Below are 71,769 nucleotides of genomic sequence, written 5' to 3'. Positions count from 1 at the left end.
CTCTAGCCATTCTTTTGTTTTCATCTTTCAGTTTAAGAAATTCTTTCTCAGGTAGGAAGCCAGGAGCTGGTAAGTGCATCCTTTCTGATCCCTGGGGTTGCAACCATGCCCCTGTCCTGGGATTCAGCACCCTGGCAGATTTTCCACGGCTCTGATCTGGGGCATTGTCTATACATCTAGTTCTTCACTTCCCAATTTCTCCTTATTCCTGTCCTCAAGGAGAAGGACAACAAGACATATGCCACAGAGTCTGAGTTGTAGCATTCAAAAGGGCGTCATTATTCCTGGATGCTAGTCCCACCTTGGCCACTTGCTGACCGTGTGATCTGGGACAAGCCACTCGAACACTCTGGTCTTTGCTTCTCTTACCTGACATGTGAAAATGGTAATACCTTCCCCCTTTTCATTTCAGAGTCATGTTTAGGTTGAAATGTAATGATACACATGGAAGTACATCACCTGTGAACTACACATTACACACAAGTGTAAGCTACTATTTGTAACATTAGAAAGGCTGCATGAGAAATGTGGTATGTGCAATTGAGCCAGGTTTGTGGAATTTCAACATATAGTCATCTACTCATGATTAGGATTTCCTTTACTGATTCTGCATCACGGTGGAAGGAGAAAGAAGACGAATCAATAGTGCTGAACTCATTGATCTTTGTTTGATCTCTGATCACATCTCTGCTAGTAAAGACACTGCAGGCAGAGCAAGGAACTTTAGGATTAGTGGAATTGTTTTTATTTTTAAACAAGCCTAAATGAAAGTGTCCACTGATAAGCAGTACAATTAATTGCTTTGCTATCACTTGAAACCAATCTTCTCTCCACTTCTTGCCCCAGGGGAGAGGAAAAAGAGTGGGGAAGATTTAAAACACTGGCTTATTTTCCTGTGGGTAATTTCATATCGGTAATTTACAACTGATAAAATTAATTGCTGCCCTTATTGAGGGTGTCTAGAAGGTTTGTTTAGAATCTATTGGTGACTCATATAGTCTCAAAGAAGGAAAAATGCCGGCACTGAGCCTGACCTATGACATAATTGCTCCTTGACTTGCAATAAAGGCTTTTGGAGATAGAGTTTTACAAGGGATTTATAAGGTAAAACAAAGTAATTTGAAAGTCATTGATGAGAGTGGGTTTTGTGACAACAGCTTAAGCCACCCTTTGGGTCACCCACACCCCCTATCCAACTGCCTGGTTCCAGTCCTGGCCACTCCATGCCTCTGACCCTTCTTTCTGTTAAGGTGCCTGGGAAGCAACAGAGGAGTGTACTTGGGTTCCTGCCACCCATGTGAGAGACCTGGATGGATTTCCTGGCTACTAACTTCACTCTGACCTCACCTGGAGTTGTGGGCATTTGCGAAGTGAACCAGTAGATGAAAGATACCTGTCCCGCCCTCCCTCTTTGTCACTCTGCCATTCAAATCAATCAATAAATCTTTTGTACAAAAGTAATTGATTACATTGTGATCAATGTAAATGAATATTAGGAAACAAATTATTATTAAAAAAAAATCACAAGGTGTATATAGGCATTTTTTATACATACCCTCTCCATAGTGCCCAAGGACACTAGTACCTCTGTAGTTGTTGACCATGGATCTGTCACCAGATCTTTTCCTGGTTTCTCCTGTAGCTCAGTGGGAGATTTGGGAAACCTAGCCACCCGAGGATGTGTGTGGTGAGACACACAAAGACATGTACACACATATAATGTGATCTAAATATGTGATGGTGCGTGTATCATGGTGGTTTTTTAAAAAGATAGTCTGTTTTTGGTTGCTTCCTTTCCTCTTCTCTTAACTTTTTCTTTTTGGTGGTTATTTGTCTTATCAAAATAGATTATAGCATTTTCTTCCATCTTGCATTTTTCATTCAAAATCTCACTAAAATCTTTCCCAGGCAACTGGAGTATCTCAGTCATTTCCCAATTGATGAATATTCATTTTCTCTCCCTGTCTCTCTCCCCACTCCCCACTCTCCTCCTCTGTAGCACTTGCTCTTCTTCTGTCTCTCTCCACACACACCTTCTCTGTCCCTTCTTCTCTGCGATATCCCTGCCCCGTCCCCACACACACCTTCTCTGTCCCTTCTTCTCTGAGATATCCCTGCCCCGTAAGTTACACAGTTTATTTCCAACAGCTGCCACAGTGATCCTTTCAACAAAGATGAGATTATGTCACTCCTCTGCAGTGACTCCCTGTTTTACCCCCCAGTAGAAGCCAAAGTCCTTGCAGGAGTGGCTCCCAAGGATTCCCGTGTTGCATACCAACCTTGTCTCCTCTACCCCATTTGCGCTCTGTCTTCATCCTGCCACACTCCGGTTTCCTCTCGATCATCCACACGATACTCCTTGATGGGCTCTTGCGTTGCAACCTACATTACTTGGAGCCGTCTGGAAAGCTCTTTACTGAGTTTTGCTTCACTTCCTCCAGGCGTGGACTCAGCTATCTTCCCAGTGAAGTCTACTGCTACGTACTGAATGTCTGTGTCCTTGTAACATTCATTTATTGGAACTCTTTAACTCCCAATGTCCTGGTACAAGTATTTGGAGGCAGGGCCAGTGCAGAGTAATTAGGTCATGTGGGAAGAGCCCTTGAGAGCCCTTGTGATGGGATTCATGCCCCCCCCCCTTTTTTTTTTTGACAGGCAGAGTGGACAGAGAGAGAGAGAGACCAAGAGAAATGTCTTCCTTTTGCCGTTGGTTCACCCTCCAATTGCGCCACGGCTGGCGCACTGTGGCTGGCGCACCACACTGATCGGAAGCCAGGAGCCAGGTGCTTCTCCTGGTCTCCCATGGGGTGCAGGGCTCAAGCACTTGGGCCATCCTCCACTGCACTCCCTGGCCACAGCAGAGAGCTGGCCTGGAAGAGGGGCAACCGGGATAGAATCCGACGCCCTGACCGGGACTAGAACCTGGTGTGCCGGCGCCACAAGGCAGAGGATTTGCCTGGTGAGCCGTGGCGCCAGCCAGATTCCTGCCCTTCTAAGAGACAGGAGAGAGCTTGCTTCTTCTCTGTGCTTGCCAAGGAAGCTAAGATGCAACAGCCTCCTGCTAACCAGGAAGTGGACCTTCTCACTGGGCCCTTGATCATGGACTTCTCAGCCTCCAGACGTGTGGGCAGTGACTGTTTCTGTCTGAGCCTCCTGGTCTCTGGTAATCGACTATGGCAGCAGGTGCTGGTGACCTGACCGTCTCATCACAGCACTCCCGAGTCCTCTCTGCTCTTTCCTTGGTTGGATTTTAGCCATTTGTTGTTCACATATCACAGAATGTATCTGCTAAGATTAGTTAGCTTCTGTGTCTCTCACAAGCGAGAATCTTTTTGTTGGTGCTCTCTAGCTCCTCAAGGAATGAAAAGCGTAAAATAGCTGTCGAATAAAATCTACTGGATAAATGGATGCTGTAATACACATCTGTCGGCTCCTTCATACCAAGGGATGGAATCGCAAGAGTGGAATTGTTGGCTTAAAAAGAATGTTTGCTTAATTGTTAGTGGAAGAGCCCAAGTTACCTTCCAACTACACAGTGACAACTCAAGTTTTCTCAGTCATCACAGTAAGACAGTGACTTTTCCCCTACATCACTGCCAGCAATGATGTTTTAGCTCTTTCATTTTGTCATTGTGATAAATGTGATATCTTATTGCCAGTTTATTTTTTCATTTTAAGTATTTCCCGTGTTTTTTTTTGGCCATTTAGAGGTGCTTTCTGTCAATTGCCTATTTGTATTCTTTGCCTTTTTTCACTCTTACTTGTTTTTTCTTAATAATGTGTAGGATTCATTGTTTTTCGGGTACTTATCTTTTACCTTCTGAGCATTATAAATCTATTTTCCTAAGTGTATCATATTTTTGATATGGTATTATCCTTTAGCATAAGAAGTTCATCTTTCCTTTTAGAGTTTTTAAAATGAAATTTTGATTGAAAACATCTTCTCTATCTTGAAGTTGTATGTGAAGTCATCCATTGTTTTTACAAACTTCTGTTTCAAACAATTTATCAGTATATATTCAACAAATATTTACATCTAGATGCTTAATCTTTGTGTGTGTGTGTGTGTGTGTGTGCATGTGTATGTGTGTAGGTGTACAGCAGGGAATTTAGTATTCTTATTTATATAAGTGGTGGTCAATTGGGCTAGCACTAGTTATTTAATAATCCACAATTTCCATTGTTGAACTGAATTACTCATGATATATTACATTCTTATATTAACCAGGAACTTCTTCCAGATCCTCTGTTAAGTTCCATTAGTATGTTTACCTATTATCATATTAATACTTTTAATTTTTTAATGAGCCATCATCTTCCCCTCATTCTATTTTTCCTACTTATCTTCTTTGTACCAAGCAATTATTTTCTTGCATGAATTCATGATCATTTTATCTAACACATTAGATCATTTTGAGATTAATCTCCCCTAGTACCAGCAATATGTCTGGAGTGACAGCAGGGGTGTAATGCAATGATTGCAGTAACTTAGTTGAATTCTCTGAGCCAGGTTTTCTCATCAGTAAAGTGGAGATAATGATTCTTGCCCTGTCCACTTCCCCCAGTGGATGCGTACAGCGATTCTCCAGTATGTATTATGATGAGGAATTTAAATTCCACTAGTCCAATGTGACTGTTTTGTTGTGGTGGTTGTTCTGGTGATAAAAGTAATTAGGGTGAGAAGCAGACCTTCCTCATTGTGTTATTTTATTATTTACTTGGCTGCAAGTAATAGGAGTTGAAGCCAATTTGTTCTTGTACCATTGCAGAAAACCATGTGCTCACGTCCATAACTCCTGGCGCACAGTGCCTCAAGAGAGCCAAGCGCTGCCTCTGTGGCCGTCGTTTCGGGTACTGCTGACGGCGCCTGTCTCTGATTGCTTTGGAGTTTAAGTCACTTCTTGTTTCTGTGATCTTGGGTGAACCTAAGTCTCTAAGGGAAAGTACTCTGAATTACAAAGTGCCTGACAACCTTTGGCCAGAATTAGCCTTGTTTCCTGGGCCTCATTCGTCTTGAGCTGGGGCAGGGGTCAGGAGTTCTCCATGGCTGTGGCTGCCCTCAAGGGCCGCTTCCTGCTCTGTGGAAGAGGAATTATTCTGAGTCGGGTTGACAGTGTTGGGGTGGTAGTGAGCCCATTCTATTCTAGTAATCAAGGAGTGCAAAGCCCTCTTCCCTTGCTGGAGCCCCTGCTCAAACATTTCTCTAGTTAACATGTTCACAGGGAATTATTGGATTTTCCTGTCCTGTGCTTTGGTTAATGGACCTGAGCAAGAGTGTCCAAAGTGCCCATGCCAGGTCTGTTCTGTCTTCTTAATCCTTGTCAGTTGGCAAGGGCCAAGCATGTTCACTCTGGATTTGGCTGCTTTTGCTGGGAGTAGCTGCTTGACATATGGGTTTGCAACACCATTGATTTTATTTATTTATCTTAGGGACAGACAAGGCACGTAAGTAGGGAGCAACCCAGGCACATACAATGTTGAATCCCAGGGCTCTTCAAGTTGAACCCGCCTATCCTGTCTCCTCATTCCCAGAAGCGTGTGCACTCACTGGGCTGATCTTTGTTTCCAGTCTCTGTCAGGGTGCAGAGCTAGGTGATGTGCATTCTTTTGAAGAGGAACTATTAGTTCACATTTAGCTTTACAAAGTTTTAACATCTGGTTTTAAATTTGGGTAAACAGTCCCTGACTTAGAATTTTTTGACTTTAGGACAATGAGAAAGTGATATGCAGTTAGTAGAAACCGTGCTTTGATTTTTGATCTTTCTGCAGGCTGGCAATGTAAGGTCCGACACTTTCTCACAGCGCTGGGTCATGGCGGAGATCCACAGCTCTCAGTCAGCCAGAGATCACCAGAGCACACAGCCATCACTCTCCAGGGTGCTGTGCTGCCACCCTAGGGCATGCTGCAGGCTTGGTTCAGAAAATGCACTTGCACTTACGATAGTTTCAACTTACCATGAATTTATGCAGACACGGTTAAGAAGCATCTGTATCTCTTTTCACTTATGTTGAAAAATGGCTCCTGATGACTTAGCATAATCTCCTGTCTGCTTTATTTACAAAAATATATTTGATAGTCTCAGAATAATAATGCCAATATTATGACTAAGAGTATGATTATTGAACATGTGATGGTTTTTTTAAAGGTCTTTTTGCCCTTAAAATATATCCTGCTGAGCAAGTAAAATTACTGTGTTTCAAAGCTACTTGAAATCATCTTTTCAGGAAGTTTGATACCACTTAGATATACAGATGTATTTGTTCCATTTGGGTTTTATCTTTAAATATAGTGTTGATTACAATTTGAGTCACTGTTAGTTTAGAATTATGTAAAATGTTAAAGTCAAAACTTAAAGTAGATTCAGAGAAGTCTATATTTTCCCCCATCTCTACTGCTTTGCCTCCTCTTTACAAATAAATATTAAAAATCATGATCTGTCATATTATACTCTGTTAATATAAACATGTATCCATATCGATATTATCCTCTCTTATTTACATAAGTGGTAGCACACCAGATACATTTTCTGTCTTCGCTCCTTTCGATTGATAGTCTGCTTTGGAGATCCTCTCTACAGAGGTATTTCTCCTTACTGTTTCTTTGATGGTTGTTTTGGGGCTCTACCTCTCAGAACTACTGGTTCTCTGTGTGTTTCCCATGTATTTGAGAGTCTTCAAACTGTTCATGGAAAATGCTTATTATGAACATTGTACATGGTTTTCAAGAGGGATTTTTTGGTACAGAAACATCTTTTAACTCCATTTCAATGTACGTTTTAAAATACAAAGAGGAGAGGCAGGGAGAAAGGTCTTCCATCCACTGAGTCACTCCCAAATTGGCCACAATGGCCAGAGCTGCATCGATCTGAAGCTAGGAGCCAGGAGCTTCCTACGGGTCTCCCACGCAGGTGCAGGGGCCCAAGGACTTGGGTTATCCTCTGCTGCTTTCCTAGGCCATAGCATAGAGCTGGATCAGAAGGGCAGCAGCCAGGACTTGAACCGGCGCCCATATAGGATGACGGCACTGCAGGCAGCAGCTTTACCCAGAATGCCACAGCACCAGCCCAATGCATATTTTTTAATAGTACACATTTTCTAGGAACTTTTTGAAGACTCCACATATGGATTTTAGTTTATTGCACACAAATTGATTTATCTTTTAACTATTTTTCTTAAGCTTTCTGAAGGACCTTTTATGACATCCTGGAAAAAGCAAAATCATAGAAAAATATCAGTGTTGCTAGGATTTGGGGGCAGGGGAGTAGAGAGAAAATGAGTAACTAAGGCCAGGGTTTATATGTCAGGGGATCTACTCTGAATGATGCTATAGTGGTAGACATATCACACTGCTCATTTGTGCAAGTCCGTTAGGTTTGCGTGAAGAAGATTGACTTTCTAACTGACTAGCTTGAAACCTCCCCATGGGTGGGGTGAAGGGAACACAAAACTTGAGGAAACGGATGATATCTGAGGAGAGGGAATTTGTGTCTGTTCTTGGGTTGTATTTGAGGGAGTCTGCAGTTGTCATTGAGGAACTCCAAGTGTGGGGGCACAAGCCAAGGAGAATGGAGATTTGGCATGTTTGGGAAAAGGGGGCCTAAACTGGTACCCCAAACCCAATCTCCTGTAATACTATGAGGGCAGAGACAATGGCCAAGATGAATACAAGCTGATTGATTGAGTTGCTATAGAACCCCCAAAACTGGGTCCACTTGCCTGGTGCAGAATGCTAGTCACTGATACCAGAATTGTGCAAGACAAGAGGCACTTATTGCAAAGCACAGAGACAGAGCCAGGCAGCCGTCCCTTAATCCATGAGCTCCCCAAGGGAGAAGGGGTGAAGGTTTGAGGTTGAGGCTGAGAGGTATGTGTGCAGCTCATCTCCAGGTTCCTGCTTGCTCCGCATTGCTCATGACCCTCCTCTGATGGCTCAGCCTGTGGTGTCCTTTAGTGATGGCAAAACGGGCTCCACTCACTCTGGGGCCCATGTGCTGGAGGTAGTGACGGGTGCTGGGGTTCCTGGAGAAGAAACCCCTCAAGACAAGATGTTATCTACAGGGGGCCTCATGATTCTTGTGTTCGGGGACCCTGTAGGGCTGCCTGCAACACTCCCTCAATTTAGTGCATTCATTTTAGTAAGAGGTTGATTTGTAATTATAAAATTGGAACAAGGAGACCACAAGGACTAGGACCTAAGAAGCACCTGTGTCCAAGCACTGTGTAGTGGCTCAGTTTCATGCTGCCTTCCCAGGTGCATCAGTAGGAAGCTGGAATGAGAGTAGAGTAGTCAGGCCTTCAACTGGCGCTCCAATGTGGGATGCCCCAGCACTCACCCTCCAAGTGACTTCCTTTAGCTTTAGATGAGTCATGTTATATCAACGATACTGGTCCATTAACACCTTGGGTACATTTTATGGCAAAGAACTTCCAAATTTATGGAGGATGTTACGGATCTATGACTTAAAAATATTAATTTCTGGTATAAATATTTTTGTCAAAGAACTTTCCCCTAATTAAGACAGAGATAGAGATCCAGCTATATGAGGTAAAAAAAATGTATTTATTAGAAATTTAAAACCTGCGATGGATGTTTCTTTGCTTATGGCTTCATTCTGCCTTATACTGATGGTGTTAAACTCTGACCTCTGTGTTCCTGCACAAGGCTACCTGTAAAGAACCACCTGATACTCTCACCTGTTCTAGTCAGACTCACCTCCATCATTTTTCAGTGGTTGTGGCTTCCTTGTTGAGATGGCTGTACATCTCCAGGCCCTTTTTCTTTCTAATATTACAAAAACTTGCTAATAGATACAAAACTAGTACATATCCATAGGGTGATAAGTAATCCATTGCATCTTTATCCAACACAATGATGCATTTCTATTAACCAGAATCCTTTGCAGCCTATTGTTGTGGGATAGGTGAATCCAGGTTATTACCTCCAAAGAGGGAGGAATTTGGGGATGAGATGTAGATAAAGGTTAGCAAAGCAAAGTGAAAGTACACATTCAAGATGAATGAAGGCAAGCTCTGGAGTGAGCTGTGTCCAAAGTTTAGGGTCATCCCTTTATGTGATATGAGATTATGTTTTTTGTGCTGCTCTGGGTAGATATTTCCAGGAAAGAGTTGGGATTTCCAGGAGTTTGGTTACTGGCCAGTTTCTGACCTTTTTAAGAAGTCTTGGAAATTTCATGGCATCAGGTGCATGATGGGAGCGTGAGTGTCAGCCATGGTAATTTTACCTTAATGATATTATAATAGGTTAGCAGTCATTACGGGGTCACAGTTAGCAGCCGTGTTGGATAGTTTCAGCCGGAGCTGATTGTGGGTCTTGGCTTTGCTGTGATAGTGATTTCTGCTTTCTGGCCTTGGAAGCTGTTTGAGGTTACACAGGGTATGGTGACATATTTCCTCTGGCCATTTTCCTGATCCCTTTCTCCTTACCTATAACACTTGTAGTCCTCCAGATGTTAGTTTCTATTCCTACCACTTTGTAGATTTGTCAAAGATAACCAAAGGTACAGAACCCTTTGGAATCAGATAACCCAACACTGGTAGGTTTCTCTAAATACCTAGAGTTCTATTGAAAGGACGCCCTGTAATTTTTTAGCTCACTACCAAATCTTTCACATTTCTTCCTGGTATTTTTAATGGATCCAAAGTTTTCAGGGAAAAATTCTGTACATCAAGGCCTTGGCAGAGAATATCATTATCAACTGAGCCCTGTCCTAGTGATATCAAATGAGAGAAAGTCTATCTGTCTATCTGCCCCTGCCCCTACCACACATGGGGCATAATTAAATAAAAAGATAAATTCCATTCATTTCTCTGGCAGACAGACAGCCTAGGCTTGAGTTTTGAAGTTAGTAGTATTCCAGAGTGCTGTTTCTAACACAGTGTTTTGGCTCCTGTAGACAATGTCTGCTGACTTGCATCCTCGGATCACATCTAGGGACATGGTAAGAAGCAAACCCACAGAACTGGCATGTGACTTCAGGGGTGGGGGTGGCCTGTGTGCAGATGCACACCTAGGTTCAGCTGCCACTCCTTCAGCCCTATCCCTTTCACCCCTCCAAGACTCTACATGCTGAAAGAGGACCCTGTAGGCCGGCGCCGCCGCTCACTAGGCTAATCCTCCGCCTAGCGGCGCCAGCACAGCGGGTTCTAGTCCCGGTTGGGGCGCCGGATTCTGTCCCGGTTGCCCTTCTTCCAGGCCAGCTCTCTGCTGTGGCCAGGGAGTGCAGTGGAGGATGGCCCAAGTGCTTGGGCCCTGCACCCCATGGGAGACCAGGAAAAGCACCTGGCTCCTGGCTCCTGCCATTGGATCAGCGCGGTGCGCCGGCTGCAGTGCACCGGCCACGGCGGCCATTGGAGGGTGAACCAACGGCAAAGGAAGACCTTTCTCTCTGTCTCTCTCTCTCTCACTGTCCACTCTGCCTGTCAAAAAAAAAAAAAAAAAAAAAAAAGAAAGAGGGCCCTGCTCCTGCCTCTTTATGCTTTCCACAGGAGGGGCGTGTTCTCCCGTTCTTTTCCTGGAGTTCCCAGATCAGAATCCTAGAGGACAGGGCCCCCACATCAACAGTTTTAAAGCTCCCAGGTGATCTAATTTGCAGTGGAGGCTGAACAACAATTTATTTAGGTTATAAAATTTCTCTAAGAATAGAGATTTTTTTAAGTGTCTTTGCAACTCTGAAGCATCATACACATCCCATGACAGGTCAGAAAATGTCATTAGGAATGTTAGCAAAATATTAAGAATTCCAGGAAATTTGCTGCCCAGAAAGAAGGACCTCGTTGAGAGTTTCTTATCCATTTAATGGCAGAGCCAGGAATAGATTTTTTTCCTTTTTTAAATTTTTATTTAATCAATGCATTTTTATATAGATACACCTTTAAGAATATAGTGGTTCTTTCCTCCACTCCCCTCCCCCCCCCACTCCCATCCCACCTTCCATTCCCTCTCCCATCTCCTTATTCATTATGGATCATTTTTAGTATGACTTTATACACAGAGGACCAGTCTATTCATAGACTTCAACAATTTGCCCCCACACCCACACACAATATATAGAGTACAGTTTGGGAAGAGAATTTGCAATCGATTCTCGTATTACAATTCAGTAGAGACAGAGGTCCTACCTGGGGAGTAAGTGCACAGTGACAACTGTTGTTCCTTTAACAATTAACACTTTTTTATGACATCAGTGATCACAGGAGTAGATTCTTAAGGTGGCTCCTATGACCTTCGCTCCATGATGCTTTGTCTAGGATTGTCCTGTTACATGTGACAAAGATTCTTTTCTTGACCAAACTCTAGTTAGACTTCTCTGAGCCTCAGTAGGCCTTATCCTTGGGCCTAAGAGCTCAATTTTAGCAAGAATCCTGCTAAGTCAGTTTAGCCACAATCCCCCACCCTTGTCTGACCAAAGGCCTTATCTCCCACCATTCCCCAGGTGATACCTAATCACCTGGTTTGCCTTCACCAAGAATCCTGTTAGGTCAGTTTAGCCAGAATCTCCCCTTACCACGGATGTGACCTCTTAGTAATTTTCCAGTCATAATTGTACTGAATGAGTGTTCTGAATTGCTTCATCTTTAACACCTGGCATAGAGAGATGCCCAGGTGGGCTTCACTGCATCCTACAGGTCCTTTCCGAGCAGGGGGTCCTCTCTAGTTAATGACGTAAGTCAAGAAGAGTGAATGCCTGAGAGGGATGGTGATCCTCCCTGCAAGATGGCGGAAGTCATGCGGCAGGATCAGAGCACAGCCTTGAGGAACTGAGGGTGATCCCTGGCCCACAGCCAGCAAGGAGACAGGGACCTTGGCCTTACAACTGCAAGGAATTGCATTTGGCCAACAACTGGAATGAACCACGATGCAGTTGATCCAGAGAGCCTCCAGGTAGGACTCCAGCCTGGCTGATGACTTCAGTTCAGCCTTGGGAGATCCCAGGCACAGCACTCAGCCAAGCCCTCTTGGGCTTCTTGTCTCCAGAACTGTGGGATAATTAATGGATGCTGTTCTAACTCACAAAGTTTGTGGCAATTTGTTGTGAAGCAATTGAAGTTTCACTGCATTTGGTATCTTCATGAACTGGCAAGCACTTGGCCCTTCTTAGCTCGAAGGCTAAGGAATTTGAGTTGAGCTGTTATCTCTGCTAATGACAACCCGCTGCCTTTGTTGCCTGGGTACTAGGAGCCAGGCATTTTAACATGATGCTTTGAGTTTGTCATTCCATTTTTTTTTTTCTTCTAAAGATTATTTATTTGGAAGGCAGAGTTACAGAGAGGCAGAGGCAGAGAGAGAGAGAGGTCTTCCATCTGCTGGTTCACTCCCCAGATGGCTGCAACAGCTGAAGCTGTGCTGATCCGAAGCCAGGAGCCAGGAGCTTCTTTTGGGTCTAACATGTGGGTGCAGGGGCCCAAGGACTTGGGCCATCCTCCACTGCTTTCCCAGACCATAGCAGAGAGCTTGATTGGAAGTGGAGCAGCCAGGGCTCGAACTGGCACCCATATGGGTTGCTGGCACTGCAGGTGGCAGCTTTAACCTCTATGCCACAGTACCTGGCGCCCCATTTGATTTTCAATGACTATCCATAAGCTGATAGGAAATATCCATGGGACAGATTAACAACCCTGGGCCCAGGAAGGTGAGTGCTGTTGGTTGATGAGAATGCTACAGTTCAAATCAGTTCTGTCTGACCTTGAGGGTTTGTACTGATGACATCCAATGATGTGGAGTTTGTTTGCTAGAACACCTGTAACAAAGTACCACAGGCTGGGTGGCTTGACAGCAGAAATCTGTCTCCCAGTTCTGGAGGCTGGAAGTCCAAGATCACTGGGTTGGCATGGCTGGTGCATCCCGAGGACGGTGAAGGCAGGGTGCGTTTCAGGCCTCTCCCTTAGCCTCTGGGAGTTTGTTGGCAGTCATCATTCTTCCTTGGGTAGCAGGTACATCCTCCTGATCTCTGCTTTCAGATTCACATGGCATTCGCCCACTGTGTGTCTTCCATGTGTCTACCTCTCCCACTTTGGATACAGTCATATTGGACTAGGGCCCACCCTATTGATTTCGCCTTAACTTGATCACCAGCTAAAATCCCATTACCAAATACAGTCACACACACACACACACACACACACACTCAGGAGTAAGGACTTCAGCATCTTTTAGGGAACAGACTTCAACCCTTTGTAGACTCAAGCTCTTATTTCTTACCTTCAGGACCAGAGAAACACCTATTTGCCGAATTGTAATGCCTTGCCCCATTAATCCTAGATTGGAAGACAGATAATATCCACGTCCTAGGCAGAGCCATAGGAAGAGTCCTTGTGTTTTCTCTTCCTGCCCTTTCGCTCTTCCTGTTTCTTATCACTCCCTCCTATGCCTTGGGGCTATCTCAGTGTCCTCAGATCTTAGAGGGAGGAAGTCAAATCCTACAGACCTGTTGTCTGCTGTTCCCTGCGTCCTGACTCTGATCCTGCCTGTGTGCAGCGGAGCTGCAGAGAGGTCTCTGCTCCCACTGAGAGAGTCCTGCAGGGGATCGAGGGGTAGGGATGGGGTGGGGTTGGCAGAGGCTTTAGGGCTTTGATGAGGTTTTCCAGGAGGAAAGAGGGATCCAGGCAGAGGCTAGAAGTCAGAGAGCCCCTGCTGCTCTTCCTGGACTTGCTTCTCTCCCACCTTGTAGCAGGTGAGCCTATCTGTGAAGCAAGCCCTTCCATTTGTTAACCGTGTGCTGCCAGCCACACCTTGTTCTCAGGACTTTCTGAATAAGATCTTAGATTATCTCTGCTAACAGAATTCACATCTGCAGTGTTTTCTAGTTCTCAGAGCGTTTTCTCTGTAAAATGAGGTGCAGAGGAGAAAGGGGTGGGCTAGGTATTATCGAAGGGCTCTTCAAACAGCAAGGTTCTTTTCTAAAATGAACAGAACTATTGCCATTTGACAGGTACAGAAACAAGGGCAGAGGCTTGGGGGTTGAGCCAGCATTACTAGGGTACTCTACTGCAAAGCCATGAGCAGAGAGCTGTTTTCAGGCTTGTTGGGCCAACATTCTGTCTCCTATACTTGTCGCCTATCCAGGAATTGATTAAAGCAGGGCCAGCACCGGGAACTTTATCTGCTGTCTTGGTAGTATCACCTTTACTGCTGGTACTACTGGTACTCTGCTATTGCCATCAACTCTGCCATCTATTTAGTACCCACTCACTGCCATGCCACTTCCAGGGTTGGTATTATCCATAGGAGTAATAATGAGTTTATACTATTCAACAAGGAAAAGACTTTAAGCAAGTTTAGCCTGACTGGCCCTCAGTCACCAAGGAGTGAATGAAGAGCAAGAATTTGCAATGTGGAGTCCAGGTTGAGGATAAATGGCAGCAGAAGGCACCACACTTGCAAGGTGACTTCATCTCAGCAACCCACAGAGCCTGGCAAGGCAGCTCCACTGCACGCAGCTGCCACCGCTCCATGCTGAAAGGGTGAGGCGACCTCCAGGGACACCTGTGTGGAGGGCAACCTTGACCCAGTAGCTATCTGCTTACGCCTTGAGCAGGTGGCCTGCAACACTCTGAGCCAAGAACAAGATAGGGAAAAAATGCAGCATGCTCATTCTACATGTGACATGGTGCCCTTGACTTCTAGGCTGTGGAAACAGGCAGCCTTGTGTTGGGCTGGGAGGGAAATGAAGACTGAGTATACTCTCCCAGCAGCCGTCCTGCACGTTCTCAACTCTGCCTTAGGATGCTGTGCAGGTCTCCGACATTCCCTTGCAGAACCCAAGTGCCCCTTCTGTCCTAAGGATTTCACCTTGATTCTCCTGGGTTTGGGCTACCCAAAGCCCAATATAAGTTCTATCTCACTCACTCAAGCACAATAAAAATGAATGAGCAGGAGCTGGCTCTATGGCATAATGGGTTAAGCCACTGCTTGCAGTGCCAGCATCCTATGTGGGCTTCAGTTCAAGTCCTGGCTGCTCACTTCTGATCCAGCTCATTGCTAATGTGCCTGGGAAAGCAGTAGAAGATGGCTGAAGTGCTTGAGCCCCTGCACCCACGTGTGACACCTGGAAAAATCTCCTGGCTCCTGGCTTTGGATCAGCCCAGCTCCAGCTGTTGCGGCCATTTGGGGGAGTGAACCAGTTGGATGGAAGACCTCTCACACTCTGTCTCTCTCTGTAGCTCTGCCTTTCAAATAAATAAATAAAAATCTTTAAAAGAAACTTTAAAAAATGAATGGACATTCTGTCTCTGTCACTCATTCAGACACAATAAAAATTAATGAACATGTTAAAAACAGAATATATGACAAGGTTTGCAGAATCTAGGATTTGGGAAGCAGAAGAGTTGGGGTCTGAAAAGGAGCCATCAGAATTAAAATCAGGGGGCTGGCGCCATGGGTCACTTGGTTAATCTTCTGCCTGCGGCACCGGCATCCCATATGGGCACCGGGTTCTAGTCCCGGTTGCTCCTCTTCCAGTCCAGCTCTCTGCTATGGCCTGTGAGGGCAGTGGAGGATGGCCCAAGTGCTTGGGCCCTGCACCCGCATGGGAGACCAGGAGGAAGCTCCTGGCTCCTGGTTTCGGATGGGTGCAGTACCAGCCGTGGCGGCCATTTGGGGAGTGAACCAACAGAAGGAAGACCTGTCTCTCTGTCTCTCTTTCTCACTGTAACTCTATCTGTCAAATAAATAATATAAAAATTAAAATTAAAAAAAATTAAAGTCGTTGATGGGCATTTAGGTTCGTTCCAGGTCTTAGCTATTGTGAATTGAGCTGCAATTAACATTAATGTGCAGACAGCTTTTTTGTTTGCCAATTTAAATTCCTTTGGGTAAATTCCAAGGAGTGGGATGGCTGGGTCGAACGGTAGGGTTATCTTCAGGTTTCTGAGGAATCTCCAGACTGACTTCCATAGTGGCTTGACCAGTTTGCATTCCCACCAACAGTGGGTTAGTGTCCCTTTTTCCCCACATCCTCGCCAGCATCTGTTGTTGGTAGATTTCTGAATGTGAGCCATTCTAACCGGGGTGAGGTGAAACCTCATTGTGGTTTTGATTTGCATTTCCCTGATTGCTAATGACCTTGAACATTTTTTCATGTGCCTGTTGGCCATTTGGATTTCCTCTTTTGAAAAATGTCTATTGAGGTCCTTGGCCCATCTCTTAATTGGGTTGTTGGTTTTGTTTTTGTGGAACCTACCTAAATGCCCATCAACGGTAGACTGGATAAAGAAATTATGGGATATGTACTCTTTAGAATACTATACCGCAGTAAGAAACAACGAAATCCAGTCATTTGCAACAAAATGGAGGAATCTGGAACACATCATGCTGAGTGAAATAAGCCAATCCCAAAGGGACAAATACCATATGTTCTCCCTGATCGGTGACAAGTGACTGAACACCAAAAAGGAAACCTCCTGAAGTGAAATGGACACTATGGGAAACGGTGACTTGATCAGCATAGCCCTGACTGTTAATGAACAACTTAATACATTATCCCTCTTAGTAGTTTTTTTTGTCTGTTCTACTTAATATGACTGGTTTAATTCTGTAATTAATACACAGTTATTCTTAAGTGTTGAAATTTAACTGAAATGTGATCCCTGTTAAACATAAGAGTGGGAATAAGAGAGGGAAGAGATGTATAATTTGGGACATGCTCAAGCTGACTTGCCCCAAATGGTAGAGTTAGAAACATACCAGGGGATTCCAATTCAATCCCATCAAGGTGGCATGTACCAATGCCATCTCACTAGTCCAAGTGATCAATTTCAGTTCACAATTGATCATAATGAAAGGACTAAGAGTCAAAGGGAGCACATAAACAAGTCTAGTACCTGCTAACACTAACGATAGAATAAATAAAGGGGAGAGTGATCCAACATGGGAAGTGAGATACTCAGCAGACTCATAGAATGGCAGATGTCCTAAATAGCACTCTGGCCTCAGAATCAGCCCTAAAGGCATTCGGATCTGGCTGAAAAGCCCATGAGAGTATTTCAGGCATGGAAAGCCAAGACACTCTGGCAAAAGATCTCTGTGAGTGAGATCCCAGTGGAAAGAACAGGTCTTCAAAGAAGGAGGTACCTTTCTCTGAAGGGAGGAGAGAACCTCCACTTTGACTATGACCTTGTCTAAACAAGATAAGAATTGGAGAACTCAGAGGGCTTCCATAGCCTTGGAAACTCATGACTGGAGCATAGGGAGATTACTGATGCCATAGACAGGAGTGTCAATTGGTAAAGTCAACAACAGGAGTCACTGTGCACTTACTCCTCATGTAGGATCTCTATCCTTAATGTGCTGTGCATTGAGATTTAATGCTATAACGAGTACTTAAACAATATATTTCACTTTGTGTTTCTATGTGGGTGCAAACTGTTGAAATCTTTACTTAATGCATACTAAACTGATCCTCTGTAAAAAAAAAAAAAAAAGAAAAAAAAGAAATTATCAACTCCCAACTTGACTCTCACTGGGATTAAACATGACAATAGGTCTGATCTGATTTCATCATCATTTAAAAAAAATCATCTATTATTTTTCACTTTATGTTTCTGTGTGGGAGCAAACTGTTGAAATCCTTACTTAATGTATACTAAGCTGATCTTCTGTATATTAAGATAATCGAAAATGAATCTTGATGTGAATGGAAGGGGAGAGGGAGTGGGAAAGGGGAGGGTTGTGGGTGGGAGGGACGGTATGGGGGGGGAAGCCATTGTAATCCATAAATCGTACTTTGGAAATTTATATTCATTAAATAAAAGTTAAAAAAAAATTAAAGTCCAAAATCTGTGATGACCCAGACCTCTTATGGAGATGGTCCTGCCGGTATCAGGGCAAATGGGGGTGGTAAGCCTGTGAGTGTGGAAGGGATCCACCTTATCACACCTATTGACAGAGACAAGGGGTTGCAGCAAGGTGCACCCAGAGCTTATGGTTCCCTCTTGTTCCTGGAGACTGAAAGAGGAAAGTTTTTCACAAGGGCTTTCAAACTCCTCTTGATTCCTTCACAGCTAAGATCCTTGTTTGGGAGCAAAGTTTCAACCCTGTTGAACCAGTTTCATAATCCATAAAGTGGTCCGATGAGGCTTATGTCACGATTCTAGACAGGCTCCAGAAAGCATCTAGAATATGCAGTCTAATCTGATGGGTGCTCACTGTGCTGAGGCTCACAGCACACGCTGCAGGTTACAGACATTTGAGTTACAGTTCTGACTCTCTCTTACCATGTGACCTGGAGCTAATTAGGTAACTCCTTTGACCCTCAGTGTCCTGGTATGTAAGACTGGAAAACTCCTATCAGGTGCATAGGACTCTTGTGAGGAATGAGTAGAAAGCTGTAATTGGCTATTAAGTTTTTCTTCTCCTTGTTGGAAGAGACTCCACTGTTTGTAAAATTAGTTGTCTCTTCTTTACCTCTAGTGATTTCCAAAATAAGCCAGCAGGCCCCTGTGTTCTGGACTCCCATGCCTCATGGGAGGCTGGAGTCTATTGGGGTAAGGTGAGACCTGCTGAATTGGAAGCCAGCCCCTGTTCATTCATTTTTCTTGTGTTTGAGAATGAAAGAAAGAATGATCTTTGTACTGGTTCACAGCTCAAACATCTGCAACAACTTGGGTTGGGCCAGGCTGAAACCAGGAACCTGGAACTCCATCTGGGTCTCCCACGTGGGTGGCAGTGACCCAAGTCCTTGAGCCATCATCCACTGCCTCCCAGGGGTGCACTAGTGGGAAGCTGGATCCAAAGCAGAGGTGGGGCTCGATCCGAGGCTGCACCCTGATGGACCATATAGCCATCACAAGCTCTGGCTTAGTCTGTTGCCTTGCAACAATTTGCAATACTCTTAACCATTTTCTGAGCTTTCAATGTCCTTACTTCCTAAAGGTATTAGTGTTTTGCAATAGGGGCACTATTGGTCGAGACAGGCCTTCACTTTTTGAGACTTTTGTGTGCCTTGTAGGACATTTAGCATCTTTGGGGTACCTGTGGTGTTCCTAGTGAAAGGATCATGAACCTGATACCTTGGTCCCTTGAGAACCCTGTTCCTCTGTGGTTCTCTCAAGTGATGGCTGTTTTCTGTCCAGTGATCTTTACCTACTGAACCTGGAGTCAAGTAGTTGTCCTCCTAGCTCCTTAATGCTGCTTCCAGGCCATTCTGCCTCCCTCCTCCCCGACTTCTCCAAACCATTTTCAATTCCAAGTCGTCAGTCCCTCTTCTTGTCTTAGCCATCTACCACTCTCCAGATCCTCCTTCTGACTCATCAGACTAGGCCCTGGCTCACTGTCACCCTCACAGTGCTGTTCCCTTAGAATTCCTGGGGACAATACTACCTTCTCTGCACCTCCTCACCTCTGCTGGTTTTGTCCCCTCTCCTCCTTCAGGCATGCACTCCCTCGGTCTGACTCTAAATTGCTCCATTAAGGGAACTGCAGCTGTTCCCTCCAGTGAGTTTCAAGAGTCTTGCATTTTGGTCATCATTTTCTAGTTCATTCTATCTAGTGCCTGAATCTCAACAATTTTTCAACCACAGTCAATCTCTTTTTCCTTTAATCTCTTTGCTATTCCTTATCCCCTCGGTGGTCTCTCATTGTCCCTGGACACACTAGGCAATGGAGGCACTACTGGATAGGACAGATCTACATTTTTTAGAACTTTTTCTTTTTTTTTATTTGACAGGATTAGACAGAGAGAGAGACAGAGACAGAGAGTAAGGTCTTCCTTCTGTTGGTTCACTCCCCAAATCGCCACCACGGCCAAAACTACACTGATCTGAAGCCAGGATCCAGGAGCTTCCTCCTGGTCTCCCATGTGGGTGCAGGGCCCAAGCACTTGGGCCATCCTCCACTGCCTTCCTGGGCCACATCAGAGAGCTGCACTGCAAGAGGAGCAACCGGGACTAGAACCCAGTGCCCATATGGGATGCCAGCGCTGCAGGCAGAGGATTAACCAAGTAGCCACGGTGCCGGCCCTGGAACTGTTTCAAGCATTGCTATGCTCTTGCGCCAGGACACTTGTTGTTTCTCCAAATTCCTTCAGGGTTGACTTCTCACCTCCTGGGAGGGCTTGCTCCAATGTCATCCATTGCATGAGGCCCACCCCAATCATTTTATTTTAAATTGTCTCCCTCCTCCCTCACTACTGTTACTCCTTGTCCTCCACATCTGGTTTATTTTTATCCATTGTATTTATCACCTAACATTTGTATGTTTCTCTCTTATTTGTTTCCCTAGAATGGAGGCATTATGTAGGCAGGGAATTTCATTCACTATAACCCAGCAGGTAGAACCCTGCTTGACATATATTTGGTGATTGGTAAATATTTGTTGAATATTTATTGAATGAAAAAAGATGCACTAGGACTGCGTTTTGAACCCAAGTTGGTAAGTCTAAAAAATCCTCTTCACTTTATTACTGTATGTTATTTCAAGATGAGTGCAGTTATAAACCAGATCTGTGGGAGCCACTGTGTTAGATGTGAGTGAGAGCGCAAGGAAGGGACTCCACAAAACACCCCAAATATAGGTGGTTGGCAGTATAGTCACTTAAAAGCAAGCTTTTAATTTTTTTTATATTTTTGTGTTTCTTTGAAAGGTTGAGTTATAAAAACAGATAGAGAAGGAGAGAGGGAGAGAGAGAGAGAGAGAGAGAGAGAGAGAGAGAGAGAGAGAGAAAGAGTCTCGCATACACTGGTTCACTCCCCAATGGCTGCAATAGCCCAGCCTGGGCCAGGCTGGAGCTGGGAGCCAGGAGCCTCTTCTAGGTCTCTGACATAGGTGCAGAGTCCCAATCACTTGGGCCATTTTCCATTGCTTTCTCAGGCACACTAGCAGGGAGCAGGATTGGAAATGGAGCAGCCCAGAGCCTATATGGGATGCTGGTGCTTCAGGTGGCAGCTTTACTTTCTATGCCACATCACTGGTCTCTAAAAAACAGTTTTTTAAAGTGCAAATTCGGGGCCCACACTGTGGTGCAGTGGGTTAAAGCCCCAGTTTGCAGCTCCGGCATCCCATATGGGCGCAGGTTTGAGACCTGGCTGCTCCTCTTCCAATCCAGCTCTCTGCTATGGCCTGGGAAAGCAGTAGAAGATGGCTCAAGTCCTTGGGCCCCTGCACCCATGTGGGAAGACCTGGAAGAAGCTCCTGGCTCCTAATTTCGGATCAACTCAACTCTGGCCATTGCGGTCATTTGGGGAGTGAACCAATGGAATTGAAGATCGCTCTCTCTCTTGATCTATCTCTCTGTGTAACTCTGTCTTTCAAATAAATAAAATAAATCTTTAAAAAAAATCAATAAAGTGCAACTTCACTGGACCTGCTGACACGGTAAGGGCACAGAACCAGTCTCAGTGCTACGTCGTCTTGCTCTTCCTGGACCCTTCCCTTCCATGGAGCTCTTCCCCTCTTCTGTATACCTATTTTCTCCTTCTCTGCCTCTCATTCTCTTACCTCTCACCCCTCTGACCCCTTTTTCCTCTCCTCAGATTTCTCAAAGAACAGAGCAAATTATTTTTTGGGAAGAATTTTAATTTCCAAGGTGTGGGAAAAAGGAATTGGTCCCCTATCCCGTGACTCCCCTGAGCCCCTTGTGCTGTAATGAAATGAATGGCCTGGAGGAAGCCGTGGTGAGGGCGGGTGGCTTGGTGGCTCTGTGTTCAGCTTCTCTCTCCCTGCCCACTTGAACCCTGCTGTTCTACAGGGATGAGCAGTGCAGGGCATACTTGTCAGCCGCCCCTTCCCCATGCTGCTTATAAAACCGAAATATATGACAGTTGAGCCTAGAGGTTTTGAAGAAAATGAAAGAGGGAAGGAGAAACCCCTCCAGGAAGTGAATCCTAAAGCTCATAGAAAAACATAACCCTTTTTCTGAGTACCAGGTTGTAATTTCCATGATGAGTTGGCCTGGGGGAGCACAGTTTCTCTCCGCTCTTAATAAATGAACCCACAGTAGCGGCGCATGGTAGAACTAGAAGGGCACGTCTGAGGTTGAGACCCTTGCCCTGCAGGTGGGGAGCCTCCGCTCCTAGGGAAGTGTGTTGCACAGAACTTGGCAGGCTTCGCTGGGGACTGGACTTTGGCTTCAGGAAGAGTTGGGTTAAGCCTTGCTGCGTTATTGTCCATTTTTGAAACCCCTAGCATATTAGTTACCAAGTTTGTGCCTTAGTCTCCTCTTCTGTTAAAGGGAGATAATAACAGTCCGTGCTTCGCTGTCTTGTCTTAAGGGGAGGTACATCATGCTGCTACTGATGACTGGCATGCATTTGGGCTCTTACGCTGTGCCAGACACGGTGTTCAGTGTATACGGTTTGCCCAGAGAAATGCTTGACATTGGGCATTCCAAACATCTCAAATCTCACTGCTTTCCAGGACTATACAGGAAATTGGGAAAGCACAGGGGAGGGACAGTCAAGGCACATGAAAGGTTCGGCTTGCCTGGAACCTTGGTACGGAAAAGAGTACTCACCAGTATGGATTAAGTTGTAGTTGCAGAAAGAAATGACTCCAACATCTCAAAAGCTTTATTCAGCAAAGTGTATTCCACATTCAATCTCTTTCTCTCTCTCTTTCCATATTTATTTATTTGAAGGAGTTACAGAAAGATAGAGACAGAGTGAGTCAGTCTTCTGTCCACTTGTTCACTTCCCAAATGGCTGCAACAGCTGGAGCTGAGCTGATCCGAAGCCAGGCGTAGGAGCTTTCCCCTGGTCTTTAATGTGGGTGCAGGACCTGGGCCATCTTCCACTGCTTTTCCAGGTCACAGCGCGGAGCTAGAATGGAAGTGGAGCAGCCAGGTCTCGAACCAGTACCCATTTGGGTTGCTGGCACTGCAGCCTGGGGCTTTAACCCACTGCACCATAGCGCCAGCCCGCACACTCAGACTTTCTGTCCAACACAGGATGTACTCAGCATTGTCACCCAGCACTCTTGGCTCATGGATGCTCCATCTGGACATCCCTATTACAAGAACATAGGAAAGAGGACTGGAGTAGAGAAGCAGCAACTCAGTGCTTCTACTCAGAAGTAACATCTATTTCTTGTGCTCACATTTGCTGGACCAAGGAATCCATTTGGCAATGGCACCTCAAATTCGTGGAGGAAGAGGACTCTATCATACATACATTCCAGGAAAGCTAAAATGTTTGTGAGTGCCTTTATGACTGCAGGCCACCACTGAGGGACACACTCTGGATAGCATATGTCATTGATGTGATGTTTAGAGAAAAGAATAGTGAGAGCAACCGTGCACTGGATACCTATGATAGATAATGCCAGGTATTGGACATTCAGGGAAGAGAGACTTCACATGATTTGTGCTCGGCAGGCATCTGGCCTAATGGCCTGGCTACCAGTTAAGATACTTTTGCTTCCATATCACTGTACCTGGGCTTGATTCCTGCCTCTGCTCCTGACTCCAGCTTTCTGCTAATGCAGACAGCGGAAGGCAGCCATCATGGTTGTAGTACCTGGGTCTCTGCAGCCCACTTGGGACATCTGGACTGAGTTCCCACCTCCCAGCTTCAGCCCCAGCCAGGAACCATTGTGAGCATTTGGGAAGTGAACTAGCGAATAGGTGCTCTCTCTTTTTCTCTCTCCACTGCTAAAAAAACAAAACAAAACAAAACAAAAAAAACCAAAACACCAAAAAACAATACAAAAAACAAAAAAACTGTGGAAAATAAACTCAAAAGTTTATTTTGTAGCAAATTTATTTATTTATTTATTTGACAGGTAGAGTTATAAACAGATGGCCACCACCGCCAGCGCTGCACCGCGCCGATCTGAAGCCAGGAGCCAGGTGCTTCTTCCTGGTCTCCCATGCAGGTGCAGGGGCCCAAGCACTTGGGCCATCCTCCACTGCCCTCCCAGACCACAGCAGAGAGCTGGATTGGAGGAGGAGCAACCTGGACTAGAACCCGGTGCCCATATGGGATGCCGGTGCTGCAGGCAGAAGATTAACCAAGTGAGCCATGGCGCCAGCCCCTGTAGCAAATTTTTTTTAAAATCATGCAAATGAGGGTGTCTTCAAAAATTTCATAGGAAATGTATATTATGTAAAAACTATGCATGGTTTTCAGAGTATATTGTACCAAAATAACTTAGATTTGAATTCCATGAACTTTTGGAAGTTCCCTAGTTACCAGAGAAGCAAAGGGTCCTTGTCTTCACGCAAGAAAGAATTCAGACATGAAACAGAGAGTAGTGGAAAGCAACAAAGCAAGGTTTATTAGGGTAGTGACATCCGTAAGAATGGATGGGCACCTCTCCACACAGGACCTGAGAGAGAGAGTGCGCAGTTTACATATAGGCTGGGGCTTTTAAGGGGATGGGTCTTGCCTTCCCTCCCCCTCTCCTTCTCACCCCGAACAAAAGTTTCCTCCTGAAGTTATCAGACAGGGGAAGCCTGGCTGGCATCGCCCTGCCTTAGAGGAAGGATGGTTATCAGGTAGAAGGGGCAGGACCCCCTGGAAGGTCATTAGGATCTGGGCAGGACTTTTGAAGTGCAGATACTGGGCTGTACCTGGAAGGTTATTGGGATGACTTTGAGATGCGGTTGCTGGTCCTAGATGTCAATTCCTTAGGCCTTTGTCACACACACAGAAGCTCATTTTGGACTTCCTACCTAACTCTCATATCAATTAATTCTCCAATAAGGAGTTCTTAATAATCACCCTGTTATAATACAGAAACTGTGGCTCATGGAAGTTCATTCACCAAAGCCACCAGACACCAAGGATAGCAGAACCATAGTGTGCGACCAGTTTTGTGCATGTATAGGAAATCACTCAAAAACAGCAGGGCCCTGGAAGATGGAGGAGACTGATTTCTAGTCCCTCTTCCTGGGTTTTAACGTCTGAGTCCTTACCCGGATGGCAAACAGGTCCTGCGTGTCTGCTCTGGCAGGTTTGTGCCGCTTGCTGGCGGACGGCGATGAGAAGCCATTGCAACGGGAAAGAGCGATGGGATGGACTAGCAGCGTCTGTTCGAGACAAAGGAAGGGCAGGGCTGGCAGCACGGGAAACAGGTACATCTCTGGGCATTTGTCCCGACCTCTCTGAGTTGCAGTAATATCACCTGCAAAGCAAGATTAATAAACCTGACTGAAGGTAGGAGTCCAGCCAAGATGATTTCTTGATGTCCTCAGTGGGCACCAAAACTTCTGCTCCTGGTTGCATATATTCCGACTGATTTGATGCACGTTCTGCCAGCATAGATTCATGGAAATTCATCTGTATGTGTGGAATGAGGTCATGGAAGAGAACTCAACAGATTGAATCATTGGAAGCTGCTCCCTGGCAGGGCATTGCTGGAAGCCTTTGACAGGAAGAGTAAATCATTTATTAGCATTAGGGTGACAGTCCTCACCGCCCTGCCCGTCATCAGTGTGCTGGATGCGTTTGTTGGCTTCTAAATCCAAGGGCGGTGTTTCTCAGTCTAGAGTGGCACAATTGTCAGATAAACATCGCTTATCTTTTTGGTTGTGATTCTGGAGAATACAATGGATCATTCTTAAAATACAAAGGGTGTATTCGGATGGCACACTCAGGGGGTTTAATTGAAGAGGTGGCAAAAAAGATTCTGTTTACCTAGGTGCAGTCAGGATGAAGGGAACTGACAAGGGGGGGTGCAATACTGTAGGAGGAACAGCAGTGGGAGGCCATTAGCACTCTTAGGCCTGGAGGGACAAGCGGAGGGAAAAGTGTTTTCTGGAAAAAGATGGCTGGCCCAGGGAGCCATGACTATGCTGGACAGGGAAGGGACAGGAAATACACACCCAGAGTTTCTCTCCTCTCACAGGCTGAGCTCAAGGTTTGGCGCCTGGGTGATGCAGGCATGGGAGCAGCAAGACTGATCCCCTGGGCTACGCTGCCCAGCAGGAAAGGGTCAATAATGGCTGAGAAAGACATGTGGAGAAATCCAGCCCAGAGTAGACACAGAAAGCAGACTGCAAAGATCAGGTGAGTCTTGGAGTTGTCCCATCCGAGGAGAGTGCGGATGGAACACTGGGGTGCAGGGACCACATTCGTCTAGATGGGAGGGGGCCAGGGCATCAGCCTGGGAGAGGGAGTTTGAAGCTCCACAAATCTTAAACCTGTTTTTCTGGACCCAGAATCTTTGGAAACCTGGCAGGTTTTTGCTTCCTGTTTTTTTGTCAGTGATGACCTGTCTTCCCTAATTTTAAGGGATGGTTTCTTGTGAACCTGTCTGCTTACTTCCTTGAAGCTGAGTTAAAACAAAGGAAGTACTTTTGACTCTTCCTGGATTAGAAATTTAACAAGGTGATGTGTATGGCCTTGGGCTGGCACAGCTGAGAGAGCCCAACAGCCCCTCAGGGTGAAGACTGGGACCCACTGAAATGAGAAGGTGACCCTTTTCCAGTGTTCTTGCTTGCATTCTTGAAGATTTTGTTTTCCTCTTTACCAAAGGAGGCCATTCCAGCCCAGTGATCATACTGACAACCTGTGTTTCTAGTGCTGTGTATCTTAGCCTGAAAACCCATCCTAACTTCTGGGAGAGAACAGGGGAACTGTAATGCTTTATTTTTTTAAGATTTATTTATTTATTCTTTTATTTATTTGAAAGGCAGAGTTATAGAAGGGAGACAGAGGCACAGACAGATCTTTCATCTGCTGCTCAAATGGCTGCAGGGCAGGGCCAAGCCAAAGCCAGGAGCCCACAGCTGCTTCTGGATCTTCCACATGGGTGCTGGGGCCCACGCAGTTGGGCCATCTTCTGCTGCTCTCCCAGGTGCACTAGCAGGGAGCTGGATTAGAAGTAGGGCCACCTGGTCTTGAACTGGCACCCACAGGGGAAGCTTGCATCACAGGCATTGGCCCAAAACCTATGCCACAATGCCGGCCCCATTTTCTTTCCTTGATTCAACTTCCCACAAAAGGCCAAACACCATTCCTGACCTCAAAACAGATGCCACCATGAGGCCATGGCCTCTACCTGCATTCTCCAGAACACTCACATCTAGTCTACTTCAAATGCAATGAATTAAAATGAAGTAAAACAAAACAAAACAAAAAAATGAGTTCCAGGGCCACACTGTGCATTTCAAGTGCTCAAGGGCCACATGTGGCTGGTGGCTGCTGGACCAGACAGTGCGTAATGTTTCCATCTATAGATTGGTTTAGATTGCCATGCAGCGTTCTGGATCGGCTGGGGAGCTGGCTATAGGACTTTGTTTTGTTTTGTTTTTAAGATTTATTTAATTTACTTGAAAGGTGGAGTTAGAGGGAGAGGCAGAAGCAGAGAGAATCATCCGTCCCTAAGTGGCCGGGATGGCTGGAGCTGGGCCAGTCCGAAACCAGGAGCTGGGAACTTATTCAGGGTCTCCCAAGTGGGTGCCGGGGCCTCCTCCCACAAGGACTTGGGCCATCTTCCACTGCTTTCCCAGGCCTTTAGGATCAAAAGTGGAGCAGCCAGTACTGAAACCAGCGCCCATTTGGGCTTAACCCTTGTTATGCCACAGCGCCCGCCCCTGGCTATAGAATTTAACAGCTGTCTTCATCCACGGACTCCTTTCTTGGTGACAGATGACTTTACCTGGGCTTATAGTTTTCTTGTGCCACTAGCAAAATAGTGATGATTGTCATGATGATGCTAATGCCCCCCATTTATTTAGTATTTGACTTGTGCCAAATAGTGTGCCAGTAGTTTAAATATATACACTATACCATTTAATTACCCCTGCACTCCAAAGCACACCGTTATCTCCATGTTATCAGTGCAGAAACTGAAGCTCACAACTGAAGCAATAATCACACGCCCCTTAGGTTATACCGTGAGAAAATGCCAAGACTCGGCTGTTTTTGATGAATAGGGTACTTTCACATGGTTCGACCTCGCAGGAATCGGAAGAGCCAGGTCATCGCGGCTCAACCTGTGAAGGTGGCCATCTTGAAACTTCCCGCACAGGGCCATTGAAGGAGTCAATGAAATAATGTCAGTTCTGTGCTGGTGCACCGGGAGGCTCAGGAAATGCTCTGTGTTAACTCCCTTCTGTCAGTTTCACTCGCTGGGGAGGCAGTGTGCAGCTGGCGGAGCGGATGTGGCTCCGGAGGAGGGAGCCCACCGCCTTGTACTAGATCCCTTCCCAGGGACCTGGAAAAGTCCATCTCTGTCATCAAGACCTCGGCCACCCTCCCCCCTGCTGGGCCCCACTCCTTTCTCTCAGGGAGTCCGTTCTGCTGGGCAGGTCTGGGTCATCCTCCCTGTGCCTCCGGCAGAGGGAGGGGTGAGAGACAGCGGCCTTGTCTATTCCCCAGCAGATGTGCTCCGTCAACAAACCCCGCCCTGGGAGCCCTCAGAAGAGCAGGAAGCTGGAGGCGCCGGGAAGGGGTAGCTGCTGTGTTGAGCGGGTCAGGTGGTTACTTAAGCTGTGCTCTGGACCTCCTGCAAGTTGGGACTGTTTATGCGACTCTGGCAGGGAGACTGCTTGGAAATGCCGAACTTTTCTTCATGGTGAGAGGGAAAAGAAATCTTCCCTGCACCTGCCATTCCTGCAGGGTTTTAGGACATGAGGGGTCATTGCCATTCTTCCAAGCAAACTTTGCTTCCAAAAGCAATAGGAGAGAATTGCCAGATTTAGCAGAGAAACATGTAGGACACCCAACTAAATTCGAATTTCAGATATACAGTAACTTTCTAGTGGAAGTATTAGCATATAGTATCTGGGCAATGTTTGCAAACATGATTTGTTGTTTGTCTGAAATGCACATGTGCCTGGTGCTGTGGCTGGAATGGGGCTCCTCCAAGGTACAGGTGTTGTCATTGTGACAGAATTAAGAGGAGGGGTCTTTAAGAGATGATGTGGTCTGGGGAGCACCTCCCCCACAAGGAGGGGGAAGGCCTTTATAACAGCGGCTTCCCAGGGCTTCAGTGAGCTTGCCCTTCCGCCAGGTGCCTGTGAGGAGGCAGCCCAGGGGCACCACCTTGGAAGCAGAGAGCCATGCTCCCCGGGCAGCTGGACCTGCAGGCACCTTGAGTATTGACTGCCAGCCTCCAGAAATGTAAGAAATATATTTCGGTTCTTTATACATTACCCAGTCTGTAGTTTCCACTTACAACAGCACAAAACACACTAGGACACCTTGGTGTGTGGGACTTTATCTAGCCACCTAGGCACTCGGTCATGCTTCAGAAACCAAGTCGTTTATGCTGATAGGAAGAACGCTTGGGAGTAAGGGGGAGGGAGTAAAATCCAAGTGCTGGTTTTCTCAGCTGCTGCCTAGTTTCATGATCTCTGCTCCTCGTGGGAGGGGTGGAGCCAGGTGATTTAGGCCCGAGGCTGCTGGGACCACCAGCCACCTGCAACTCTTAAGAAATGCAAATTCTTGGGCTGTATCCCAGACCTGTAGTCGCAGCTAACTGGAACAGAGGCCCACACAAGCCCTCCAGTTGACGCTGAGACAGGTTGAGGACCCCAAGTCTGCACTCCAGCCAGAGCGTCGGGGATCACACAGACCTGGGCTTGGAGCTGGGCCCACCATTCACTGGCTGCGAAACTGCGGTTGAGTTAATTCAACTGCTAAGCCTCTAAGCTCTCTAAATTCAAAAGGAATGTGTTACACTCCTTAGCGTCCCTGGAGTTATATGGTGTACACACAACCCACAGTGCCTGTCCCTGGAGGACACATTCAATGAGTCAACGTCTACTCCTGCTTTCACGACAGAAGGGAAGGCTCAGCTCTGTCCATTCACCAGCAGGGCAAATTCCTCAGCCAGGCAAACCCCAGTTACAGGAGCACTGTGTGCATGCTCCATTCAAACACACTTTGCATTTTCAAACCCTCGGTTTTCAACAGCCCCACGGAGGGAGAAAGGAATGTTGGGGAAGTGGCTGCAGAGAGAAAGGAATGGCTTACTGTGGCCACTGGTTTTCCAGTGCACAGTCGGCGCCACTTGATTCGGATCTCTTTGTTCAAGGCTTGGCCCAGAGCAATGGTGCAAAGGAGAGAGGTTTGGTTTGGTTTTGTTTTCCTTCTGTTTTGTGGAAAGAAGAAGAAAAGGCGGCCGAGAGATGAGGACAGGGTTGAGGCTCCTTTCAAGGCAAATAGCACACAGATCTGCAGGTCAAATGTGACGAGTCCTGTGTTCGCTGTTGGCACTGGTGACATTTTGGGTGACATGGTTGGTGTGTGTGTGTGTCCTGGGCACTGTAGCACGCCTAGCAGCATTCTAGGCCCCTGCCTAGCAGATGCTGGACACTGCGTATCCTCCCTCACAGCGATGGCATTGAGAAACAAACCCCTGGAACATCTCTGGTGTTTGCCCTCTGGGGAGTGAAACCACCTTTGAGAAGTACTAGTCTAGAGGATCTACCAGACAACACACATGATTTTAATAGCTAGTCCTTTATTGCGCACTTAGAAATATTCTCTGCAATCCCATTCATATTACATGCTAGGTGTTAACCTGCATTGTACAGTTGAAGAAAATGAGGCTGAGGGGGTTAAAGGGACACACCCCAAACTGTCCACATGGTAGATCTGGGATTCTGATGGAGGCTGGTATAACGCCAAAGCATATGTAATTCCTGCTACGACACTCCCTGTCTTTGGAAGATCAAGACCGTTCTTTGTCATTAGGTAAGGAAATTATTCTCAAGTAAACTCAAGCCCCAAAATACTGAGTGAGCTGGATGACGTGAGAAGCTTTAAGAGCAATCTAAGGTGTTGCTTCTCTTAAGCAGCATCCAGCATGGCCAGTGCTGTGGCTCACTTGGCTAATCCTCCTCCTGCGGCACCGGCACCCAGGGTTCCAGTCCCAGTTGAGGCACCGGGTTCTGTCCCGGTTACTTCTCTTCCAGTCCAGCTCTCTGCTGTGGCCCGAGAGTGCAGTGGAGGATGGCCCAAGTACTTGGGCCCTGCACCCGCATGGGAGACCAGGAGGAAGCACCTGGCTCCTGGCTTTGGATCGGCCCAGCACCGGCTGTAGCGGCCATTTGGGGGGTGAACCAATGGAAGAAAGACCTTTCTCTCTGTCTCTCTCTCTCACTGTCTAACTCTGCCTGTCCAAGGGAAAAAAAAAAAAAACCAAGCAGCAGCATCCAACATCAATGTCATTGCAAAGGTCAGACTCGCATGTTGCACAGTTACAGAACAAGATGAGGTGTTCCGTGTTGGGTGCCAAGTGAGCATTTCTAGAGGTAGAAGTTTGTGAACTGAATGCCCTTTGTGTACATCTGCCTCCCATGTCCTTTGGTGGCCATTTGTGATGCTTTTAAGAACAACAAGGGAGTGATGGGGGTCAGTGTTGTGGCACAGCAGGTTAAGCCACTGCTTGGGATGCCAGTATCCCCTATTGGAGTGCTGGTTTGACTCCTTGGTGCTCCAGTTCCAATACAGCTTCCTGTCAATTGGCCTGGGAAAGCAGGTGGTGATGTTCCAAGTACTTGGGCCTGTGCCACCTACCCATGTGGGAGACGCCAATGGAGTTTCTGGCTCCTGCCTTCCTTCTGGACCAACCCCAGACATTGTGGCCATTTGGGGAGTGAACCAGCAGATGGAAGATTTGTCTGTCTGACTCCCCCTGCCCACACCCTGACCCTTCCCCTCTGATACTGTGCCTTTCAAATAAATTAATTTTGTGGGGGGATGAGTTACGAAGACTTGAAGTTCATGGGACCTACCAGGCACCTGTCCCACAAATTATTAATTAGCTTGTCTTGGGGTGGGCTGTGTGTTGCTTCCAGCCAAACACTCAGCCAACTTCTTTCTGGCTCTCTGCATGAAGTTCACCTTTCCCCTCTCCCGACGAATGGCAGTGTACTCGTAAGCCTTGAGCTTGCTGTAGTAGTCGGAGAACTTGTTGTAGAGGATGGAGATGGGCATCCCGTTGAGAATGATCCCAAAAGCAATGCAAAGGAAGGCAAAAAGCCTGCCCAGGTGGGTCTCAGGGTACATGTCTCCATAGCCCACAGTGGAGATGCTCACCTGTGCAGGGGGAAAGCAGGGGGGAATTGTTAGCTCTGTGAAGAAGCAGCAAAAGAAACAGGTGGGGGGGGGGGTCTTCTCTGAGTCCTCGCAGGTGATCCTGAGAAGGATAGCAGCGCCTCACACAACCAGCTTTAGGAGCTACCTAGAAGTCTGTAAGAGAGTTTGTTTTAAATCCTGACGCTAACGCCCAAATGTTCATAGGAGAACCACTACCTCCTTTAAAGCGTTGATGGAAAGAACATACATGCACAGTGAATGCTGCTCTTTGCTTCCCCCACTCAGCTGGGGCCAGTGTTAGTACAGGGGGTGCCTGGGGGGCCTGCATCATGGATGTTCTGAAAAGAGTTCGGGCGTAGCACCAGTCAGACCAGAGTTCAAGTCTCCACTCCGACCCTTCCCCACTGAATAACCTTGGACAAAACATTCAGACTCATTAAACCTTGGTTTATTTGTCTCAGACAGGAGACAGCTAACTCTGAGGATTACGAAGATTAAATAAGGGAATGAACACTGACACAATACCAGGAACACAAAAGGCATTAAACTCCCTCATTGTCCTTCTCTCATCTGTAGAGTGGAGACAATTATAATACTTAGAAAATGTTCTGTAGTTCAAATGAGATATTTTATATGAAGGTGTCTTAATTGCTGGTGTCAGGGGAGACACATACTCATTATTTTGCAAAGGCACTTTTGTAAGACATCATCGACCAAAAATATATTCTCACTGCTTGCATTTTTTCCCATCATTCTTGTCACACTGCCTTGAATCCCACTAATTAGAGATTTATTTAGGTTAACAAGCTCCTGTTTCAAAATGCAGATGCCCATGGGACTAGTTACCAGTTACTGTTGCCAGAGAAAATCCTGGGAGAATCTCTTGGGGACTGTTTTTTATGCTTTGTGCACTGCCTTTGGTCCCCAGACTATTGACTAAATTACTAAAAGCCCCTTAAGCAGGACTGTTGCTTATGGTTGTACAATGTTTGCAGTGCACAACTCTGGGGGGCGCTCTGTACTTCATAGATGTGTCTGGTTGTCACCGCAGTCTTTCAGCAGATGGCAGTAAAGCATGCAAGGTAGTCCCACTGACTGATATTGAGGGGGCCTTTACCTTCGAAACGTGAATATTTTTGTTTTGATGCATTTACGATTAGCTTGAACTTACAACAGTTGGTCAATTAGAAGGACATGGAGAAGTGAACCTCTGAGGCCAATCTGGTAGAGCCGATGAGAACCACTGCTCTACCCAGCCCTTACAAAAGGGAAGGACGCCCGACATCTTTGGGGAGGTCGCAGGCCAGGGCTGCTGCTCTGTTTCTGGTGAGAGATGAGCATTTTCTGCTTATTGGTACTCAATGCCACAGCGGATGAGTACAAGTAAGCAGCAAAGAGGTAGGATGGTGTGACTGTGCCTAAGAAAACACTCTTCCCAGCTGTGCGAGTTGAGCAAGTCAGCTAAAGTTTCTCTGCTTCAGTGTCAACTTCTGGCATGGGACAGTAACCATACCTGCTTCCCAGGGTTTGTGTAGGAGTTGAAGGACTGCCTGACAGCAGGAGTGTGAGCAGTAGTGTCAGTATGTGTATTGTATCAGGGCAGACAGGGACCCCACGACTTAGAGCTGGCCCCGGCTCAGGGGAGGCAGACAACACAACGCTATTTACTGAGCACATTCTACACCAGAAACTTCACCTATGCTTTGCTGACTAGGTGCCTGCTGAACGCGGTGTGAGGGGCGTAGATGGGGCGTCTACGGGCTCGAGGAGAAAATCTCCTTTTCCTACTTTGGAACCAAAGGGTTCCAAACACGAGGCAATGATCCAGTGAGCTTGATGGTTTATCTCAACATCTGCTTGTGTGTGCACACACACTCGTCACTGGCCACAGCAAAAGCCAAGTGTGCGAGCTGCACGATAGCGTCAGCAGTCACTAGCCCTGTCACTCACACCTCTGTTTAAACATCTAGTTCAATCAGTTTTCCCTGGAGGAGGCGGAAAGGGCTTCTGGAATATGAGTTAAGTGGCAGCAGGGTAGTTACAGAATATGAAATACCCATGAATCCGACCAATACGGAGGCCATGTGAGGATTGGGGATTGGAAATGGAAGTGGGGGATGCCGTGGGGCGTGATGCTGGTGTGCAGAGGTAGAAGGGGAGGATACAGCTGAAGGAAATTAAGAGAAAGTGTTTCAAAGTGCTCGTTTTAAAATTGTGATTGATCCCCATGCTGGCTTTGCTTGACCCCTAACCTTTTTTTTTTTTTTTTATTTTTTTGGCTGAACTTTGAGTGAAAAGTCAAAAGCAAAGAGAATTGGCTTAAAGATTTGATGCATACCTTGCGGCGCCGGCACACCGGGTTCTAGTCCCGGTCGGGGTGCCGGATTCTGTCCCGGTTGCCCCTCTTCCAGGCCAGCTCTCTGCTGTGGCCAGGGAGTGCAGTGGAGGATGGCCCAAGTGCTTGGGCCCTACACCCCATGGGAGACCAGGATAAGTACCTGGCTCCTGCCATCGGATCAGCGTGGTGCGCTGGCCATTGGAGGGTGAACCAACGGCAAAAGGAAGACCTCTCTTTCTGTCTCTCTCTGTCTCACTGTCCACTCTGCCTGTCAAAAAAAAAAAAAAAAAGATTTGATGCATATAATATGGTCTGAATATTTGTGTCTGTATTGGATCTCTGTTTTTAGAGAAAAGGACTCTTCTGCTAGGTGGCTGTGTAACTGGTCCCCAAGAATTCGTTCGAAGATGCACACTTGATATGCATTGTCTGCTTTGTGGATAAATGCATTCAACAAGTGCTCTGTTTCTTGCTCCTTGGCTCTGGGAAGGACTTGGAATTGCTGGGCCTGAGGGAACCTTTTCTCCACATTTTGCAGGCCAAGCCATTTCTCCCTAGATGGACATTAAAAACTGGAGGCCTCAGCCTGACCCAACTGACCTCAAAGTGAGTTCTCATTTTAGAAGGAGTTGGGTTTGGAAATATGACCAAAATGTCTGAAATCTATCTTAATATCCTGAAAAAAAAAAAACTGGCTGACTCAGCTGCTCTAAAAACTAGAAACCTACATATTTTCCTTTGCCTTGGTTCCCAAAAGGCAGAATGTGCCCTTCTCCCAGCAGCTCATTCACTGATCAGCAGATCCTGGCCTGCCAAACAGGAGGACAGGCGTCAAGTGTTCCTCTAAAACTTTGAGCTGAGTCTACTTGGATTTCTCATGCCATAAGGAATGTCTGTTTCCCTCACAATGAACTAGGCATAGATTGCCTCCTGCTAGTCCACATATCTAGGTATTAGGATCCCAAGGAATAAAACTTATTTTTCAAAATACTTGTGGTTTTCCCAAAGAAAATGCTTTTGGGTAGGAAAGACTGAGTTATTCCCCATCTCAGGGCTGTTGTCCTTCACGGGAATCAACCTCCAAGGCCATACTTCATGGTGCTACCATGGCAACAAATATTCCTGGAATTCCTCTTTTGAGTTATGATCTGAAGAAGATTCAGTGTCAGGACTGTGATGTAAATGACCATGTCCACTTTCGTGGTTAAGTCTGGGTGTCAATCCTAACCTTGAATGTCTTGTAATTATTTCAAATATTGGATCCAGCCTCAAAAAGGGAAAGATTGAGCACAATGACAAAGGAGCCAGTGGCCATGTCACAGGCTCTGAACGTAATTCCTCAGTGGAATTCAAAGAATGTTTTGATTAGTGGAAGCACTGTTGGAATGAAGTCATGGGTAAATCACCTTGAAGAGAAAAACAACCCTTATGTGTTTATTAGGGTTGTGACACTTCTGTAAATAAGACAATGTGTGTGGAGGAGGGAAAGTGTACATAAGCTAAAGCAAAACCACCAATTCCAGTTGGAGATCTATTTATGTTGACACAGAAAGGTACACGTGGTGGTGCCCTCCACATCCTTGGCTTACTTAGTACTTCTCCCTGCCATCTACAGTTCTATTGTACTCCACTCGGGTACACTGAGGTGGAGGAACATACAAGGATATAAAAGGAGATCTCTCCAAAAAAGTCCCAGCAGTGCCTAACAGCTTTTGTCCTGTTGCCAGCTCCTGTGCTATTCCTGAAGGAGCCATGAGAACTCTAACATCTTCTGTGCCCTGTGTTCACTGGTTGTCTTTCTTTCCCAGGTGCTGGTCTGTAATTCTGTGACTAAGCATCTACAAACCACATTTCTAAGATTGCCTTACCAGCTGTCTTCTGGTGATGCTCTGTCAATGAGAGACACTTTTGGGAGACTGCAAGGTGGGATCAAGACAACCTTGTCTCTCTTCCTGGTTATGGTTTCTCCCTGTCACGATCCCTCCACTAACAGCAGATAGTTAAAGCTCAGACCTTTGTCAGCACTTCTGCTTGCAACCTCACTACACTATCTTAGGAGTCCCTACAACATCAACCTACTGGCTGCTCCACCTGTGTCCTGGCAGGTTCCAGAACCACTACCGTCTCCTCTTTGATCTCCCAATTCTGCCGCCAATGGCTAAGCCTTGCAGTTGCCTATCTCTGGATTATCTCAGTTTCTGTTTTTTGTTCTTACAACCTCCTAAACCTACATACCTATTTCCCTATGTCATAAACTTTCTTTCTGAAACACCCACCTTGTGTTGTTTTCCTGACTGTAATCTCATTCACCTTCCAAATGTGTCTCACACCAGTCAATCACTGAATACAATGTAGCGCTCTTGTAAATGATATACTTCAGAGAGATGGATGGGAGCAAGGTCAGCGGGGCACAACTACCTGATGCTTCAGCGGGAGATACATTTTCTTTTTGAAGAGTTTTTGTTAGTTGTGGAAGGAATGGGCTCATGCCTAGTTCCTTGTTTGATTTTCATAGTTTTAACTAGGTCTGGAAAGCTCAGAAAGAAACAATGTGTTGAAATTCCAATAGCTCTTTTCTAGTTCAAACATACCTACACTGGAGGCCAATGATGACAGCTTTATCATAGAGCTGATTGTTCTTGTTGAGCTGTGCTGTGCATCTCCCACTGCCAAGCAATGTGAGAGCCTTAGAGTAGCTGCAACTGCTCCAGGAATGGACCAGTTTTTCTGGTTACTCAGAAGCTGTCCCAGATGAGAGCAGTTGACCCTTGTGTATGTTTCACAGTTTATCCCTTTTCCCAGAAGGCATGCAGTCACTTTTGTTTTATTTTCCCCGAAAAGTGAGTCTGGAAGCAAAGCTTATTGCTTCCATGTGCTCAACACTAGCAACCAGTCCGATACGGTTGCCTGTGTTTATGGCAGACTTACTGCAGGCTAGCATGTTACACATGTCCCTTATTACATCAGGGCTCACAAATAACTTTCATCAGACAGACACGTAAGATGAGTCTATGTTAGATCCTAATGAATGAGTGTTGGCAGACGTAAGCATCCATGAGGGATTTGCTTTGCAGCTGTAGACTTTAGAATAATGAAAATTACTCTACTCCTCCCAAAACTCTGAGTGGAATTACAGAGAAAGATTGCAGGATACTTGGCTTAGAGACAGGCAAAATTACTGAAAGCAAGTCAGATTTGGAGTTGTCTGAATGTATAAGAATGCACAAGACAATGGATTAGACAATCTGTCTCTAATGTGGGGTGAGTAGTTGACAAGTGAATATACCTCTGGGACAGCAGAAGAGAAGGTCAATCATGCTTTCCTTTGAATCATCTTTAAGTTTTCAAACTGTAGGTGTATTTTATGAGCATGATGCATTTGAATAGGAATCCATTACTGCAGTAGCATGATTGTATTGTTGGACTGAGTTATCCTCCTGTACCCAAGTTCTTTGCTCTATAACTTTGCAGTGGTTTTCTACTGTGGCTGAGGTAATCTGTCCTGCTCCTTGACTCTGAGTTTGGCCATGTGACTCACTTGGGTTGACGGGTAGAGCAAAGGACAGGACACAAATTGATAACAGTACTTGGAAGATTTGGGCTCACTTTATCTCTCGCTCTCCGCTACAGCCAGCACACATTCCTGTTGGGGGATGGCAGAGATGGAGTCCAATGTCACCTTTCATCCCAGCTGTCAGTAAGCTGACCATCAGACAGTGGGTGAATGAGACCAGTCGAAATAAAAGGAACTGTCTAGATGAAACCAGACTAAATTGCTGCCTTTAAAATTCATGAACTAAATAAATGCTTGATGACTTAAGCCACTGAGCTGTGAGGTGGTTTGTGATGCACCAGTGATGTGGCAATAAATAACACAAATTACCTTAATACACATTTATCATGAGTATGTGCTTGAATTTTTGAAACTATGAGATATATTATCAATAAAATATTTTTAGACCTCTAGGTTAGAGTTACTTTTAGGAGTCCATTTCTGGTGTCTGTTTAGTTGTAGTTGTAGGAATTTAGATAAGTTTCTTCTTATAGTTAAAATTTAATCTGAATGTCTTCTTTAAGACAGTTTTTCTAACTATTGACTGCCCCATCAAAGATAGATTCCACTGCTCAAATCACTCTCTACCCTATTACATTGTGCAAACACACCAGTATCTGAGAGTATTTATTATTTGTCTCTCTCCACTTAGAATGTAATCTCCAAAAGAGACGAACTTGACTTTTTAATTTATCACACTGTAGCCCTAATACTTAGAACACTACTCAGCACATTATAGATGCTCAGGAACTTTTTACTGAGTGAATAAGATGGATTTTTGTGAATTATGTAGGAACTGTTTCTGAAATACTGCATCTTTTCACTTGACATCTACATAAAAGAACCAAGATATCCTGTCTGCATTTTGATGATATTCTTTTCTCTTTGTTCATTGAGAATATGGACCTTATGTAGTGTAATTGAAGAGATAGAGTATAAGTGGATTAATTATATATGAACACTGGGGAACAGAGCAATCCTAAAATCCTAAAGGAGAATTGCTCCTATTGTGTTTATAGGCTAGTTTAGACACAAATACATGTTGTCAGTCTTTATCTAATTCATAATGATTTTACTGATATAAATGATCATCAGAAAAAATGGATGAAGGTGATTGGGAAGGGGTGAGGTTGGTAAATGGAAATGTTGAAATATGAAATTTGGCCTGTGAAAATAGTGCCTGATAAAGATAATGGCCCCAGAAGATAATTCACATTGTTGAAAGCAATAATTGGTAAAATTTATTCTGGATGCAAACTGGTAGTCTGAAATTTGTTATAAAATTTGTAAAACACTGATCTTGAGAACAGTTATTTCAGTTAACATACAAAGGGAATAATTTGAAATTCTGAGACTTTATTCTACATTCAATAGACTGAGAGTTAAATGGGGTCAATGGTCATTCACTTTTGGAAATTATTTTACAGCAAAAATCTAGTGGTAGTAACATAATTCTTGCCAAAATATTTTTAACCTTTTGTGTATTAATATAAAGTATTATTGATTAAAACTAGTATAAAAGAGTCCACTAGGTCCCATGCCCATGTAACCTAGTCTTTTGGAAATTTAGATGAATGGAAATTCAACCCCAAAACCTGGTTTTATATCATCACTGTGTGGATTTGCTCTTTTGCCTGCCTGCTTTAGTTACCTCCAATATAAATGTCATTTGCCAGGGACAAATTATCTTCCGTGAGCCCCATCTGTACACATGGTTTATCTGCTATGGGGATGACCTTTCGTCGCCTGGAATACGATCAGAGGAATAGGGTTTGGCTAGCTCATTGGGAAGAGTCTAACAACACAGCATCATGCAAGGAAGCTCACAAATCCTGGTGTGCATATGAGCTCTCCACTTTCAAGGGAATGCGGATTCCCTGAACTGTAGAGGCCTGTAGGTCCAACCTCTCCTTGCAGAAATGTGGAAATTGAGAACAGGGAATGATGCAGTCAGCTCTTCAAGGTCACAGTTAATTCCTGCAGATCTGGAGCTACAGTCAGGTGCTCCTAATCTTTCCTCATGCTTCACTGTGCCATTAGTAGTAGGTGGGGTTGGTTCAGCTCAGAAGATCACACGGAGTGTATGTTCTGACATACTACTTCTAACATGGAAAACTGGTTCTATTTGCTCACTGTCTATAAAGGCATTTGCAATATACTTTAGAAAACTACAGAAACAATACATCCAGTTCTTTGCTATGTGTGTGTGTGTGTGTGTATATATATATATATTTATACCATCTGATCTGAAAAGGTTTGACCAACAATCATTTTGTAGGATTTATCTAGCACAGGAGGAATGAAGGTAGTTGAGTAGATGTCATAAATTACCATAAAAGGCAAGTGCTAAAGAAGACAATGGAAAAAGTAACTAACTAAACAAACCAGGCATGCAGAAAACAAATAAAACCAAACCTAAGGCTAAGAGAAAAGTGCTGGGCGTGGAGAGGGCATGCATTTGGACCAGCTTAGATTTCAGTCATGGCTCTGCGGTCTCTAGCTCTGTCTGTATTCCAACTCTGTACCTCAGTTTCTCTAGCTGTAAAGTGGGGCAATAAGAGTTGGTCCGAAAGAAGTTGGTTTAGTTTTAGATGCTTCTTTCCATGTTCAGATTTACCCACAGCCAGAGTCGGTGGATTTCAGTTAGTTGGCAGTGTTCAGCCAGTTCTTACCTCCTTCTTTTTATAAATCTCTAGTTTCTTTTAAAAAATGAAGCCACTTCCTACATGACCTTTTATTTAAAAAAAAAAAAATGGTGACGACCCCCTCACAGGGTTGAGATGCTTAAGTGAGTCAGCTTTCTAAGCCATTTAGGAATTAGCTATTCAATAGATGGTAAAAAACAATAATGATGGGAATGCATCTGGCATCCATGAACAATGAATATTTCTTAACACCTGCCTGTCATTATTTTTTAGACTAAATCCAGACTAGGATGTTGAAAGGACCCATACAAATTTGGTTGTTCGCCTCTTAGGGAGGTTGTTTCCCCAACCCTTTAACATTCAACTTTGTTTTCTGGGTTGGAGGCAGCGACAGGATGGAGAGGGTGATGGTACGGTCCCTCTCTCCATGCCATCACTGCGGGGAGAACGCTGAGATGATAAAGGCCAGTCATCAGGGAGAAGCAGGAAACGTTTCTGCTGGGCTGGGGAAGAGAAGGAAAGAGTTCAAGGCTGGAGGAACTCACCGCCGCCCACCACCAAGCGTGCAGGATGCTGGTGAAGTTGGTGCCGGGCACGTCGTGCTCCACCGAGTAGACGGCGGCGGAGAAGGCGAAGATGCCCATGGTGATGAAGAGCATCAGGCAGCCCACCTGCTGGTAGCACTGGCGCAGGGTGAAGCCGAAGGCGCGCAGGCCGGTGGAGTGGCGGGCCAGCTTGAGGATGCGGAAGATACGCATGAGACGCATGATGCGCAGCACCTGGCCCACCTTGCCCACGCGGCCCACCGTCTCGAGGTCGTGCTCCCGCGGCGAGCCCTTGCCGTGGCCCTGGTCCTCCCCCGTGAAGCACTCAAGCAGCAGCTGCAGGTAGAGCGGCAGGATGGCCACCAGATCCACCAGGTTGAGGGCGCTGCGCGCGAAGCGCCGCAGGTCGGGCGTGGACACTAGGCGCAGCAGGTACTCGAGCGTGAAGAAGGCCACGCACAGCATCTCCACGTGCTCCAGGATGGGCCGCGGGTCGCCGCCGCCCGTGCCCTGCTCTGGCTGGTGCTGCATCTCCTCCACCGTGTTGAGCGCCAGCGCCACGACCGAGATGAGCACGAAGAGGTTGGAGGCCACGCCCATGACCTTGGCGGCCACGGACGAGAAGGGCTTCTCCATGAGGTTCCAGAGGCGCTGCCGCTGCGGCCCGTAGAAGCGCATGTCCCGGAAGAGCTCCTCGGCCTCCTCGGCCTGCGCCTGGGCGCGCAGCTCGCGCTGGATCTTGAGCTGCTCGCTGAGCTCGTCGCGCCGCTCCTCGAAGCAGATGCGGCAGCAGCGCGGCGTGTACTTGAGCCGCACGCCCCAGTAGCCCAGCTCCTCCAGGAAGCTGCGCGGGCACAGCTCGTCACGCACCAGCAGCACCCCGGACACGTAGAAGTTGTAGATGAGCTGGAAGACGGCCGGGTCGCGGTCGAAGAAGTATTCATCGCTCTGGGCCTCGTAGTCGTCGCACAAGCCCAGCTGGCGGCTGCGGCTGGTGGAGGTGGCCAGGCGGCCCAGGCGTGTCTTGGGGTAGTTGGCCAGCTCGCAGTAGTCCAGCTGGTAGCTGTGGCCGCCCACGTTCACGTTCAGCGTGGACATCTGGGCGGGAGTGTCGCTGTGCTCCTCGGGCTGGACGGTGGCGGCTTCCTCCGCCTGCTGGGTCTCCTCGGTCAGGTCCTCCTTCCAGTCCTCCTCCTCCGCTCCGTCCTCATCCTCCTCGATGTAATAGTTGTAGTTGCCCTCGATCCACGGTGGGATGCTGGCCTGCGAGCCAGAACGGGCGCCCACGGAGCAGATGCTCCTGCGGTGCTGGCCGCCGTCGCTGGCGTTGGCGTCCTCACTCTCCCAGGTGTTCCAGGGCTTGTAGCTCCAAGACCGCCGCCTCTCGGTGCTCTGCCTCAGCATGGTGTGTGGAGGGGGGGCTTGCTTTGTCCTCCGGGGGGTCACGGCCAAGGGGAGCACCGATCACACCCTGTACCGTCACACAGACACCAGCACACCTAGGGGCCCGGGCATTGTCCTGGGAGCCACCCCTCCTGGGGCCCCGGGCCTGCGGGTCTGGACACAGCCGCCAGGTCGCTGTGGGCTGCTCTAATCTTGCTGATAAGGGAAGAAGCAAGGGTTAAGAGGGATTTGGAGCCTCTTAGGCTGTTTCCTCTCTCTTCCCCTCCCCCACCCCTCTGACGTGGAGGATGATTATGTGGTCTTAAATCTCCAGATACCCAGAAGGCGGGGGAGATTATTGCTAATAAAAATGTCGGTCAACCTTGGCCTTCGGGGGTGCTCGGGCTGTGTGTGGTGGGTGAGCTGAACGCAGTCCGCGGTGGCGTGTGCATGCCTGCGTCTATGTGTGGAATCCCTGAGACTGCAGCCTCTGCCCTCGGAGTGGCCACCGCAGACAGCAGCGGACACCCGCAGCCGACTTCCTCACCGGTTCCTTCCCTCTCAGGGCAACTGTTTGCTTAGGTCCTGTGCGATCTGGAGTGACTTCCTTCCCCTGCACTCGCGTCTTGGCATTTGTCAAGTGAGTGCTGAGGTACACCTCTCAGGAGTCCAGGCAGGTACTTCGTGTCAGTGTCAGCTTCTGTCTCTTCTCCCCTGCCCTGCAAGGGGGAAGGCCTACTTCAAGGGAGAATCTCAAGATGGCAGGTGAACATTTCTAGGGGCCTGTGCCCTCCTGTATCGGACCCCATTTAAAGGTGGCCAGAGTTCAAGGGAAGCGTCATCTTCATCCTGTAAAACATGACTTCTAAAAAAAAAAAAAAATCCCCTTTCCGTGCCCAAGGCACTGTGCTAATGCTGGAGACACGAACAAGGTGGAGTTGCAGTGGTAACACCGAAGGAGCTCAGGGTCTGGGTGATAGCCAGGAACTGGTTTTTTGATGTAATTTCTTTTGGATAGATAATACATGTTTGAATGTATCAAAAAGCACATTATAGTGGAAAGTTGATCCGGGTTCTGCCGTTTACCTCCAGCTGTCAGGTGTGCCTTGAAGGAAGCAGCTCGTGTTACTCCCATTTGGAGATCCTTCGGGAAGTGCTCCACACACACACACACACACACACAGCCTGCCTGCCTGCCTGCCTCCGTCCATCGTCTGTATGGCTCTCTATAATTCAATTCGTGGAATGCTACATACCTTCTCCAGTAACCATATATCTTAGAGATGTCTTCGTACTTGCCATAAGTATTTGCCTCATTTTGAAAATAGCCACTTAGCAGCCTGATAGTGATAGACACTCAGGTTGTTTCCTAACTTTGTTTTTATAAACAAATGGAGCAGTAAATAACCTTGTACATCGTATACATTACTTGGGTTTGAGATGTGTGAAGGATAAATTGTTAGAGGTGGAATAAGTGTGTCAAAGACGGGGGCTGTACTCTGGCATAGCAGGTGAAGCTGCCCACTGCAATTCTGGTATCCCATATGGGCACCGCTTCAAGTCCCGGCTGTGCCACTTCCAATTCAGCTCTTTGCTATGACCTGGGAAAGTAGTAAAAGATGGCCCAAGTCCTTGGGCCCCTGCACCTGCGTGGGAGACCTGGAAAAATGCTTGGTTTCAGATCGGCCCAATTCCAGCTATTGTGGCCATCACTAACTAGCTGATAGAAGACCTCTCTCTGGCTCTACCTCTTTCTGTAACTCTGCCTTTCAAATAAATAAGTATTTTAAAAAATAAATCAAAAATGATGCGCTTGTAATTTTGATGGACAGTGCTGAGTAAACCTTTACCAATTTATGACACCATCAGTGATGGAAATGTCATCAAACTTTCTGAACTCTGCCACTTTGCTAGGTGAAAACATGTGAACTGATGTTAATTTACATTTCTCTTATTAATGTTTCAATGTTTTCATGTGATTAAGAGCTATAATATTTTCTGGAAACTGTTCCTATATTTTGCCTAATTTTTCTAATGAATTGGTGTTTTTAGTGATTTGTGGGGAGATTAATGTATAGTGGAAACAGATTCTTGTAACATGGATTGAAAATATTTTTTTCTAAGCTTATTCTTGGTTGAAAATTTTTTTTAATTTTTTTTTTGACAGGCAGAGTGGACAGTGAGAGAGAGAGAGAGAGAGAGAGAGAGAGAGAGAAAGGTCTTCCTTTTACTGTTGGTTCACCCTCCAATGGCCGCCACGGCCGGCGCGCTGCAGCCGGCGCACCACACTGATCTGATGGCAGGAGCCAGGTACTTATCCTGTCTCCCATGGGGTGCAGGGCCCAAGCACTTGGGCCATCCTCCACTGCACTCCCTGGCCTCAGCAGAGAGCTGGCCTGGAAGGGGACAACCGGGACAGAATCCGCCGCCCTGACCGGGACTAGAACCCAGTGTGCCGGCGCCTCAAGGTGGAGGATTAGCCTAGTGAGCCACGGCGCCGGCCAGTTGAAAATTTTCAATGTAAATTTTGTGAAGGAGGGATGCAACTTGACAATGTTTTATCCAGAATTCTCAAGCCATTAACTGACTGATCCATCTTTTCTGGACAGATGTGTAGTGCTTGCCTTATCAGGTAGTTCAGTCTTAACTCTACTGCAGAGTTATGGAGACAGGTTACAGTAGCTGTGGAGTCGTCTGCACCTGCAAATGTTGTATTTACTGAGTTGTTGATCCTCCAATAGACCTTAGACCTACGGGCTTACGGTAAAGCTGCCTACTAGGCTTAGCCTTTGAGTTGCTAAATGGATTTCTCCTATTCTCTTGTTGAGTTCTCAGGCCACACAGTTGGCCATTTTTCTATTGTCTCTCCTTTATATAGTACTGAGCATTATCATGACATTTGTCATGTGTTGCATCTGTTCCCTATCTCTTAAGAACAAATGATACTATTATAAAAAGTAAAACTGGCACTACTTTCATAGTTTTAACTGTTTCTCTTTCCATGGAAATCATATATAACTTCTTACTGAAGTGCTCCCCAGTCTTCTAAAAACTGTGGAGTAAGGAATGTTTGTAAGCTATCTCAAAGCTAAGTGCAAGTGCCACAGCTGTGCAGTTAACTAAGATTCCATGGCCTTAATAGATGTCACTGGAGTGACTGTTTGCTGGTGTGTGCGTGTTGCTTGGAGTTTATGATTTCATGTCTGGGAGTAAAATAGTGAGTGAGTATCCTTGTATGGAAACACTTCATATTTTTTAAAGTATTTTTTATTTGAGAGAGAGAGTGTACTCCCATCTGCTGGTTCATGCCCCCAGTGCCTTCAGTGACTTGGGTTGAATCAAGTTGTGGCTGGGATCCTGGAATTCAATCCACGTCTCCCATGTACATGATGGATTCAACCACTTGAGCTGTCTGTCACCTGCTACCTCCCAGGGTGCACGTTAGCAAGTAGCTGAAATCAGGGACAGAGCTGGGACTCAAACCCAGAAAACCTATTCTAACAGTGGAATGGGTTGGTACCTAAAGTGTGGTGTACCTTCTCTCCGAATGCATTTAAGAAGCAGTAGAGAGGCCGGTGCTGTGGCATAGCAGGTTAAGCCATTGCCTGCAGTGCCAGCATCCTATATGGGTGCCAGTTCGAGTCCTGGCTGTTCCAATTCCAATCCAGCTCTCTGCTATGGCCTGGGAAAGCACTAGAAGATGGCCCAAGTGCTTGGGCCCCTGCACCCACATGGCAGACCTGAAAGAAACTCTTGGTTCCTGGCTTCAGATTAGGCCAGCTCTGGCCTTTGTGTCCATTTGGAGAGTGAACTAGCAGATGGAAGATCAAAATTTTTCTCTCTTTCTCTCTCTGATACTCAACCTTTCAAATAAATAAATCTTTTTTAAAAAACCTGCAAGGTAGGCTTCAGAGAATATCTGCATGGGGTGGAAAGGAGCACTGGATGGCCTTTTGTCTCCCACTGCCTTTCAATTAGTAAGATTCTGAGTCTGCCTGATGTTCCATTTGTTGTGAATTCCCCTTTCTTGTCCCTGCGTCCTGGTCTTCAGAAGTCGGCTCACACATGGAGCTCCTCTCTTGGTGACCCTTCTCTGACATCTGTGTTTCTCCACGTGGGTTGAGCTGCTACTTCTTGTGTTCTCATTTACGATGCTACACTCATTTACAACATGAGGCACTTGTTGGAAACAAGAGCAAATTACATTTTTCAATATAAAAATTACAGAAGTGCACTTGAGAAAAATTTGAAAACAGAACAGAATACTCATACTTCATGCGCTATTAGTAGTAACTAGAATGCCCAGATCCCATGCTGTGGTACTGCTCCCACTACCCCTAGAGCAGAGGGGCTGTTCCCACGACTCCTGCTTGGTGGATGGGAAGAGTGTTGTGCAGAGAACTTCAAAGTCTGGTTCACGGTAGCTTAGCTAGAAAGTCGTTAGTAGTATTTGTTTGGTGGGTGAAAGTTATATTACCTTGTTGCCTTAAATAACTTCCTATTAATTATTCATCTGTGTTACCCTAGCTACTAAAAGCCTCAGGGGTAAGTCTCTGTATGGTCCCTAGCACAGGGTAGAGAGTCTACCACTTTAAGGGAAGTGCTAGGAGGTCCAAGGTCTCTCTGTTCTACCTCCCACATCCATATCTCAGAAAGTTAAAACTATCTATTGCTCTACATTGGCACAACCCCTCATGCACTTTTTTTCTTGCCTTTTCTTCTACTACTTTATAGCATATTCTTGCTATAATGACTCCTTTAAACTAAAATTCAAAGAGCTTTCAAAGACCAAGGGCAAGGTCAGGTGGGAAATTAGGACTCATCTTGGCTGGGCTCTTGGAGTTGCCTGAAGCTTGGAGGTGCAGCTGGCCAGCCGTTGGGTGGATCTTGACCCCACAGAGCCTGGGCACACACTGGTTGGCGGGTTGCTTGGGCTAGAACTCAGGCTGCACAGTGAAGACTGTGTGAGGGAAATATGCAGAAGTAGAGGCCAGCTGCCTGATGGTGTCGTGATGACTGGTGTGTGTATGTATGCATGTCATTGGAACAGCAGAGCTTTACCGTGACCTCCTCTGGGATGTCCAAAGGGCTCATGGGAAGCTTGGTTCTCACAATACACCTAGGGACATTAGCCAAAGTCTCGCTGCCACTACTCTGACATCTGGGTGATGCCAAGATGGATAACAACGAGAGGGCATCGGCTAACCCGTAAAAGCTTTCATCTTTCCTCAATAAGGTTGCTCTGGTTGGGATTATCTTTCTGCTGTTCATCAGGTTCTGGGTTCAAAATCCTGTCTGGAACTTGTCACTAGGGAGGAACATGCTCATTCAATCTAGTAAGATTGCATTTGTCCTGGATGTAGTCTTGGTCATTTTACAGAATAATTCATTTCTGTGTAGCCCTTAGAACCAGGAAATCTGGGACATTTCCTCTGAGATAATCACCTTCACATCGGCAGCTGGAGGGGGGAGGACTAGTAGCTTCCTAGAAAAGGTGGCAGCTGCTGCTTCAAAGCCCGTGGGCTAAGGAATGGAAGGGCCAGAAATTCTAACGTGATCTTTGAAGAACAGAAAACTAGTCAGTTTTGAGGAACAGTGCCATAGAGTCCTACCTTCTTTTCCCTGGTGATGGAGGTTTATAGGCAGCATGACAGAGTAGAATGAACACAAGAATGCAAATAGATCCAATCTCATGTTCTGGTGTCAAACTTTTAGACAAATTAGCCTTTTTTAGGTCTCTGTTTTTTGTTGTAATTGGTTGAAATTCTTGTGTAGAATGGGTCACTGGGACATTCCTTGCTGAAATGAAGAGTGAACACCCTCTACTTCATATACTTCATATTTACTTGGCCCACGTCCAAACCCTAGCATATAATGGGTACTCATCAAAAGATTGCCATCTTTCATCCAGCCGCCTACAATACACAATATGCTCCCTTTGAGCACCTGTGGAGTTTCTCAGCCCAGAGATGGTGTTTGCATTCACAGTCCACCATTGAAAGTAATTCCTTTATGTTAAGGCAGCACTGACCAATCAATATTTTCATGTAAATAGAAATGTTCTTATGGCTTAGAATGTAACCAAGTGTCACCGCAGAGTGAAATTACACTTAAAATTTTATTTTCTTGTAATTTGTACTTAAATTTAGTCACATGTGGCTAATGGCCATCATATTGACCAGGGCAGCGTTAAGGTATTATTTGTGTCTTACTCAAATGAGTTTGCCAGAATAATCCTGTCCCTCAAATCTGAAAATGGAAGGAGACAGGTAGAAGGTAATTTTGATGAAATAATGAACAGGATGGATGATCATCCTCAACAGGAGGAGGGGTCTGAGTGTGTTGGGGATGGCGGCATTTCAGAACAGAGTCAGCGTGGCTTGGGGAAAGAGCACCAGTAACAGAGAAATTAAAGCAAATGGTGAGAACAGCAAGATTGTTCAAGCCTCTTTTCAAATTTTCCCAGATCTTTCCCCGAACGGCAAGATGGGAAGCAGGTGGGGAGGAAAGAGCAGGAGGGAAACTTTGGCGTTTTCTTGGGAAGGAACATTTCTGTTAAGGCCTTTGACTTTCCTGTCAGTAATGGCTAAGATTACAGTTGTTAAGTAGGAGGCTCAGAGGAACATCTGGACAATTAATACCTAAGCCAAGACAACGAAATTATATAAAATACCAAGAATCCCTCCAATTTTCAATGAAAGAAAGACAAGTAGGTTGATTTTACTTTTTTTCCCTAAAGCTCCCAAGTTTGGTCAATTTCTTCCAATAATTGAACAATTTGTTCACTTCCTTGTTTAGATTTGCCTGTCTTGACATAGGTGAAATGGGGAATGCATGGGAGCAAAATATCGAATGTAAAGTGTCTTTGTTGAAACTCATGCTGACCAAAATAGTCTGTGAGCTTGGGAAGGGACATCAGTGATGGAGAGGAGGGGGCGCTGTCACCACACAGGCTTCTTACTGATGTTGTGTTATCTGGCTTCAGTCTGGAGAGTGCACTGCTTTCCCACAGCACATCCATGCATGTCCATTCCCTCTTTAGAAGATGAAGAACCTGGAACTAGAGATGTGGATTTCCAGGCTCATGTCGCTCAGTGATTGGCTGAGAGAGCTGGCTCCAGAATGCTCTTCCTGCCACACTGGCCCTGGCCTCCCCTCTCGCCTGTAGTGGCCAGATGAATATGTAGTCCCAAACAATGTGCCCCTGCACTTAAAGACCTTCATTTTGGTTTCTGATCCTCGCTGATTTTTCCTCCTAAACACACACAGATCATCTTTCAATATGTGCATTTTCCCCCAGCTTAAGCGACAGATCTTGCCATCTGTCATGTCCTTTTGGAAATGGATGCCAGCCAGTTTGACATCAAGAGGGTATATCTACCCGTACAAGCACTGTGTTATTTTCAAACTGGGAGTGACCTGGCCCAACTACTTAGTGTAGGGATAAAGAAACCAAGGTGTTGAAGAGGTCATGTGATTGGCCCAAGGTTCCAGAAATAGGTGACTTAGCCCCTACCTAGAATCACATCCTAGCTGCAGGCTAGAGCCTGTCTCCCTAAGTTGGCATTGATTAATCCGCTCTGCATGTATTTTCCTCTTTGAAGTTGTAACCACATGGAAGTTGAAGATAGGGAATATTTTTGAATAGTTGAAATGTGATATTCTAGGGCAGGCACTGTGATGCAATAGGTTATGTGGCTGCTTGGCATGGCTGCGTCCTATATTGGAGTGCATGGTTCGAGTTCCAGCTACTCCATGCTTTCCATCTGGTTTCAGCTGATGCACCTGGGAGGCAGCAGATAATGGCCCAAGTCTTACAGTTCCTGCCACCCACGTGGGAGACCTGGGTGAAGTTCATGGCTCTTAGATTCTCTTTCCCTCTCCCTCTCTGTCTTTCAAATAAATAAATTGTTGAAAAAAATCAAGTATCAGATTACTAGCATTTAAGACAGAATTGAGATTGGTTATTCAAACTAATCGCCCTCACTGATGTCATTTTGGGGAAATTCTGTCCTCTGTATTATACTGTATCGTAGGTTGCCCCAACTGTATGTCACATACCTTCCAGAAACATATGCTCTCTCCTGGCCCAACAAGAGGCTGGCGTGTTTCTCATGGAGGAGCAGCCCCGCTTGACCTTTAGAAATTTAATCTTGTATAATCTGACACCACTTGGCATGTAGATTTCTAGAGCTTTCCAATGCCGTCTCCTGGGCTTTGTCTGCGGGTGTCCGTTTATGCTCCCTCTGCTCTGAGCAAAGATTTCCTCCCTGATCAGGCCATCGAAAGAGAAGATGAGGCTGCTGAGCTTGGCCTGTGGTACAGAGAGAAACGAAGAGCAGAAAACAGCTTAATGCAAAGGGCTTTTCTTTTCTATCCCAGAATTTGTATTCAGGGGCCCTCCCAAGGCAGGGAAGTATGCCAGACGGTCATGAACATCTGCTCTGACGCTGGCATTACTGCGATGAAGAGGGACTCCCTGGAGGAGGGGTGAGGGACCCAGATGATGCTCCCGAGGAGATTTGCTGATTTAAAAAGTGGCATCTGTGAAAACCTAGTAAGCATATAAGGAATGTGCTGGAACAGATGGCGCACAAAGAGCATTGGAACAGAACCATTCTCTGAAAATCTTTCAAGGATTAATAAATGTAGGGAAGGGAATGGCTTGCAAATGATTAATGAGGATTCGAGTTTATTATACACATTTCCTACAGAGTTTTACTCTAAAAGCCGTTTACTTGGTACAGATCAACAGCACTCAATCATGGAAGAATCACAGAAGATTTCTGTGCAGCTTTGTAAAATATGCTCTATCACTAAGGCTATTCAGAAAGAAAGCGAGAACGGAGGCATTACACAGTAGGTGATGAATGCCTGTGTGGGAGGTGTGCACACTGGAAATGTACAAACCGATTTAAGTAAATGTGTTTGTGGTTGTGTTATTCTTATGTCGATGTGGATTAAATTTGAAAGCAGTGTAGCTAATTTCAGAGAACTGCATGAGAAAAGTCATTATGAGTATTCTGGACTGAGCATCAAACTGGAACTGGCTTAGCAAGACTTTGCCAAGAAGGGTTTGCGAGACAAATAGAAATGGATTTGATTGATACAGCAATTATTTGTATATAGGACACATAGCCCTGTGTGCTATGATGAAAGGTAATGATTTTCCTGGTACTCAAAATTGTACTCTTTGATTTCTTCTAAAATTAATTTGGCAAAAGTTAATTTTTACCTCTTGCTTAGGTGAGATCATCACCGACTATGACTAAGTAAAGTCAGGTTAAAAAAGTGTCATTGCATCTATTGTGTAAGACTGCCTCCGCGGCTGCATTTTCCTGAAAGAACGCTAAATAGGGGATTCAGCAGCTGGGCCTTATATTCCTCCTGTGCTGAAATACCCAAAGGGTGACAGCCCGGGCTGGTGGATGCTAAGGATGCTAGCAGGCCCTCTTGGTGTATAGATGATTTTTCTTGTGATTACCAGGTGGCTTTCGTCCCTGCCAGGATTGAGTCTGTGTGATGGGCGATTAGACAGAGGAAAGACAAAGAGAAAAGCAGAGAGAAGTGGGTGGGAGGGGGACTTTGACAAGTGTGTTTTGGAAGAAAGTTCCACCTAGCCACTTCTACTTGATTCTGACTGGCCAGACCTGAGTCACAAGGAGGTTCATGAAGGTGATTTTTACACATTTCAGTATTTATAGTGCGGTTGAAGCTCTTAAGGTTTGGGACCTAGAGTATGTATCACCTTGTGAAATACAAACTTTGGATTTCTTTTATCCTTTGGTGGACATGTCCTTAGAAATAAAACCTGAGGGGCCATCATTGTGGCATAGCAGGTGTAGCCACTGCCTGTGGTGCTGGCATCCCATATGGGCAGTCCTGGCTGCTCCACTTCCAATCCAGCTCTGTACTAATGCACCTGGGAAAGCAGTAGAAGATGGCCCAAGTCCTTAGGCCCCTGAAACCCGTGTGGGAGACCCAGAAGAAGCTTCTGGCTCCTGGCTTTGGACCAGCCCAGCCTCAGCCATTTCGCCATTTGGGGAGTAAACCAGTGAATGAAAGATATCTTTCTCTCTCTCTTGCCCCTCTACTACCTCCTCGCTATAACTCTGCCTTTCAAATAAATGAATAAATCTTAAAACCTGGATGGTTTGTACACTGTAGAAAAATGCATTATTTCACACTAGATGCCAGTTCTTCCCCTCATCTCTTTTTCCAGATAAAGGTCCCCTGCTGGGATCTCCATATGCCGTGCCCATTTTTTTTCCATGTCCATGTTTTTTTTTTTGTTTGTTTTTTGTTTTTTTTTTTTTTTTTTTTTTGACAGGTAGAGTGGACAGTGAAAGAAAGACAGAGAGAAAGTTCTTCCCTTTGCCGTTGGTTCACCCCCCAATGGCCTCTGCAGCTGGTGCACTGCGGCCGGCGCACCACGCTGAACCGATGGCAGGACCCAGGTGCTTCTCCTAGTCTCCCACGGGGTGCAGGGCCCAAGCACTTGGGCCATCTTCCACTGCACTCCCTGGCCACAGCAGAGAGCTGGACTGGAAGAGGGGCAACCGGGACAGAATCCAGCGCCCCGACCGGTACTAGAACCCAGTGTGCCAGCGCCGCAGGCAGAGGGTTAGCCTATTGAGCCATGGCGCCGGCCCATGTCTGTGTTTTAATATGAACATTTGCTTCAACCCATTGGCCATGCTACTGAAGCCTAGAGTTACTCAGGATAATCTTACCCTTTAAATTGTGTTGCTTTAGAGATGGGTGTTAAGCTTAGTGTTTGAGAGGCTGACATATCACATGAGAGTACCTAGGGTCAATTCCTGGCTCTGGATTCTCAATTCCAACTTCCTGCTAATGCAGCACCTGATGGCTCAAGTAATTTGGTCCCTACCACCTGTGTGGGAAACATGGACTGAGTTCCCAGGTCCTGGTTTGAGCCCTGGCCCAGTACCATCATTGTATATATTTGTAGAGTGAACCAGAGCGCTCTCTTTTTCTTTCTCTGCCTCTTGAAATATTTTAAAATTCATTTAAATTTGATTGCTTTAATAAAGATATCCAACCAATATAAAAAAATCAACATAGAGAAAAAAATAAAATGTACCTAAATCTTATAACCCTAAAATAACTCTGGTTAACATTATCATAAACATTTATCCTGAAATCTCTCTCTTTCTCTGTGTGTACCACACACATACATATATGCAAAATATAATTACATATGTATAATTTCACACACATTTACTTACACATGTAATCTTACAAATATAAGGGGACCATGAAAAATGTAACATCTACAGCCTTCTGTATTCACTCAATGGTATGCAATGATTATCTTCCGTGTGTAGATCTATGTCCAGATTTGTGTTTGTAAAGCTGCCTGGACTTCTGTTCAACTGTATCCTGTTTATTATTTAACAAAATATTAATAAAATATGAGCACCATGATGACTGCTCTGTTCTTGTGTGGTATCTCCAGCTGAATCATAATTTTGCTGTAAACATCTCTAACTACTAGGTTAGATTATACTGTTGAGTGTAGTCTGCATACACTTTTAAACTGTAACCCGAGAGGCAGAATGACTTGATGAAGCCAAGAGAACTGAATTATGATCTTAGCTTGGCTTCTTACTGGCTGTGCAACCTTCAACAAATCACTTCTGCTTTTTGCGTGTCATTTTCCACATCTGTCAAATAATGGCATGAGGACAGATGACTTTCAGGGTCTTTGTCACCATCGCTCATGTTGAATGATTTTACAAAAACTTGCCTTTCATTACTATTAAGTGGTTATCCACTCTGTGCGAGCAGAGACCAGGTCTAGATTACTGCTGGTATATAGCTCAGAGCCTGGTACTTAGAAGTACCCAACAAATATTTGTTGAATGCAGCTGCTAACTCACCTGACTTCTGAATTATTATACAAATATTCCAAGCCCAGTCCTCACTCCTTGCTTTTACCCAGATAAAAATGTAGAGAAATTTTCCAGAAGAGTTTTCATTTCACTTGGTCAAGGTCTTATTGTATGACTCTTAGCATGATTTTATACATTTATTTAGAAAAGTTCCAAGTCTACCTTGATAAATTTCTCCTGAAATTTTTTTCTCATTTTATTTGAAGTATCACCCAAGTTTTTTTTTTTTTTAAAAGATATACTTATTTGAAAGGCAGAATGACAAGGAGAGAGGAGAAACAGAGTGATCTATAGAGAGATCTGCCATCCACTGGCTTACTCCCCATATGACTGCAACAGGAAGATTTGATCATGCTGACACCAACAGCCAGGAACTCCATCCTGGTCTACAACCTGGTGGCGGGAGTCCAATTAAATGGGCCATCATGTGCTGCTTTTCCAGGTGTATTAGCAGAGAGCTGGACTGGAAGCAGATGCTCTGATATTGGATGCTGGTGTCACAAGCAGTGGCTTAACCTGCTGCGCCACAATGCCTGTCCCATATCACCCGTATTTCTATTTCTATGTGCTTACTGCTAGTGTAGAGAAAAGTTACTCTATCTCATATATTTTGTCTTGTATTGAACCATTTTATCAAAATATTAATTTGATTAATTCAGTTTTTAACATAAGTTTTTAGTATTTCTGTAAATAAAGTATCAGTACATCAAAAGAGGCTACTATCTGCTTTTCAAGGTGCATATATGTTACTTTTTATGTTTTCAGTTTGCTCATAGCTCTAGGACAATATTGCATAGTAAAGAAAACATGGATGTGAATAGGAAATTTGCAAAATAGCAAGAGAAATTGGAAATACGTGTTACGGTACACCTATTTATTTGAACCAGGAATTAGAAAATGATGGCAATGCTCTATTTGATAAAATATATAATAAATACTTATATTCTTTTTTTAAGATTTATTTATTTATTTGAAAGAGTTACAGAGACGGAGCAGAGAGAGGTCCTCCATCTGATGGTTCACTCCCCAATTGGCCGCGATGGCCAGAGCTGCACCTATCTGAAGCCAGGAGCTTCCTCCGGATCTCCCACTCGGGTGCAGGGGCCCAAGGACTTGGGCCATCTTCTGCTTTCTCAGGCCATAGCAGAGAGCTGGATCAGAAGAGGAGCAGCCGGAACATGAACTGGTGCTCATATGGGATGCTGGCACTGCAGGCAGCGGCTTTAGCTGGCCCTAATACATGTATTCTAAAAGTACTCAGTTTCACTATTGGTCACATGTCAAAGTGGCAAAAGAAAAAAAAAAAAGCTATAGGGGCTGGCATTGTGGTGTAGTGGGTCATGCTGCTGCCTGAAATGTTAGCATGCCAGCATTTCAATATTGTCCTAGAGCTATGAGCAAACTGAAGGTACTTGGGCCCCTGCATTCTTGTGGGAGACCCACAAGAAGCTCCTGGCCTCGGCCTGGCCCAGCCCTGGCCATTGCAGCCATCTGAGGAGTGAGCCAGTGAATAGGAGATTGGTTTCTCTTTGTCTCTCCCTCTCTCTCTGTGACTCTGACTGAAATACATAAATGAATCTTAAAAAAAAGACAAACAGCTGTAATACGTATTATTGGTGGAAGTGAGCCTTCTGAATTGCTTACACTCCTTCAAATGCTCATTCTCAATCACTACTAGAATCCAGAGTTCAAGGGGCTGGTGAAGCCGTGAAGTGAAGACGTCTGCACCCCATACCATGGCATGCCTGGGTTCAATTCCCACTTCCAACTCCCAGTTCCAGCTTCCCACTAACATAGACCCTGCAGGCATCAGTGATGGCTGAAGTACCTAGGTGCTGCCCCCCACGTGGGAGACCTGGATTGAGTTCCCAGCTCCGGGAGACTCTGGCCCAACACAGTGGCCATTGCAAACACCAGCAGAAGAGAGCATTCTCTTCCTCTCTCTCTAAAATAAATCCTTCGAAACATTCCAAAAAATAATTGAAGTTGCATTTAAAGTTTGCAGGCACCATGATGCGGCAGTCCCACTTTTCAGAACTGAGAAATACCTTACATTCAATGTATTTCAAAATATTTTCTTAATATGTGGCTTGTCTTTGTCACTTTCCTTGTGATTCTTTTATGTTCATTTTTATGCAGTTAAATGTATCAGTCATTTTATACCACTGCTTTTTTTTATATACTTCTTTTTTTTATTTATTTTTTATTTTTTGACAGAGTGGACAATGAGAGAGAGAGAGAGAAAGGTCTTCCTTTACCATTGGTTCACCCCCCAACAGCGGCTGCAGCCGGTGTACCGCACTGATCCGAAGGCAGGAGCCAGGTGCTTCTCCTGGTCTCCATGCGGGTGCAGGGCCCAAGGACTTGGGCCATCCTCCACTGCTTTCCCAGGCCACAGCAGAGAGCTGGACTGGAAGAGGAGCAACCGGGACAGAATTCGGCACCCCCACCAGGACTAGAACCCGGGGTGCCGGCACTGCAGGCAGAAGATTACCCTAGTGAGCCATGGCGCTGGCCAGCATGAAGCTTTATAACAAGCTTTGGTGTGGGGCCAGAGTTGTTGCTTAAGAGATAAAACCACTGCCTGCAATGTCAGCATCCCATATGGGCTCCAGTTCAAGACCCCTAGCTGCTCCACTTCTGATCCAGCTCTTGGGCAAGCAGCGGAAGATGGCCCCATTGCTTGGGCCCTGCACCCATGTGGGAGACCTGGAAGAAGCTCCTGGCTTCAGCCTGGCCCAGCCCTGGCCGTTGCAGCCACTTGAAGTGTGAACCAGCAGAGGGAAGATTCATTCTCTCTCTCTCTCTCTCTCTCTCTCTCTCATTCTGCCTTTCAAATAAATATATAAAGCTTAAAAAAAATAGAAGTCTTGATACATGTAAGGCATGTTCTTCAATCTATTCCAAGTGAGTGTTTTCTGTCTTTGGATCTTTGAATTATTTCCATATGAGTTTCATAATGTACTTTTTTAAGTTCCAACAAGTTAAAAAAAAATCTTAGGGTCTTAGTTTGGAATGAAAACAATTAATATATAAGTTTGGGGAAATAGCTATTTAGACTATCGTATATCTTTGCATTTCTTTAGGCCTTCTTTAAAGTATTTTATGAATATTTCAAATTTTTCCACTTAAGGTTTGGAACATCTTTCGTTAGATTTATCTCTATGTAATTTACATTTCTCTGCCATTATATATGACCTATCTGGTGGTTTTAAAATATGTCCACCCATTCTTTGAAACTTTTCCCTTTAAAAAGTGGAGCTTAATTTTTTTCTCTTTGGAATGAATTCATTGGCTCACTGCTAAGGAATAAGACAAAGAAGTAATTTAGAGGCGAGGTCATAAAGCATACTACGGCTTCCTCAGGTCATTCTCTGTCTGGGAAGGCAGCTGCCATACCGTGAGGATAGCATGTCAGCCCAATATAGAGGTCTGCATGGAAGGAGCTGAGACGTGTTAGTTTCCAGACAGGCGACCGTGTGGGAAGTGAGTCCGCTAACCCCAGCTAAAGTCAGACAGGGGCTGGCATTGTGGAGCAGCAGGTTAAGCTGTGCTTACAATGTTGGCATCCCATGTCCAAGTGCAGTTTTGAGTTCTGGCTGCTTTGCTTCTAATCCAGCTTCCTGCTAATATGCCTGAGAAAGCAGCAGGGAATGGCCCAAGTGCTTGGGTGGCTGCCAGCAACATGGGAGACCTTGATGGAGTTCCAGGCTCCTGGCTTTTGCCTGACCCAGCCTCAGCCATTTGGGGATGAACCTGCAGATGGAAGAGATTCCCTCTCCCCCTCTCCCCCTCTCCCCCTCTCCCCCTCTCCCCCCCTCCCCCTCCCCCTCCCCCCTCCCCCTCTCCCCCCTACCCCCTCCCCCTCTCCCCCTCTCCCCCTCTCCCCCCTTCCCTTCTCCCCCTCTCCCCTTTCTCCCTCTCCCCCTTTCCCCCTCTCCTCCTTCCCCCTCTCCCCCTCTCCTCTCCCTCTCCCTGCTATTCTGCCTCTTCAAATATGTAAGTCTTTTTTTAAAGTCATTTATTTAAAAACATTAACTCAACAATTATAGTCCCCACAATGATGTGACTCCAGCTTCCTAGAGATCCTGCACCAGAGCCACCCTGCTGAGCCGCTCTTGAATTCCTGATCCTCAGAATCACTGTGAGATAATGAAGGTCTATTTTAAGCCATTAAGTTTTGGGATAATCTATTATAGAATAATAAATGGTATATCTTTTTAAACATTATGTTTTAGGATTATTGCTGGTGTACAGAAATGGAATGAAGTTTCTAATCTCACCGCTAGCTACTTGACTAAGCTCTCCTTCATTTGAACAGAAATTAATTTTCTATAGCTTCTACAGAGCTTTGTGTAGATGATCATCTTATGTGCACTTGATGACATCTCTGTTTCTTCCCTTCCAATCATTATTTTCCCCCTAATGCAGATGGCTTAGCTCTCTGTATAATATTAACTAGAAACAATGAAACTGGGTCTCTTGTTCTATTCATCACTGGGGCGATTTTCTGACATGTTTCCATTCAAAAATATTAATGGCTAGGTTTCTGATAAATGTCTTTGATAGCTTAAGGGAGTTCTTTCTTATCCCTGGTTGCTTCTTTCAACATACACACACACACAGACACACAGTGCTAGTAAATCTGTAATTTATATTCTTTGCAAGGAATTGATGAATCAGAAGGCACAAATAATTTAAAAATTGCTGGATATTGTCACATCAGTCTCTCAAAATTTGCATGAATATAATAGTGTACGTAAATGCCTACTATTTTATCAATATTTTTCCTCCTGAATGCACCCCCTTGTCTCTATTTTTTTAAGGTTGATTTATTTGAAAGACAGAGTTACAAAGAGGCAGAGGCAGAAGGAGAGAGAAAGGTCTTTCATCTGTTGGTTCACTCCCCAGATGGCTGCAATGGCCAGCCACCGGGGCCAACCTGGAGCCAGTCTGAAGCCAGGAGCAAGGAGTTTCTTCCAGTTCTCCCATATGGGTGCAAAGGGTCCAAAGGCTTGAGCCATCTTCCACTGATTTTCCCAGGCTAGTAGCAGGAAGCTATATCAAAAGTGGAGCAGCCTAGACATGAACCAGCACTCTCATGGGATGTTGCATCATAGGCAGTGGCCTAACCTGCTGTACAACAACACCTCCCTCCCCATACCCCACATCCCAGCCTTGTTCTGAAACAACATGCTGAGTGAATTAAGCCAGTCCCAAAGGGACAAATATCATATGTTCTCCCTGATCGGCAACTACTAACTGAGCACCTGTGGGGAGCAACTGGGAGCAACTTGGACTAGACTAAGTTACTGGAATTAAGACTTATTCTATGCATCTGCTCTCCCACAATATGGCGCTGGGAGAGGAGGCAACAGCTTCTACCCAGCTGCCTCTCACCAACTTGACAAGCTGCAGGAGCTGCTCCTGATTGGAGAGCAGCGTACTCGGCGTGTGGGTAGCAGAGTTGGGATTGGTGGAAGAGGACTATAAAGGAGGAGAGAGACAACATGCACCAGGAACATCTATCTGAAGGAACACCTGTGCAGCCCCCGAGAGAGCCGGCCGGCAGTGTGCCGCTCCCCTGCGGAAGTGGGGAAAGTGGCCAGGGGGAACCGCCCTTCCATGGAGGTGGAAGGGACAGTAGCCAACCCGGGAAGAACCAGCAGCAAACCCGGGGAGGGCCAAGCAGACGAAAGAACAGCGCAGGGTCCTGTGTCGTTCCCCCACGAAGACGGGGAGCGACATAATGGTGCCGTGACTCGGATATGAAGCCTAGGCAGGGTTTAGTGTCGTTCCTCCACGAAGAGGGGGAGCGACATAATGGTGCCGTGACTCGGATAGGAAACCTAGGAGGGAAGAAACGGGAAGAAGTGGGAAAATACCAGAGAGAGAGACTAGCAAAGAGCCTAGGGAAAAGCCGGACAGAAAAGGTGCCGGAAGAAGCTATCGAAAGCCTAGGCATAGACTCGGATACGGACTACGGGGGGAAGCCGGGAGAAATCTCTAAGGTCGAAAGCGAAAGTAAAAGCTAGAACAAACAGACTCGGATACGGACTGTGGGGAGAAGCCAGGAGAAATGAGGGAGGAATATTGTTGGAAGAAAACTTAGGGAAATATACCGGGTAGAGAAAAATGTTAGGGAAATTGAAGCCGCAGGGGGCAGGCCGAGGCAGAAACGTAAGCCAGTTTGGAATTCTTTAAGTCAGCCCGGGGGTCAAAAGGCGAAAATCTGGAACCAGAGGCAGAGACGTGGGCTGTCAGGTTGGAATCCATCAGATTAGCCCGGGGAGCAAAAGACGGGAAGCCAAACCATAAGGCGGAGACGCATAAGCTAGGTTGAATTCGCCAGGTTAGCCCGGGGAACTTAGATTGAATACCGGTGGTGGCGGAAACGTAAGCTACGCTGTGTGACTCGCGGAAGCCGCCGCGTGCAGAGAGAGCGCGCGGGGCATGAATAGATAGGGAACGTGGGGCTAGTGCGAGGCCGTGGTGCGGACGCGAAGGGCGTGGAGACTGCGGAGCACACGAAGCCAAGCCACGCAAAGCCAGGAAGCCGCGCAGATGAGAGAAGCGCGGGCTGAAGCGGCTCAGAGCCGGGAAGCCGCCGAGAAGCAGCCTCGGGGCGGGCGCTGGGAAGCCGCAGGGATAAGAAAAACAGAAGTTTAGAAGTAAAATGAGAGAAATAGGAATGCTGGTAGATAGAAGTAAAATGGGAGAGATAGGAATGCCCGGAGATAGAGAAATAGAGAAAAATAAGGCCTCCCCTCAACATGGCAATGAGAGAGCTTGGATTCGGTCTGCCTGATTAGTAAGGCGATAAGCACCAGCAGGCAGCTCGACCAGAGTATGAGCTGCAGGTCACCAAAGATAGGCACGTTACCAACACCAATAAGTCTCCCCACAATACGGCAATGAGAAGGCTTGGATTCGGTTTGCCTGATAGGGCTTGTAAGCACCTGCAGGCAGTTCTAGCAGAGCAGAGCATGCGCTGCAGGGCACCGAATACAGGCACGCATCAGCGCCTAAAAACCTCCTCACAACATGGCGAAGAGAGGACCTGGATTCGGTTTGCCTGATTGGTAGGGCTTGTAAGCACCTGTGGGCAACTCTAGCAAGCAGAGCAGAGTGTGTGCCGCGGGGCACCGAAGACAGGCGCGTATCAACGCCAAAAATAAAAAGAAAGGGGGATCTGTGGGGAGCAACTGGGAGCAACTTGGACTAGACTAAGTTACTGGAATTAAGACTTATTCTATGCATCTGCTCTCCCACAATATGGCGCTGGGAGAGGAGGCAACAGCTTCTACCCAGCTGCCTCTCACCAACTTGACAAGCTGCAGGAGCTGCTCCTGATTGGAGAGCAGCGTACTCGGCGTGTGGGTAGCAGAGTTGGGATTGGTGGAAGAGGACTATAAAGGAGGAGAGAGACAACATGCACCAGGAACATCTATCTGAAGGAACACCTGTGCAGCCCCCGAGAGAGCCGGCCGGCAGTGTGCCGCTCCCCTGCGGAAGTGGGGAAAGTGGCCAGGGGGAACCGCCCTTCCATGGAGGTGGAAGGGACAGTAGCCAACCCGGGAAGAACCAGCAGCAAACCCGGGGAGGGCCGAGCAGACGAAAGAACAGCGCAGGGTCCTGTGTCGTTCCCCCACGAAGACGGGGAGCGACAAGCACCAAGGGGGAAACTTGTTGAAATGAAATGGACACTATGAGAAACAGTGACTTGATCAGTTCTTGTCCTGACTGTTGATGTACAATGTAATACTTTATCCATTTTAGTATTTTTTTTGTTCTAGTACCATTGGTTGAACTCTGTAATGAACACGCAATTGTTCTTAGGTGTTTAAATTTTAACTGAAAAGTGATCCCTGTTAGGAATTTGGAAAAAATTATGCTGAGTGAAATAAGCCAGTCCCAAAGGGACAAATACCACTTGTTCTCCTTGATAGGTGACAACTAACTGAGCACCAAAAAGGAAACCTGTTAAAGTGAAATGAACACTAGGAGAAACGGTGACTTGATCAGCCCTCACCCTGACTGTTGATGAGCAGCTTAATATGTTATCCCTCTTAGTATTTTTTGTTTGTTTGTTCTACTTAATACTTTTGGTTGAATACTGTAATCAATACACAGTTCTTCTTAAGTGCTGAAACTTAACTGAAAAGTGATCACTGTTAAATATAAGAGTGGGAATAAGAGAGGGAAGAGATGTGCAATTTAGGACATGCTCAAGCTGACTTGTCTCAAACGGTGGAGTTAGAAACATACCAGGGGATTCCAATTCAATCCCATCGAGGTGGCATGTACCAATGCCATCTCACTAGTCCCAGTGATCAATTTCTGTTCACAATTGATCATAATGATAGGACTAAGAGCCAAAGGGATCACATAAACAAGAACAGTGTCTGCAAATACTAGCTGATAGAATCAAAAAGGGAGAGAATGATCCAACATGGGAAGTGAGATACACAGCAGACCCATAGAATGGCAAATGTCCTAACAGCACTCATAATCAGCCCTTAAGGCATGCGGATCTGGCTGAAATGCCCATGAGAGTATTTCAGGCATGGAAAGCCAAGACACTCTGGGGGGGGGGGGAACCTAAATGAAAGTTCTCCGCGAGTGAGATCCCAGTGGAAAGAATGGGTCATCAAAGAAGGAGGTACCTTTCTCTGAAGGGAGGAGAGAACTTCCACTTTGACCATGGCCTTGTCTAAATATGATCAGAGTCAGTGAACTCAGGGGGCTTCCATAGCCTTGGCAGCTCATGACAAGAGCCTACGGTGATTATTGATGCCATAAACAAGAGTGTCGATTTGTTAAGTCAACAACAGGAGTCACTGTGCACTTACTCCTCATGTAGGATCTTTGTCCTTAGTGTGCTGTACATTGAGATTTAATGCTATAACTAGTACTCAAAAGTATTTTTCACTTTATGTTTTTGTGTGGGAGCAAACTGTTGAAATCTTTACTTAATATATGCTAAACTGATCTTCTGTATATAAAGAGAATCGAAAATGAATCTTGATGTGAATGGAAGGGGAGAGGGAGTGGATAAGGGGAGGGTTGCGGGTTGGAGGGACGTTATGGGGGGAAGCCATTGTAATCCATATTCTGTACTTTGGAAATTTATATTCATTAAATAAAAGTTAAAAAAAAAAAGAAATTCTCATAGCACCCCTTTCAGATAGAAACATTGGTTACCCCCCAGGTTCCAGGTAGACAACTGTAGTCAGAATGATTAAATAACCTGTCCAGGGTCTCATCACTGGTATATATGAGACATAGTCAGGGTCTGGCTCCCACGCTCATCTATTAAACGTGACACCAAATTGCCTTTTACAGTGAATGCCCTTGGGTGCTTGCTGTGTGGCGAGAGCTGTTATGGCAGAGTTCATCATGCAGCCATCATCTAAGGTAAGTAATTATGACATTCCAGTCCTTTGTATACTGCAGCGCACTGCACACTTCTGTTGGGGGCAAGCACTGGTTTGCAGGTGGTGTGGCCGAGTGGTTGATCTTCCTGTGCTCTTGGATTTCCCGGAGAAGTGCTTCCCACAGGCTACCAGCATGTGCCCTGGGGCTGGAGCCAGACTGTGGTATATTCTCTGATTTAGGGGGCAGAACGTAGTTGCAGTGTGAACACAGCAAGGACTGCCATGTGTCCTCCTACTGGACAAGAGACAGTCTGAAGGGGCAAAGGGCCAGGAAAAATAATGTCCTGGATTTAATCTGCTTCACCGCTCTTCCTACAGGGATTAATGAAATCTGAGCCTTGGATTTTTTTCTTTCTGTGAAATGGGGACAATATGGACTGCTTTGTGGTAGTGGTGTGAAGATCATGTAAAATAGTGTGTGAAGTCTCTGTGCTAGTGCCTGGCGGGTGCTGCTGTTTCTATGGCTGACAGTCCCCTTCTGTGTCCCCTGGGCAGTGGACTGGCAAGGCAACACATCTATTTGTGAAGGGTACCAAATCAGCCCCAATCAAAACCCAACACTTACTAAGTAATCCATGAATACACAATTGAGAGCTGATTATGTATTAATGGAGATTTTTATTAATACAAGTATATGAAAACTTACTGTGTGCCAGGCATGCTTCTAAACGCATTAAATATATTTAATTTTTAAGTCTTTAACCAGTTCTGTAAGTTACACAGAACTCTCACTATTCCCATTATGTGGAGCAGGAAACTGAGGCACAAAAATGAGGTAATTTGCACTTCATGGCAGAGCTGTTAAGTAGCAGATGTAGGCTGCAAACCCACTTCCAGAGTCTTAATCACCATGCTGTGTTTTTGCAGTGACAGCAAAGAGGAAAAATTCCTGACATACATCTTGTTTGCAGAAAGCAACTAGCAAAATCACACTTTGGGTTGCAATTTTGCAGTTTGCATGCAAGTAGTTTTTATTTGGGTATTGATGTCTTCCTTGGTTATATCCACTAATGTGTATTAAAGTTTATGTGAAGGGAGGGAATCCTCCCAAATTCTTTCTACGAAGCCAATATCACCCTTTTTTTTTTTGACAGGCAGAGTGGACAGTGAGAGAGAGAGACAGAGAGAAAGGTCTTCCTTTGCTGTTGGTTCACCCTCCAATGGCCGCTGCGGCCGGCGTGCTGCGGCCGGCGCACCGCGCTGATCCGATGGCAGGAGCCAGGAGCCGGGTGCTTTTTCCTGGTCTCCCATGGGGTGCAGGGCCCAAGCACCTGGGCCATCCTCCACTGCACTCCCTGGCCACAGCAGAGAGCTGGCCTGGAAGAGGGGCAACCGGGACAGAATCCGGCGCCCCGCCAATATCACCTTAATTCCTAAGCCTGGAAAAGACACAACAGAGAAAGAAAACTACAGACCTATCTCCCTGATGAACATAGATGCAAAAATACTCAACAAAATTCTGGCAAACCGAATCCAACTGTACATCAGAAAGATCATTCACCCAGACCAAGTGGGATTTATCCCTGGTATGCAGGGATGGTTCAATATTCGAAAGTCAATCAATGTAATCCATCACATTAATAAATTGAGAAACAAAAATCATATGATTATCTCAATAGATGCAGAGAAAGCATTTGACAAAATACAACACCCTTTTATGATGAAAACCCTAAGCAAATTGGGGTTAGAAGGAATATTCCTCAACACAATAAAGGCAGTCTATGATAAACCAATGGCCAGCATCATATTGAATGGGGAAAAGTTGGAGGCATTTCCATTGAAAACTGGCACCAGACAGGGATGCCCACTCTCACCATTGCTATTCAATATAGTCCTAGAAGTGTTAGCGAGGGCCATCAGGCAAGAAAAAGAAATTAAAGGGATACACAAATGGGAAAGGAGGAAGTTAAACTATCCCTATTTGCAGATGACATGATACTATATATAGGGGACCCGATAAACTCCTATAAGAGACTATTGGAACTCATAGACGAGTTTGGTAAAGTAGCAGGATACAAAGTCAATGCTCAGAAATCAACAGCCTTTGTATACACAGATAATGCCAGGGCTGAGGAAGAACTTCTAAGATCAATCCCATTCACGATAGCCACAAAAACAATAAAGTACCTCGGTATAAATTTAACCAAGGATGTCAAAGACCTCTATGATGAAAATTACAAAACACTAAAGAAAGAAATAGAAGACAACACAAAAATATGGAAAAACCTGCCATGCTTATGGGTTAGAAGAATCAATATTATCAAAATGTCCATTCTCCCAAAAGCAATTTACAAGTTCAATGCAATACCAATCAAAATACCAAAGTCATTCTTTAAAGACCTAGAAAAAACGATGCTGAAATTCATATGGGGAAACAGGAGACCGAGAATAGCTAAAGCAATCCTTTACAATAAAAACAAGGCTGGAGGCATCACAATTCTAGACTTCAAGACATACTACAGGGCAGTTATAATCAAAACAGCCTGGTACTGGTACAAAAACAGATGGATAGACCAATGGAACAGAATAGAAACATCGGAGATCAATCTAAACATGTATAACCAACTCATATTCGACAAAGGACCTAAAACCAACCCCTGGAACAAGGACAGCCTCTTCAACAAATGGTGCTGGGAAAACTGGATGTCCACATGTCGAAGTATGAAGCAAGACCCCTACCTTACACCTTATACAAAAATCCACTCAACATGGATCAGAGAATTAGAGATGTGCCATGACACCATGAAACTAATTGAGAGCATAGGGGAAACCCTTCAAGATACTGGAACAGGCGAAGAATTCCTGGAGAAGACCCCAGAGGCACGAGTAATCAAAGATAAAATAAACAAATGGGACTACCTCAAATTGAAGAGTTTCTTTACAGCAAAGGAAACAGTCAGGAAAGTGAAGAGGCAACCAACAGAATGGGAGACATTATTCGCAAACTACACAACAGATAAAGGATTAATGTGGGGAGCAATCCGGACTGGACTAAGTTACTGAAATTAAGACTTATTCTATGCATCTGCTCTCCCACAATATGGCGCTGGGAGAGAAGTAAACAGCTTCCGCACAGCTGCCTCCAGTTCAGCTAATAAACTGTAGGACTTGCTCCTGATTGGAGAGCAGCGTACTCGGCGTGTGGGCAGCCGAGTTGGGATTGGCAGAGGAGGACTATAAAGGAGGAGAGAGACGGCATGCACCAGGAACATCTATGGGGAACATCTAAGGGAACCCGTGCAGCCCCCGAGAGAACCGGCCGGCGGTGTGCCGCTCCCCTGCGGAAGTGGGGAATGTGGCCAGGGGGAACTGCCCTTCCACGGAGGTGGAAGGGATAGTAGCCAACCCGGGAAGAACCAGCAGCAAACCCAGGGAGGGCCGAGCAGACAGAAAGAACAGCGCAGGGTCCTGTGTTGCTCCTCCACGAAAACGGGGAGCGACATAATGGTGCCGTGACTCGGATAGGAAACCTAGGACGGATAGCAAACTTAGGAGGGAAGAAACGGGAAGAACTGGGAAATTACCGGAGAGAGAGACTAGCAAACAGCCTAGGGAAAAGCCGGACGAAAAGGGTGCCGGAAGAAGCTATTGAAAGCCTAGGCATAGACTCAGATACGGACTACGGGGGGAAGCTGGGAGAAATCTCTAAGGTCGAAAGCGAAAGTGAAAGCTAGAACAAACAGACTCGGATGCGGACTGTGGGGAGAGGCCAGGAGAAATGAGGGAGGAATATTGTTGGAAGAAAGCTTGGGGAAACATACCGGGTAGAGAAAAGTGTTAGGGAAATTGAAGCCGCGGGGGGCAGGCCGAGGCTGAAACGAAAGCCACTTTGGGGTTCTCAAGTTAGCCCGGGAATGGGGGGCGAAAAGTTGAAACCAGAAGCTGAAACGTAGGCCAGGTTGGGATCCGTCTGATTAGCCCGGGGAGCAAAGGACGGGAAGCCAAATCGTGGGGCGGAGACGTATGCTGGGTTGAATTCGCCAGGCTAGCCCGGGGAACTTAGATTGAATGATAGTGGCGGACACGTAAGCTACGCTGTGTTACTCGCGGAAGCCGCCGCGTGCAGAGAGAGCACGGGGCGTGAATAGATAGGGAACGGGGCTGGCGAGGCCGTGGTTCAGACGCGAAAGGGTTAAGTGCGAGACCGCGGAGCGCGTGAAGCCAAGCCGCGCAAAGCCGAGCCGCGCAGATGAGGCGCGGGCTGAAGCTGCGCGGAGCCGTGAAGCTGCCGGCAGCGCGAGGCGCCGGGAAGCTGCAGGGATAAGAGAAATAGAAGTTTAGAAATAAAATGAGAGAAATAAGAATGCTGGGAGATAGAAGTAAAATGGGAGAAATAGGAATGCCCGGAGATAGAGAAATAGAGAAATAGAAAGGCCTCCCCTCAACATGGCAACGAGAAAGTTTGGATTCGGTCTGCCTGATTAAGTGAGGCGATGAGCACGATGAGCACCTGCGGGCAGCTAGCAGCTTATGCGCCGCAGGTCACCGAAGACAGGCACGAATTAACATCAGTAAGGCTTCCCCACAATACAACAATGAGAAAGCTTGGATTCAGTCTGCCTAATTAAGGCGGTAAGCGCCAGCAAGCAGCTCGACCAGAGTATGAGCTGCAGGTCACCGAAGATAGGCACGAACCAACACTAATAAGTCTCCCCCACAATACGGCAATGAGAAGGCTTGGATTCGGTTTGCCTGATAGGTTTTGTAAGCACCTGCGGGCAGTTCTAGCAGAGTAGAGCATGCGCTGCAGGGCACCGAACACAGGCATGCATCAGTGCCTAAAAACCTCCTCACAACATGGCGAAGAGAGGACCCGGATTTGGTTTGCCTGATTGATAGGACTTGTAAGAGCCTGTGACAACTCTAGCAAGTAGAGCAGAGTGTGTGCCGCGGGACACCGAAGACAGGCGCGTATCAACGCCAAAAAATAAAAAGAAAGGGGGATCTGTGGGGAGCAATCCGGACTGGACTAAGTTACTGAAATTAAGACTTATTCTATGCATCTGCTCTCCCACAATATGGCGCTGGGAGAGAAGTAAACAGCTTCCGCACAGCTGCCTCCAGTTCAGCTAATAAACTGTAGGACTTGCTCCTGATTGGAGAGCAGCGTACTCGGCGTGTGGGCAGCCGAGTTAGGATTGGCGGAGGAGGACTATAAAGGAGGAGAGAGACGGCATGCACCAGGAACATCTATGGGGAACATCTAAGGGAACCCGTGCAGCCCCCGAGAGAACCGGCCGGCGGTGTGCCGCTCCCCTGCGGAAGTGGGGAATGTGGCCAGGGGGAACTGCCCTTCCACGGAGGTGGAAGGGATAGTAGCCAACCCGGGAAGAACCAGCAGCAAACCCGGGGAGGGCCGAGCAGACAGAAAGAACAGCGCAGGGTCCTGTGTTGCTCCTCCATGAAAACGGGGAGCGACAGATTAACAACTAGAATCTATAAAATGATCAAAAAACACCACAAAATCAAAACAAACAACCCAATAAAAAAATGGGCCAAGGACCTTAACAGACATTTTTCAAAAGAGGAAATCCAAATGGCCAACAAACGCATGAAAAAATGCTCAGAATCCCTAGCCATCAAGGAAATGCAGGTCAAAACCACAATGAGGTTTCACCTCACTCCGGTTAGATTGGCTTACATACAGAAATCAACCAACAACAGATGTTGGCGAGGATGTGGGGGAAAAAGGACACTAATCCACTGTTGGTGGGAGTGCAAACTGGTAAAGCCACTATGGAAGACAGTTTGAAGAGTCCTCAGAAACCTGAATATAGCACTACCACAGGACCCAGCCATCCCACTCCTTGGTATTTACCCAAATGGAATTAAAGGGGAGAAAAAAAGAGCCATTTGCACCTCAATATTTGTTGCAGCTCTATTCACAATAGCTAAAACATGGAATCAACCTAAATGTCCATCAACGGATGACTGGATAAAGAAACTATGGGATATGTACTCTATGGAACACTATACAACAGTAAAAAACAATGAAATCCGGGCATTTACAACAAAATGGAAGAAGCTGGAAAACATCATGCTGAGTGAAATAAGCCAGTCCAAAAGGGACAGATATCATATGTTCTCCCTGATCGATGGCAACTAAACGAGCATCTAAAATGATACCCATTGAAGTGAAGTGGACACTATGAGAGACAATGACATGATCAGCCCTTGTCTAGACTGTTAAGGAACAACTTACTATTTTATTCCTTTTAGTATTTTTGTTGTTGCTGTTGCTCTGTTTGTTCTACCTAAGACCACTGGTTGAACTCTGTAATCAATGCACAATCATTCTTAGGCCTTTAAAAATTAACAGAAAAGTGATCTCTGTTAAACATAGGAGTGGGAATAAGAGAGGGAGGAGATATATAGGACGGCACATGCTCACCCGGACTTACCTCCAGTGGTGGAACTAGAAATGTGCCAGGGTTTTCAACTCAGTCTTACCAAGGAGGCAGGTACCAATGCCAGCGCACTTAGTAAAGTGATAAGTATAAATACACAACCGATCAAAAAGATAGGGTATGTGTCAATGAGATTTCACAAATAAGACCAGTGTAAGAAAATAATGCAGGATAGAATTAAAAGGGAGAGAATGATCCTGCGGGGGAAACAGGACACACAGCAGACTCATAGAATGGCAGCACTCCTGCCTCAGAATCAACCCTTGGGACATTCGGATCTGGCTAAAAGGTCCATGAGAGTCTCACAGGCATGGAAAGCCATGACACGGTGACAAAAAACAATCTAAATGAAAGATCCTGGTGGACAAGACCCCAGCAGAAGGAACAGGCCATCAAGGAGAGAGGCGCCTTTCTCTGAAGGGAGGAAGGAACCTCCACTGTGATACGGCCTTGACTAAACAAGTTCAGAGTTGGTGAACTCAAGGGGCTTCCATAGCCTAGACAGCTCATAGCAAGAGTCTCGGGTGATTGCTGACGTCAAAAATAAGAGTGCCAATTGTTAATCAACAACAGGAGTCACTGGGTACATGCTCCCCATGTAGGATCTCTGTCCTTAATGTGTTTTACTATGAAACTTAAAAACAACACTACTAGTCGAATAATACCCTATACCTTGTGCGGTTGTGTGAGTGCAGCCTGTTGAAATCCTTGCTTAGTATATACTAAATTGATCTTCAGTATATGAAGGTAATTGAAAATGAAACTCGATGAAGGGCGGGATGGGAGAGGAAGTGGGAGAGGGGAGGGCCGCGGGAGGGAGGGAGGTTGGGGGGGGAACCACAACAATACACAAGTTGCACTTTGTAAATTCACATTTATTAAATAAAAATAATAACTATATAACAAAAAATGAACTTAATACTTTACCCTTTTAGTATTTTTTTATGTTCTACTTAAAACTATTGGTTGAACTCTGTAATTAATAACAATTACTCTTAGGTGTTTAATTAATACTATAACTAGTACTCAAATAGTATTTTACACTTTGTGTTTCTGTGTGGGTGCAAACTGTGGAAAGCTTTACTTAATATATTTTGAATTGATCTTCTGTATATAAAGATAATTGAAAATTAATCTTGATGTGAATGGAAGGGGAGAGGGAGAGGGGAGTGTTGTGGGTGGGAGGGAAGTTATGGGGGGGGACCTATTGTAATCCATAAGCTGTACTTTGGAAATTTATGTTCATTAAATAAAATAAAATAAAAAATAAAGTATATGTGAATTTCCACCATTGTGTTAGTTTCAGAAAACCAGCCACCCATCATTTCATTTGTTCATTCCATGGTGTTAGGCCTTTGTAAAGGCAAGATTATTGCATAACAAGACTTGGACTCGGAAGATGTGGTTCTGAATCGTACTTTTTCTGTTCCCCAGCTGTGTGACCTTGGGTAGGTCAGTTAACTTGTCTGAGCCTCAGCCTCTTTAGGTTCCCTGAAGGAAATAAGATCTGCTTTTCTGACCATTAGGTGAGCACACAATGAAAGTAAAGTGATCTGGAAACTCATGTGCCCTGCAGTGTTGTGCAATGTCATTTGATAAAAC

General features: G+C 45.8%; 1 protein-coding gene, 1 long non-coding RNA gene and 1 pseudogene across 2 annotated transcripts; 1 reads left to right on the top strand and 2 right to left on the bottom strand.

Moving 5' to 3' along the window:
* The first annotated feature begins 28,839 nt into the window (after positions 1-28,839).
* On the top strand, positions 28,840-65,476 carry LOC149128739 (uncharacterized). Its single transcript, XR_016213509.1, has 3 exons — positions 28,840-29,019; positions 63,669-63,740; positions 64,855-65,476. It is a non-coding gene; the product is annotated as an uncharacterized LOC149128739 (long non-coding RNA).
* Positions 31,663-42,429, bottom strand: KCNV2 (potassium voltage-gated channel modifier subfamily V member 2). The gene is made up of 2 exons (XM_008255943.5): positions 41,026-42,429; positions 31,663-31,944 (listed from the first exon to the last, which is right to left on the bottom strand). The coding sequence occupies exons 1-2, from the start codon at positions 42,427-42,429 to the stop codon at positions 31,663-31,665; spliced, it is 1,686 nt and encodes a 561-aa protein (XP_008254165.3).
* LOC127493728 (casein kinase II subunit beta-like) lies at positions 47,221-47,847 on the bottom strand (annotated as a pseudogene).
* Positions 65,477-71,769: the final 6,293 nt, after the last annotated feature.

The sequence above is a fragment of the Oryctolagus cuniculus genome, chromosome 1, assembly GCF_051225735.1.
Source record: "Oryctolagus cuniculus isolate XC-2025 breed Fujian yellow rabbit chromosome 1, ASM5122573v1, whole genome shotgun sequence".
Lineage (NCBI taxonomy): Eukaryota > Metazoa > Chordata > Mammalia > Lagomorpha > Leporidae > Oryctolagus > Oryctolagus cuniculus.
Note: the sequence above shows the minus strand (reverse complement) of the source record. Positions and strands in the feature narration are given on the sequence as shown.

Coding starts and splice junctions, on each gene's coding strand:
- KCNV2 (XM_008255943.5), bottom strand. CDS start 42,429: ATGCTGAGGCAGAGCACCGAGAGGCGGCGGTCTTGGAGCTACAAGCCC. Junction 31,945..41,025: donor ACGCTTGGTGGTGGGCGGCG/GTGAGTTCCTCC, acceptor CCCCCTGCACAG/GTGAGCATCTCCACTGTGGG.